Genomic DNA, 72,089 nt, shown 5'->3' with positions numbered 1-72,089 from the left:
AGGGGTTCCTCGGTTTTTAGGAGAATGAATTTCTTGGTTGGTTGGTTTTTGAATCTTTATCCTCGGACTGACAAAGCCTTGATAGGTTATTCCTGGTAGTTTCGCATACTTGTAGAGGCTTTTGACACAGGGCCGGTTCCCGAGATTGACAGAGTGAAGTTTTCCGATTGTTAAAGTGTTGTTGCCGGGGAATTATTCCATTCACTAGTTGCCGCTGAATGGAGAGCAGTCCTGAAAAAGCGTTGCTAGAGCGCACACCCCGAGAGTCGAACCAGCGCCACGTGATCTTGAACCGGGCGCGTAACATTCAGTACATTGAGATCATCGTGCCGCATTCACACTTGAAGTAGGCCAGTTAGTCAAATAAGAAGTTATTCTGACTTTGTAACTTTTGTAATAACTATTTACTCATAGAAGTATCTTAATAATTTTTTTGAAGTTTAATGACAAAATACTTGAATTTCTTAGAAGCAAATCGTGATTTTTCATTGTGTTAGTTCGGGTTCCGTGACAAACGTGAGAGTAAATCAGAGGTTTTAGTTTTATAATTTTACACCGACACTGACACTCCATAATCAACACGACACGTCGCAAACAGTGATGAGAGCTTCATCAACACCATCAAGACATCATCATCTACCACCTCATCCATTTCATCCATTCCATCACCCACCAAGACAAGAAACAATAACTTAAACTGGATTTCAAACCTCAATCATCGTAGGCTACTGTGTGATGTGCAGTCTGACCGTAAAAAGAGCTCAACACCTGCTCTCCTGGGCCACATCGAAACGGGCTTTTGCCTGAGGATGGGTTTCTTTTATGTCCGGGTTTCTTTCTCCATCCTTTAGGCTATTATTATGATGACTGCTCATCCACATCAATATTGCAACTGGCAAATTCAATCCACAACACTTTTCATTAGGCTGTCACTCATTACTACATGTGTGCTTCTCTCTGTTTCTGTTTTATTTTTTGCTATATGTTTTTTGGGTTTTGTGGCCGTGCTAACTACTGATATATAGCCTACTACATGATTTTCCATTCAGGCACGTTTTAAACCTTTCAAGATTTTGCCACCTTTTCCCGTTCATTAACGTGCTGGTAGGTTTATATCGATTTTTGTAGTTAGTATCTTTTTTGCCCTGACGCGTTAATGACGAAAAATAAAATGATTGATTGATGATTGGTTTCTGGGAGAAATAAAATGGTTAAAATCTTTCCCATACTATTTTCTGTACATTTTAAATGGTTCAAAGGAAACTGTTTTGAAAAAAGTTCATATCAACTTTTTGCACAAAAACTATTAAAAAGTTGATAAGTCACAAATTAGAGGAAAAGTTGATAAGTCCACATTTTATTCGAAAATACAGAAAAACCACAGAACCTAGTCAGCTAAAACTTACAGTAGGCTACATACCTAAAATGCAGGGATTCTAAAATGTATCAAAAATCTCAGTCAAACTCACATACATACACTCAGTAAAATATTTTAATGTTTAAATTTTTTAGCATATAATTGAAAACGGCAAACGTCTTTTTCTCAAAATGCCTAATGTGACTTAAGAACTTTTACTGCAAATGGCTTCAATTGCAGCCTGACAGAAATAATGCAGTAGTAGTGCAAGTAGCCTTCATCAGAAAGCAATAGCCCAATAGTAACTTTCCAGGAACAGTCAATACGATGAAATGAAGCAAGGACTACAAAACAAAATTAAACAAAACTTCATTGTGTAGTAAAAACTTAAAAATGTACTAACTTTTAAAGTATGTCTGCTTTGCCGCTTATATTTTTAAATCGACGTTAGGTGGTGTCTAAATACTACGACGCCAAATTCATGATTATAGTTATGGCGCCATTTTGTGATTACTTTCATTTTCCCTTCGTAATCCACTTTTGTTGAAAAATGCGCTTCTTGCACTCACACTCGCTTCTTTTATTTATTCACATCTTGTATTTTTAGGCCTACTCTCATAGCTACATCATAACAAATAAAATAATAAAAAAATTGCAAAGATTTTCATAATTTTCGATAAATTTTGAGTTTTTTTCCCAGCCAATTCCGATTAAATCGCAATCATTGCTTACACACACTTTAGCAATAGAGAGAGAGAGATTGTTTATTTGCCTTTCTAATACGACTCGATATAAAGAAACACAATTACAGACAAATCAAAATATGGCAATAGAAAGGTCTGGCAGCACCGAACAACCTTGCGGTTAACCAGTCAAGGTGCTGCCTGTCATCAGTCATCTTACATTGCAGCATCAGACATTATAACTGTATCAATAAAACATAATGATGGATGGAACAGTAGCTTCGAAATCGAATTGAATATATAAGGTTTTGTAGAATATTGAATCAAGACCAGCTGGGAAAACATGAGCATATAATGAATCATATCGTTTAAGAACACAAATACGAGGTTACATGAGATAAAATAATTTAACTGAACGATTTTAACGATTTAATAAGAACTTAACAAGGTAATTTTATAAAGTTTTTTAAACAAAGCAAGGTGTTTGCTTTTAATACATTCATCCAATTCACTCCACAATTTAGTACCCCGATGTGTCAGAAGATTGTGTGCCACGGATTTGTTTATTTGTGGAAGAATACGTTCGATTACGACAGGGGTGTCCGAACTTTTTCTCGAGCGGGTCAGATTTGATAATACGGATGTACCCGCGGGCCAACAGCCTCTGACAAACTTGTTTTGAGTAAAATAAATTGTATATAGGCCTATATAGTGATATGGTGTTATTGTCATTTTCATACAATAAAGCACTACCTAAGTTTAGGTATTTTGTTACATAAGCTATATATCACATGATGTCATCAGTTAGGTTGTTTAAGTTGTCTGTTTTTCACCAGAAACTTTGTAAAACACAGCCGTGTTAATGTGAAGGATGAAACTAACGTCTTGATTTCTATGCCTTACCTAGGTCAAGTCTGGTTCGAGGTTAGTGGTAGACAAGCGTAAAATACCAAGTAGCTTTGACCTCAAGCGGTTGTTGTTCGAGTTCATAACCGAGAACGTCTGCTCACAAATATGTTGAACTGGACATGAACAAGCTCAACATTTTCTTTGCAAACTTTTGCATATTTGGAAATTTGTATTTATCCAACAGCTGATAAAATTTGCAACTTCACCACCAGGGCCGGATTTAGCTGATGGGGGCCCGGGGCACTTTTAGATCGGGGGCCCCCGTGCAAAAAATTTTTTGCGCCTATGGCGCGAAAAAACACCTCTACGTCTATAGTAGCATTAATCCAGCACTGCACAGACTTTTGCAGAAAATTCAAAGGCTAAAAGAAAAAAATAACACACAAAAATCACATTTATTTCATGTAGGGGAGCCCTTCAAAAGTCGGGGGGCCCGGGGCACCTGCACCCTCTGCCCCCCCTAAATCCGGGCCTGTTCACTACAACTGCAGCAAAATCTCGAATCCAGTCGTTGAAATTGCTAACAAAAAATGTACGAGTGCTTGACTGTATCCAGTGGCGCCGGCAGGGGGGGGGCAGGCGGGGCAGCTGCCCCCCCAATGTTTTGGGCAACATCTTTTTTTTTTTTTTTTTTTATGAATACATATTAATTTTTTTTTTAATATTTGGATCTCAACCTAAGTAAGTAAGTAAGTCAACTCAAGTTGCAAGGGGGGGGGGGGGGGGGGGGAGAGAGGTAAAAGCTCTCTTTTTAAAAAAAGTATGGAAAACCTTGATGACTAAATTGTACAGTAGATTAAAAGATTTTCTACAGAAGCAAAGATATAGACTTTTTAAAGTTTTAACTAACGTCACATTGATGTAGAAAAATAACAACCTGTTAAAATTTTGACACCTCACACTCCCATGACTTCTTTCGCGCGCATTTTGGCATTGGTTGCTTGCAGTGATTCTTTCACTTAAATAAAACGTTTTGTTTCAGCAGTTTTGAGTTGTTCGATTCTTAAGTTGTAAAGGAGACTCAATTTCTCCAATATTTATCATTTATGTTTCTTCTTTAATCTCAGCAGAGTATAAAACTTGTAAAAGTTTTTCATCCATACGACGTCATGAATGAAATTATATCTCAAATCAGCCTAATGACGTGACATCATCTAAACATTTTACCGAATAATAAATTAACAAATTCGATCGTCAAAAGTGGTTTGGTGGTGGTAAATATTACGTAATGAAAAAAATGTGATAAGGTTGGAAGACATTACGTCATGTATTTTCAATACAAATATGAAGTTTAAAATTTATTCTTTTGTTCATAGTCGTAATCCACCTTCAAAGCGGTACTACAAAGAACAATTTTCGATAAGGGGGGCATCAAGAATAAGTCGACATGACTTTTAACCCTTAGAAGGTTGGGCTCCTGGAGTCTTGCTCAGTTTGGGGGGGGGGGGATGTCAATTCTTCTTATGCTTTAGGAGTGATATTTCTGTTATTTTGGCACGGTTTCAAAATTTGGGATTCACTTTGTAAAATTATTCACGCTGAGCATATCCGAAAATTAAAACTATGTGAATTTTAGAACTGCTCATATACGTTGAAATGTTGAGGTCACTTATGAATGTAATTTGTATCGTGAGTTTACACATTATTTTTTGGTAGAGTAATGAAGAACGTGCATAGTAATGTTGTGATTAATTTTTTTTACATTAGTTTACATACAGCCAATGCCCTTCACGCTGTGAAACAGTTAGGATTAACGAGACATGGGCCAAATTAATTAAGCTACTTTCATCCAGCTGGTGGGAAAATGTTTCACAATAGAATATGAAATATTTCAGATGTGCTGAGAAATGCCTTATATCTTTCAATTTATAACCTTTATTCGCTCAAAATTTCAGCTCAATAGAGGTGAATAAAAGTTAGGAAAAGTCAAGAAATCTCGTAGTCGCAGCCTCAGTAGTTTTAGAGATACAACTGTTGATACAAAAAAGTTGAATTGACAGCCCCCCCCCCCAACCTTCAAAGGGTTTGCATTGAGTCAACAGATCTATGCCTGGTTTACGTCAGCTCCGGGGATCAGTGAAATATAAGGTTGTCATCTTCAGTGCAACAAGACCATTGATTGATTGGTTTAGTGAGGATTCGTAGTCCCATTGCTTTCATTTTGAGTGATCATACTGATTTTCAATTTATTCCTACAAGACGTTACGTAATGAAAAAATATATAACTAAGGTTGGAAGACATTACGTCATGTCTTTTCTATTCAAAATGAAGTTTAAAATTTATTCTTTTGTTCATAGTCGTAATCCTCCTTCAAAGCGGTATTACAAAGAACAATTTTCGATAAGGGGGGCATCAAGAATATGTCGACATGACTTTTAAGGTTTACGTCAGCTCCGGAGATCAGTAAAATATAAGGTTCTCATTATCGTGATTGTAAGCCGCGGGAAATTTTTTCTCTAAAAAACAGATTCCCGGGAAGCTAAACATTTTTTCCAGCCCTGGTAGAAAACAAGAGAAATTAAATAATATACCACTGTCTTGCATGTCTTGCACCAGTGGCGTAGCCAAGGGAGGGGGTTCGGGGGTTTCAACCTTTCAAATTGAATTTACGGATGTTAATACATTGTTTACAAGAAAAGTTGTAGCCTATGATGTAGTTTCTCGTCAAACTGTGCAAGGATGCAAGCCATCTGCAACTGCTGAGATCGCTTGTTCGATCTAGATTAACATCTAAACAGCTATTCGTTATACAAAACTTGAATATATCAGAAATAGCATAAAGTAACTTCATTGTCTCAAAGCTTTTTGTTTGATACTCATCAAGATGTATGACCTCTATGACGTTACATTTTCTAAACTTTGGGTTGACTTCAGAGCATAAAAGTTAGTGACTTACCGGAATAAGATCGTTTTTTGAATCAACCAAGAAGAAAATTGATAAATAATAAAACTGTAATAATCTCGCAAAAAAAAGCAATCAACCTATGTCTCTAAAACAAAGTTTGCCTAATTTTAAACGAAACTGCATTAAAAGAGCGAGTTTTGCCAATACCAAACATTCAAATATCTCAGTCTGGAATTAGCAACAAGAAAACATAGAGACTTAGCTTTATTTTCGAAAAATGCCGAAGAAAACATGATCTTATCCTTTTGCTATGCCACCAGACAGCACCATTTTACAGAAATATTCATACCCACAATTTTGTTGAAAATGCTCTCAGAATGCACCAAACTGAAAGTAATTTTTCAAAATTTTCTGGGGGAGGACCCCCAGACCCCCCGCCGCTAGGTGTCGCCTTCGGCAAACACGCCATCGGGCTTCGCCCGCCGGCTGTCAACACCCCCCCTTTCAAAATTTTTGACTATGCTACTGTCTTGCACTGTCAATATTTTGCCCCCCCAATGTTGAAGGTCTGGCGGCGCCACTGACTGTATCACTCTTCACTGCTGGTACTGGCTACTCTTCAAGCAATAATAGCAAGCTAATTTTCCAATTATGACCCAACAATGATTCTAACTTTTCTTGCCTGGCTTTCGTTTAAGAAATATTGTCTTCACTAATCTTTTTTAAAATGCAAATTAAATGGGCGCGATTTCTGTGTGTCTGCGGGTCAAAAATAACACATTGTGTAACAGCAGGCGCGGTCCAAAACGTATCGCCAGCCGGAGTTTGGACAGATGGACACTCTTGGATTACGATTACTTCTGCAATGCAGTCGATTACAATATCCTAAATGTCTTCGTTAAGGTATTCAACTACGACTACTTGGACAATAACTTCTTTGAAACAATGCTCGTTTTCTATGAACATTTTTGAACCTCATAAAATATTTATTAGGCCCACTCTGAAATCTCTTTTCTATTTAGTGCGTGATGTCATCATATGGCAAATTTGTTAATAAATCATTGAAAAACAACTTTTTCTTACCTTTGTTTTACAAGTAGCCTACATAGACCAAATCCTCTTTGATGTAGTTCAAATCCTCTTTGATGAAGCCTCTTCCGTTAATAAGTGAGGTGAAATAAAATCGCAAAACAAGATCTTAGTCAGAATTGGTTGATAATGCCAATTGTTGTATAGGCTACGTCAAACTTAAAGAAGCCTTTAAAAAGATTGAATTGAAAACTACGTAGGCCTACCTACCTACAGCTGTATGCTATGTATCTCATTGTTTTCATGTCTAGTTTTAACAGATGGCAAAATCTCAACATTCTCGAGCAACAGCTACAATATTATAATGATTCAATTTTTTCGGCCCCCCCCCCCTAAAAAAGTTGGCCCCCCCTTGCACTGCGGTCTGGCTACGGCCCTGCCTTTATTGTAACATATTAATTTGGATTCCATATTTTGCGCTGATGTCTAATTTTGTTAATAGACTATGTGTTTGTAGACCGTCGAGGGATGTTGCTCCAAATTAATGACAAAAAAAACAAAATGCGTGACTTTCTTTGAACAAAGTCCTGAACCCCACTTATCACTTCACTAGGGAGGCAGCACAATTGAACAAGTGTCTTTTTTTTAACGATTTTGGTTCTCTTACAGCGGACGCACGACGTAAGAAAGAGATACGAAGAAGAATATGCCTATCTAAAGACGCTTTTAATAAACTACGACCTATTCTATTAGATCGCAAGCTTTTTATTGCTCTGAAGGTACGACTTCTCAAAGCGTTGGTGTGATTTGTTCTCCAGTATGGTTGTGAAACATGGACCTTCAATACAGAAACTAGGCGTAACATTGAGGCAACTGAAATGTGGTTTTACAGAAGAATGCTCAGGATTTCATATACTGATCACATCACAAATGCAGAAAAAGAACAACATAACTCAAAGGCAACTCAAATTTCTCGGTAACATCATCAGAAAAGAAGAATTCGAAAATTTTTGTCTAAGCCAGGGGTTCTTAAACTTTTTTTAACGCGGACCCCTTAAAAAAAAAAATTGGTTTGCGTGGACCCCCTTTGTGGCCTAGTCCGAGAAACTTTTTTTGATCAGCATGGATTGGACATAACGCAATAAAATTAAAATGAATTGGTAACAAAATTTATGTTTGAAATAGCGAATGCAGATTGTTTTTTAATATCTTCAATTTAACTTCATTAATGTGAAGAATGCTGCTGTTTGTCTTCAACAAGAACATTGTGGCTTCGTCTTTGATATGGCAACAGCCGCAACACGCATGTCATCCTTTGCATCCAACCGGTTTCGATTCCTTGTTTTGATAGTTACCAAGAATGAAAATTGTGACTCACATAAATAGCCTATGTAGTCCCAAAGGGATTATACATAGCAGCCATGACACTCTTTACCAAAAGAAGATATGCTTGCGTCAACGCACTCCAAAAATCGCCAATACTTTTCGAATTGAAGGACATTCTTAACCCTTAAAAGGTTGGGCTTTCTGGAGTCTTGCTCAGTTTGGGGGGGGGGCTGTCGATTCTTCTTATGCTTTAGGAGTGATATCTCTTTTATTTTTTAAAGCACGGTTTCAAAACTTGGGATTCACTTTGTAAAATTATTCACGCTGAGCATATCCGAAAATTAAAACTATGTGAGTTTTAGAACTGCTCATATACGTTGAAATGTTGAGGTGACTTATGACGTTTGGGTTATTTGGTATTTTTTGATAGAGTAATGAAAAACATGCATTGCAATGTTGTGATTAAATTTTTTTTACATAATCTCAATTTGAATCATTTGATTAACGAATCATTTGATTAACGAGGCCAAATTAATTACTTTCATCCAGTTGGTGGGAAAATTTTGATCAATAGAATATGAAATATTTCAGAGGATGTGCTGAGAAATGCCTTATATCTCTCAATTTATAACCTTTATTCGCTCAAAATTTCAGCTCAATAAAGGTGAATAAAAGTTAGGAAAAGTCAAGAAGTCTCATAGTCGCAGCCTCAGTGGTTTTAGAGATACAAATGTTGATACAAAAAAGTTGAATTGACAGCCCCCCCCCAACCTTCAAAGGGTTAATGATTCCATTGCCCTTAGTTCAATAAACTCATCTTTTGCAAGGTCCTCCTCATCCTGATAGATTCCAGTTCAACGAGGAAAGAGTAAAGTATCCATGCTGTATTTTTAATATCCTCTGCGGCTGAACAGTGGCCTCACAAAGTGTTTTGCAAAGCTTCCAAATGACTGCACATGTCTGTGTGCAGAGAAGATGGTAGAGCATTACAAACTGCAGTTCCATTTTGAAGCATTAATTCTTCCGACGTTGAGAAATAAGAATAGTTGTTAGTCTCCAATCTCCTTTTTCACAGAGATAACTTGTCCTGAAAGGCTTTAAGTTTTTCAGAAGCATCCATAGTTGTAACGGCCGGGCCTTGAATCGAACGATTTACGGTACCTCATTCATACGAGTAAAAACATCCGCCAAGTAAGCTAACCCTTGAATAAACTCTTCACTGTTAAACTGCTTTGAGAGGTCAATATTTTTGTCTCTTAGAAAAAAAGAAACTTCCATTCGAAGTTCAAATAAGTGCTTCAAAACTTGTCCCCTTGACAGCCAGCGAGCTTCTATATTATAGAGGAAAACTTCATGTTCCGCTCCCATTTCTTGACATAACCTCTTGAATATTCGATGGTTCAAAGCCCAAGCTCTGATAAAATTAACGATTTTCACACTACCCGACAAAATTTCTTTCAAATTTGTTGGGAGTGTTTTACATGTTAATGCATAGCGATGTAAAAAGCAATGAGTAGCGATGACCTGAGGAAAATCATCAGCGTTATTTGAACTTAATCTCTTTCTTTTGAAAAATTTATTCTATTGTTGAAATTATACACTAAGATTTCCATTGAGCTTTCATGGACCCCCAAAAACTAGTCCGCGGACCCCTTGGGGGTCCACGGACCCCAGTTTAACACCCCCTGGTCTAAGCAGTCGCCTTTTCGGGAGACGTGCTCGTGGCAGACAACGAACAACATTTGTATCTAATTTTCAACGAAATACATCAATCAGCCAACCAAGAACACTTTGGGACACTGCACGACAAAGGGAACATTGGAAAAATTTACGAACTGAGCACCCAGTTCAGTGGTTCCCAAGTGGGCGCGAGCACCCGCCTGGGGGCGTTTGCAACCATGAAGGGGGTGCTGGCTATAAAGTGGGCGATTGGGGGGAGCTGAGAGTAAATCGGGGCAGTTACAAGAAGAGGATTGCAAAGCATTTTTTGTCATGCTTCGCTTCAAAAAAAGACAAAAGAAAACGGTCACTATAAGAGCTCTGTGGCAGATATTGTGGCAATTATGTTGGCAACGTCGCTTCGCAGTGCCTAACAAGTTTGTTGAGGTCGTAACGCATGACTTACTTTGAAGCACTGAGATTACGCAAATCCGATCTTCCAGCCCGAAAGTATTTTGATCGAGCTAGTTTTGAGTTTACCTATTGTTTCGAGAATGCGAACTCCACTCTTCTAACTTTGTGACGTTATAATTAGGTTTTCTTTAATTTTTGGTTTCACTTTTTTTGTCGAAAGGGCTTTTGATACTCTGTTCGTTTTCCAGGAGGCGCTATAAAAAAAAAAATTAGGAAACACTGCCTAGTTCATCAAAGGCCGCATTGGCTATGATACTGTAGTAGTAGTAAGTAGTAAAATATTAAAGGCCATTGTTTTGCGGTTAGCCTAAGTTGTAATGGCTGTCAGGGGTGGGGTAGCTTGTAACGACATCAGAAAAATGAAAAAAATGAGTAGGCTAGTCTAAAATATGAGAAAATAAGATATTAAAAAATAAGTTATGACTTGAACACAAAAAATTGCAAGAGTTTGCCGTATTTATATTTTTTGATTATCCCTACACTTAAAACAAAAAATTATTCTTTTACCCTAATTAATCTGTTTTATATTGATTCCACGCTCATAAGACGTTGCTAATTACCACTTTGACGGTTTGGCTAGTTACGTGAAGCGAATCGGAAGAATGTTGAAAAGTGCAGTGCAAATAACATTGCCTACTGCACTCTGCACAAGAAAATCCTGACATAGATAGGCAAGCCCGCAACCAGCAAGTATTTTCGGGGGGGGGCATTTAATTTTTATCAAAGAACAAACATTGAAATGATGCATTGTGACATTTAAGATGATGCATTGATGCATTAAAATGATGCATTGTGACATTTTTATAAGTTATGTCCGCGACCATTGTTAAGGGACAAGAGTGCGTGGCACTACCATGTTACGGTTCAGTGGTCATAACTTATGTCAATCACGTTTTTGTTTAGTACAGCATTAAAGGAAACTAGCCTTTGTAACCGTTTCTCATTTAGCTATGACTACCCAAGGAAGAAAATTACGATAGTACAGTAGGCTAATGTGTTCAGTCGATTGCAAATAAAATACAATATCTGTAGGCTACGAACTGCATTGGCACGACTGGAGTCATAAATTAATCAATAACATATATTTACATCAACATAAACAAACAGATACATATGACTAAACTCAACACGGTAATTACAAATTACAATCCTGAAACATTTTGTTGGCTCAACAAGTTTTTATGTTTGTAGGCCCAAAGAAGTTGACTTTGCAAATGCAAAATGACATTTTAATTTAGAGCATAATGTCTAACTTTCTACTTGATTTGGCAAGTTCGTTTAACACCAATTCCGCGCTTGGAATTTGAGTACGATGGATTTGCATGAGAGCTAGTCCAGAAAGCCTGTCGTGCCCCATAGTGCTTCTAAGGTAACTTTTCAAGCGTCGTAGACAGCTAAATGTTCTTTCTGCAGAAGCAGTTGTGACTGGAAGTGTAGCTAAAATTATCAAGAGTTTGTAAATGTTTGGATAAAACTCTTTTTGGTATTCTATTGCTGAGACCGCATCAATTGCTCTTGCTGGCCTTTCACCTTCAAGAATTCGTTCCCACTTAATTTTCCACCTGGCAAGTTCATCTATCATGGCTTTGCAGTCAATGTCTCCTTTGTAAAATTGTACTGTACTGTCAATGTCACTATACCTCGTTGAAGCGACATTTCTAGGGGGGGGCGAAAGGGGCCATGGCCCCCTCCAATTTTCAAAGTTTGGATTCCGAAGTTGAGCCCTTTGTTGAAAATATAATAAAATTTGTAGAAACTTATAACGTTTTCCAAGTCTTCTGGCTATTAACACCCCAAGGACTTGTTTTAGACACACAGAAAGACACCAATAAATTTTGCAAATCGTAAATCGGGCAAAATTTACGCGATTTACGTTTCTTTTAACTAATTTGTGGAAGCAATTTCAGAATCGCTTACTCTGTTATGTTTTTGTAAAGTTTTTGGGTTTTTGTGTAGCTGAGTTCTTGGTGTTTTCTAATTTTAGCCGCAGGTTTTGCCCGTTCGTGTGTAAGAGCTACCTTTAATAAGTTAATAGCTGTTTATCTGCTAACTTAATAAATTTCATACAAATATTACCCTAAAAGTGATTCCAGAAAGCGATATAATCCATTATTTGAGTGTAATTTTGCAAAAATTTTCCGGGGGAGCATACCCCCGGACCCCCCTAGAATACGCGTGCCTTCGGCACGCTCTTACACCCCACCAGTTTTATTGCTTTCCTTGCTCAACCCACCAGGATACGCCACTGCACATCAGGTGGCGATGGCTTAAATCAAACACTTTGTCGTTCTCTTCAATTCATCAAATGTTTGGCCCACCCCAAAATTTTTTTTCTGGCTACGCCTATGTGCATAGAACGCTTAAAAAATTTTCAAAAATTTCGGGGGGGGGGGGCAAATGCCCCCAATGCCCCCCCTGGTTGCGGGCTTGTAGATAGGCTACTTATGTAAATGCAAGTGGAGGAGACAAACTGGTCGACCCTGATGTTTCGGGATAGACCAGGCTTAATTCTTTGAAGCAAAATGTAGATGCAAATACAGTAGAAAGCATTTTAACTATTATGAAGCATAGTGGTGCAATGCAAGAAAAGAAAGATCCTTTCAGTTGAGTCCGTTTTTAGGATCTTAAACGGTTGTGCACAATTTCGATCATATTTTCTCCAAGTAATTTAATAATTTCGTTAGAGCTGATCTTTCGTTATTAAAAACAGCTTAAAAGGCATGACTATTGGGAAATGCTGCCTGATTTGACACCATGACACCAATCAGTGGTAACTGGTAACGATTTATCTCAGCATGCAGCAAATGCACAACAGCACTAAACCCACACTCGCAAAGAATCAAGTAAACAAGGCTCGTTTAGAATTAAATGATAAATATCAGCCTATAACTCTGGTTTGGAACCTTGAACTCTTTTCGTAGCCACTGATACATTGGCAACTGGCAAGCAAGCTAAAACTTATCGCAGCAGTTTCCTTTCGAAAACGGTTTTTCGATTCTAGTTTCCGATTTCAACTTTTTTTTCACTTGCTTCTGAAGCAAAAGCATAAACATTGTATTGTTCAAAGACTTTTTGAATAATTCGTCCAATTTCTGCAAAGCACGCTTTTTCCTAAAAAATTTTAAAATTCATCACTTGAGCATTGCTTAGGCCTACTGCTGAAATAATATTGATTTCCAAATTCAACCGAATTTAGGATAATATAATCAATCGACGATTCAGTCACACGACTTCTTTATCTTTCATCAAGTAGTTTTGGTACACATTGCTACACATTAATCCACCACCGCCCACAAATATTCTGCATTAAAGATGAGGTTTTCTGCGTTGCACAGCAAAGATCAGCTCCAGGCATGCACTGCCAACCAAGCACAACCACAGTCAAGTGGACCTATGGTAATGGAGAAATATTTCACGTTTGAAAGAACACTGAAACAAAACATTCTTTCACGTCTACAGCGTGGCCAGTGCCGGATTACCATTAGAGTTAGACTAGAAAGGCCAAAGCCGAGAGCCTAAAGATTTAGGGGCCTCGAAATTTTAAGATGTGCCGCGTATTTTTTAAATCGTTTAAACAAATATATTTGTAGAAATTTTCACCTGGTAAATAACGTAACATTTCCTGCAATCGGTTCAGAGCCAATCAGTTCAAAGCCGCTCCGTTAGCTCAGTGTCTATAAGCGCCAGACTCAAGATCACGCGACGCTGGTTCGACTCTCGGGGTGCGCTTGAGCAACGCACGTTAAGGACTGCTCTCCATTCAGCGGCATCTAATGGATGGAATAATTCCCCGGCAACAAAACTTCAACAATCGGTAAGTTCACTCGGCCATTCTCGGTAACCGGCTTGCGTCAAAAATCTCTACAAATATACGAAACTTACCAGGAATACCTACAAGGCTACAAGGCATTGTTAGTCCGAGGATATCGGAGAATAAGAATTCAAAACCAAACCAAGTACCGTCTGTTCACGAAATTATGGCCAAGTTATCTGTCTCCGTATTGTGACATAGATGGTCGCGCAATCGTGACGTCATCATTGCGATGCACTGTCACGCTTGAGCGACAATCTCTCGTCATTCTTTCTCTATTTTTTCTAACTTGTGTTTTACAAACGTGTTTCGTCTTCCTTTTACGATGTGTGAATCTAACGGACGGACGTAATAAGAGTGTGAAGTGACTATTCCACATCACAACCACCCGTCTCTTGTTAACAATATACCATCAATCTTCACTCAACACATGTGGAACTTGAGTCGAAAGTTAGGAAGAAGACAGGTTGGATAGCAGCTCATACATAGCGGTTAGGTTATCAAAAAAGAAAGAACACCGTCAGTCCGTCACCTATTCATTTGCCGGTCGTACGGTAGCCTAACTTGTTTTTCCGTCTGTCTGTTTTCCGCACTATTGCTTTTAATCACTGCGCATTTCTTGATGCTTATAGTCAGTTAGCTAGTTACCTTTAAGAAGTTGAAATTTATTGCATTTTATACATATTTTCAGATTGCTGATGAGGGCTTAAGTTAAGCCGAAAACGTTATGGCTGTTAAGTAAATATGTAAAATATATTGTTATAATGCTCAGCCTTGTTGTATTTGTTACAGCCAATCTCTGTACAAATCAAACGTCATATAAAACCGTTCAAGTCTACTGAATATTACGTCATGGAAGTTGCTAGAAAATGTGCCAAAATTCCACCATCGTTAATAAGACTTGTGTCAGACCTGTTTAAATCTGTTTGGACCTGTTTGGGCCTGTTTCGGTTTGAAGCCTGTTTAAACATGAATGCATTGGTTCACTAGCTCGAACACCTGTTGAATGACTTCATAATTGTTTTTCATTATTGCGTCACAGTACTGCATACGTGAATTTGAGATATTGATATCTATTCTGGTCATTCGTAAAATGATTGCTTGAAAGTTGGCCGCTCATTTAACTGTTGGCTTAGTGCTTGCTAGCTGGACAAAAGTTCCGTCTTTTATCCAAGTAATTTGTATTGTAGTGACAGTTTTTAGGTGTACGGCGTTGCACCAGTTATTTCGATAGCCTCGGGCTAATTTTACTGGAATACACTTTGAATAGACGTTTCGAAAGTGTGTTTATTTTTGGGTCATTGCATGCAGACGAACGGATTTGGGAATCTTACGTTACAATTTTCCCACGAAGAGATTATGGTTTACCGCTGTGACCATAAAAAATAAAAGACGAGTTCTTGTTAGCTGGTGGGCCAAGAAATTAAAGCACAAAAAAATAAAAGACGATTCTCTGTCTAGTGTTTGGCACAGAAGCACTTAGAAGTAAAAAATAAAAGACGAAGTTTGTAGTTGGTAGGCTAAGAAGCACTTAGAAGCAAAGAAATAATAAAAGAAGATCTTATTGGTTGGTAGTCTAAAGAAGCAAAGAAAATTAAAGACATTTCTTCTCGGTAGGCAACTGAAGAACTTTAAGCTAAAAAGTAAAGACATTTCTTCTCAGTTTGGTACAGAAGAAAAAATAACTTTGACAATCATTGGCAAGAAAGAAGATTAAAGGCAATCCATCTGTGCTTGAAGATTCAAGTGGAAGAATCCAAGCAAGTTTTGTGGACTTTTGGACTTCATATACTCGTACAGCTACGGTATCGTGCATTTAAATTCTTTTTACATTTTTTACGGTCTTTGCAGTTAAGTTTTTTATAACTACTGTAATTTGTGTGTTTGTGTAACTTAATTTTTTTAATTGTTAAATTTAGCCCTAACATTTAATATGTCTACACTCGGTGGCGACGCAGGGACTCGACCGCCGTCGACTCGACTGAGTTTAAGCCTGATGATGTTCTTTGCGGTCGGGCAGGCCATTCTGGGGAAGGACCCATTAACGATGAGGCTAAGTCAGTTCGAGAGGCCCGGCATCTTAGACGGGATATTTTGACTCAAATTGGGGAACTTTCTGTAGCCCTAGGTTCTTTGAGTGATAAGCAGGAACTGTTAATTTTTAGATCTAAGTTATCTACTTTAGAAGAGGAATTACGGCATTTCCATGCTCTCTTGAGTAAAATTTTTAACTCTGCAATCTTGGCAGAACTTCGTGATAGGGTAGATCCCGAATTTAACTCGTTAAAAAATAACTTCGAACAAAAAGAAAGTGAGTTCTCAGATAGGTTGGATGCTGACATACATCCTGAGGATAGCGCCTCAAATGTAAGCACTAGGATGTCTGAGAGCTCGTCACGGATAGTTGCACAAATTAACCTACAGCTAAGACGAGAGGAGCTCCAGATACAAGCCGAGGCCGAAGCAAGAGCTGCTGAGGCCGCCGTGAGAGCTGAGGCCGAAGCGAGAGCTGCTGAGGCCGCCGCGAGAACTGAAGCCATACGAGTTGAGGCCGCCGCGAGAGCTGAGGCCGTACGAGCTGAGGCTGCCGCGAGAGCTCAGGCCGAAGCCAGAGCTGCTGAGTTCGCACTCAAAGACGCTCAGTTGAGGGCTGAACAACGTAAAGAGGTAGTTTTAGCTGAATATCGTTCTGAGTTGGGCTCCCGGCGTAGCTCTAGGAAGGGCTCTTCTAGGCATTCCAGAAGTGAACATCAATCGCAGTTTAATTTACCTAACCTTTTCCAGACGCCTGTTCAATCTGTAAGTGGACCAGTACAATCCACATCTTTTCAAGCTGTTTCAGGAGGTCTCAGGGCCGCGGCTAAGGGTCTTCCGAAGTCTGTAGAGCCAAGGTCTGCAAATTATAACCGAACTCCTCCCCCAGAGCGTACAGGTCACGGGGCCGCCATTAGCAGTAATGCTTTGCCCCCTTCACAGTTTTCTGCGCCGCTAGTTGCTGATCGCCCAGCTACACGTAATTTAGGTGGTTGTGAGAGGCGTATCGTGTCTCCTGATTTTAACGTGTTTGAGGATCGTGATCGGGCTGTGCATGTGACTGAGCCCACTCAGCCCCTTAAGGGATATAGCTTGTCTTCTCCCGCTAAATCGAGTTCTCAACAACAGGATTGCTTTTTTGAATACCAAAATAGTAGGACGTTCTTCGATAAGGCGGCCTTGATTGGTTACGATGGTAATAATATGCCATTTGTCTTCTTTAAAAATCGTGTTATGGCCTTGATGGCAGCTTCGCCCTTTAAGGGAACTCGTTTGACTTTGTTGCAAGCAGCTTGTGTTAGAACAGCTGCACAAACGATTGCTAATTTGGTTTCCGACACTCCTGGCTTGTCAGAGGAAGACAGGATAGAAATGTCATTAGCTCGCTTGTCTCAACGTTTTGGAGTTCGTGGAGGTCTTTTCGCAGAACCGGAAATTAGAAAGTATCGCTATGGTAGCAAATTGACTTCGACTTCTTCCAGTGATCTGAAAGAGTTTAAAGATGAATTGTCGCAGTGTCTGCTTTACGCGCAAGCTTATGGTCAGCGTGATAAATTAGAAGGACGTTTTGTTCTGGATTTGGCTAAGCGACTCCCGTTTGACGCTAAGCAGCGTTATCTTGACTTTTTAGGTGATCAGTATGGTGGCACTGATGAGCCTACTTTTCAGAGTTTGTTTGAATTTGTAGTACGGGAGGAAACGCGCAAGTCGACTGATTTTAGCATTATGCTAATGGGCGATTCTGGTGAGTCGCAGCAATTTAAAAAGTTTGGCAAAGGAAAATTGCCTTCATGTCCGGTTAGGCAGACGTCCGTAAAACCCCATGATGATGTGATGTCAGGGAGTTCGCAGTACTCGACTGTTGTTGGCGCACCGCGCGGTGGTGAAGCCAGACGTAAAAACCTACCGGCATGCATTTGTTGTTCGTCACGTGGTAAAGTTGAATATCATTTTTTGTCCAACTGTAAAGAATTTTTGCGCTTGACACCTAAAGATCGGAGAGATGTCATTGTGAAAGCTGGAGAATTTGTCCAGCTAGCAAGCACCAAATAAACCAGTTAAATGTGCGACCGACTTCCAACAAACAACTTCGAGAATGAATCAGAAAAATTTGTGATAACTCAAAGGCACGAGAGCAGTTCGTGACGCAATATTTCATGTCCAAACAGGTCTCAAACTGAAACAGGTTTAAACCGGTCTGACACGAGTCTTACGGACGATGGTGCAATTTTGGCTCATGTTTTAGGAATTTCCATGACGTAATATTCAGTAGACCCGAACGGTTTCTACATGACGTTTGACCAGGCGAACAACCGTCTGTAACATAGCGGCCCCTAGTTATGACAGTCTGACATGGCATAACTAAAAAAGAATTGACGACAATTGTGAGCCAATGAATAAAAACACATGATACACAAATTGTTTGAATCACTCACGTTTAAGTTAATACGCAAATACAAAGGGCATGCAAAGAATGAACAGCAATAAGAATAAACACGACGATACATGAAATTGGTACCATAGGTAGTAGGTACACGCAAAAAATGACGCTATATACAATGGTTGCGATAATAACCGACTGTTCTGGGTTCAGACAAGTGTCGGCCACCGCAGACAAAACCAGGCTCAAACCCTAACACTTACCCAAGTAGCAAAGATTGGCGTCTAGCCAGCTCCACGCTGGCGAAGTTATTGGCGACGCGCCAGCGATAATCGCCAGCCAGCCGCCACCGATCTGCTCATCGCATAGCCGGCGTAACGCTGGCGAAATTCGACAATAAAGTCGGCTGTGCGTAAGCGCCTCGATCGCGAAAGTCGCTCAAGTTAGTTAACGGCGCGCTGTCTGTACGCCAACGAATTTCGCTAAACTTACTGGCACGTTTTTGCGGCTGCGCGCGCTGTCGCTGGACTGACGAATGTCGCCCTGCTGAAGCCCTTTTTTTTTCGGCCACCAGCAGCAGCTGTTGTTTGCGAAATTATCAAAACAAAACACTAAAACTTTTTGAAGCATTTCGTGTATTAATTGTCTTTTTGTGGTTAAAGCGAGACGCAATTCAAGAATGTAAAACAACGAAAACAATGAAGATTTTTAATACACTGTCTTACCACAGCTCCATTTTCGTAACACAATGCTAAAAAATGTTTCAGTAATAATGAATGGCGGTTTTTCTGATCATTTGTAATACAAATAACAGAACAATTTACAAGTCCAAGCCATGTGAGAGCAAAGCTAAAGATTATAAACATGAGATTATTTGTAAAAGCCAGCAGCTGTTAAGTGAATTTTGACAGTTTTCGCAAAACAATAATTTTTAAGCAAAAAATTCTATTAAAAAAAACTTTCTTGGTTTTCCAAACTATAATGAGTTTGATTAAAATGTTTGCTTGCAAGATTTACCTTAGGCCTAGGGTAGGGGTGAGTAAAATTTACTCCCGGTTAGAAACCAATTGTGTACTACATACGACAGTATCATAATTATATAAGCATAATTATATGATAGGTATTGTATTGCAATACGTCAAAATCACAGCACTGGAAGAAAATACACAGCAACATCAAGAACACTACTATTGCTTCCACTGTACTTTATGATGTAATAAAGATTAATACGTAGCCAGCAGGGAAATTCAAATTAATGAGTTTTTTGTGCTATCTGGCTTTGAGGGTTGCCAGCACGGCAACCACAATTATAGGGAAGGGCCACCTGAACGACGACCATAACGCATTTTCGTTTGCACATCTGTTGTGGCTGTCATGCTGGCAACCTTCAAAGCCAAATAGCACAAAATTCAAACATCCACGTAGGATACATGCAGTATACCAACAATCATGAGTGATTATTGCGTTCCGACATCCATTAGGTAAATATAAAAAAAATGGGAACAGGTCGTTTTGACGCCAAAGAGCTTTGGTTCGGGGTAATGTTAGGGATTAGGACTGGCGGCAAAACACCCCTCCGAAAACACGTTTGAATAACAACATTAAAGATATTAATTAAATGATTAATAACATTAAACTCGACTTCACCACAAGAATTAATATTAGTGCATAGACGGCACAACAGTGTTTGGCAATAGCTTGTCGGGATAAGATTTTCCCAAATACAACTACTGTACGAAGGAAGCAAACCGAATTAAGAGGCACGCAAAAATAATAATTTGCAGCAAGATGTTAAAAGAGAACACTAAAAGGTCAACAGACAATCAAAAAACAGATAGCGTTCATGTATCGTCCGAATTTTTATCTGCGCCGGAAGTTTTGTTTGCCCGGTTCTTTTTTTTTTCATTTCTGTCACCAGCCGCCTTCAAATACCGCTTCACTGCAGATTTGAAAACTTTGTCCGTCGCCTTGGCTTGCCTTCGAATCACATCTGTAATAATACAATATGAGCTCTCTGTGAAAACAATTTCGCTCACAACAACAACTTAATTACACTACTAACTCATTATTAGGGATCGAACCGATGGCAAGTATCCTTAACCTGCATGAGGACATGAGCGGGGTTCATTACAATTAAATGTACTGTATAAACCCCCCTATGACGTAGCAAGACGGGTAGTAATATAAAAAAAATTGTAATTAGGGAACGTTTAAATATTACGTAACGCCTGCGACGGGGGGGGGGGTATGTAAAGTGTTACGTTAGCGTCACATCGGTGGGGGAGAGGGTTTAATATAATTCATCAGTGATAATACTCAGCATTATTGAAATATCTTTTGTGATAAGGTGCTGCTGAAACCAGTGTTTTATCCTGCAACAACAACCACGCATGTGATATTGGGAAGGCATGGCTAAATAGTAGAAACTGATATATTACAGGACGTTGTCACATTTTAACGTTTATATTACAGAAAAATATTCCATTTCTTGATAAATCTTCCAATTTGTCAATCCTCAGTTGATTTGATTTATATTTAACTTCCATTCATAAAAACAAAGAAGCCTGGCATTTTCCACCATCGTACTGTAGTATGCATGGTGTTAGCAATAGCATTGCAGCACTTATTACTGACGGTAGTTCGTAAAACTACTTAAATATACAATTATATAAATACAAACTTACCAAATAACACTTTTTTATTTTCAGATCAAGAAAGGCAGTTTTTTCGTTTTTTCCACTTCAATTAAACTGAGCGGCCAGATCGTCATTCATTAAAAGTCGCATAACTCTCCACACAGTTTCCGTACAATCATTTCCTCCAACCGTTATTTTTCTTCGCTGTTAAATGAACATCCACGCGTTACTCAATAGTCAGTTTAGAACTGAACAAGGTAACAAGCGAAGTCTAGATTGTGAACTCAAACCAAACAACCACACGTTCTATATATTGGTTAATCGTTAGGTTATTCTTTAAAAATCATCATAAATTGGTTTAATAAACATGATTCTATTTTACAAACTAAAGTATTTCTGCACACAAAATGTATGTGGAAGCGTTTAGAGCAAAACAAACAAGTTTTAAAACTTGAAACTGAGCAGTTGAATAATTAAAAGCCCAGACAGCAAAATCTGTCATTTTTACATTGGTTCAATGTCCGCAGACGTCACATCAATGTAAAAATGACGGGTTTTGCTGTCTGGGAGGTTCTAATCTTTTTTGAGTATGATTTACTGTAGTTACCACCTGCAAAGCGAAAACAAACATGTAACTAATATGACAACGGTTACTTTATAGGTGCAATAACAAATATTTTGTCAACACGTCATGTTAGAATTTAACTGATCGGTTGTTGCATGACATAAGGCTGGTGTAGCCATGTCGGAATATGATTGCATGTACCTATTCCGACATGGCCTACCACACATGTAGCTTGTGGCATAAAAGTGTACAACAAATGAGTACAGTGACTTACAATAGCTGCCAAAACATCCGCATCTGCTTCTAACTTTTCTTCCAGATCAAAAAGAAAGCGTTTGTTAGCTTGCTTAAATCTTCATGTAATTAAGGTTAAAACACAATAAACTAGGACACAGTTCCCTCTTTCGACACTTTCTTACATGCTGTAGGCGTAACCGGGTACAGCAAAATAAGTGCAAAGTAAGCTTTATTGTACAGCAGTCTACCCAATAACTGAGCAAGCGCAAAAGAGTGAAAAGACAATTAATCAGACAAACAGGCTCTTCAAATCAAATCAACCGCGTGTTTGAAATGGCACGTGACTTCAATCAAGCGCAACTAAACGGTATGATGACGAAATTTTTCTAATCAAGCGCGAAGCTCGGTCTTTCGTAGGAAACCAACACCATCTGACGAAACTCGACTGCGCGTTGCCAGCGGAAAGCGAGCGAAAATCGAAAGCGCGTCTCTCGCTCGAAAGTCGACGGCGCAGAGCTATCAGAAAACGCTCACATTGGCGACATCGAAAATCGTTAGCTGTAGGACAGCGCCTGACTGGCGAATATCGTCATGACTTTAAAGAAAAAAAATCATGACGATATTCGCCAGTGAGGCGCTGTCCTACAGCTAACGATTTTCGATGTCGCCAATGTGAGCGCTCGCCGCCCTGATGACGCCAGCTGCACGCCGACTATTGCTACCTGGGTAGGTGTTCTTTACGGGGGCGAGGCACGAAATATCCCTCAACACATAGTCTACTTTCACTTTCCCCGTACTCTCATCATAGTTGCAGACGGCAACTTTAGCTCTACGAACCACAGGCTTCCCTTTTCTAATTTGTGGAACTACCTCATGCACCCTCCCAAGTTGATACTTCCCACGTTTACCAATGTCCTGGAGAGAACCTACCACTACAAGTTGACCAGGCTCCAAATTCTCGGCCATTTTTATCCATTTTTTCCGGCCCTGAAGACCTGGCAAGTAAAAATCGATCTATTTACTCCAAAACTGATGAGAAAGTGACAAATTGAACCGATAATCCCTTCTTAATTGGTCACGATCATGTGGTTGCCCAACAGCACAGTATGGGTGTTACGGCCAATCTCTGTACAAATCAAACGTCATATAAAACCGTTCAAGTCTACTGAATATTACGTCATGGAAGTTGCTAGAAAATGTGCCAAAATTGCACCATCGTTCATAGACTTGTGTCAAACTTGTTTGGACTTGTTTGGGCCTGTTTAAACAGGAAATATTACATCAGCTTGAACACCTGTTGGAATGACTTCATAATTGTCTTTCATTTATTGCGTCACAGTTACTTTCTACGTGAATTTGAGATATTGATATCTATTCTGGTCATTCGTAAAATGATTGTTTGAAAGTTGGCCGTACATTTAACTGTTGGCTTAGTGCTTGCTAGCTGGACAAAAGTTCCGTCTTTTATCCAAGTAATCTGTTGTGTAGTGACAGTTTAAGTGGTGTACGCGTTGCACCCCCTCGTTTTTGGTAGCCGTGGGCTAATTTTTACAGAAATACACTGTTTGAAAAGAAGTTCAAGTGTGTGTTTCTTCGGTCATTATATGCAGACGAAAGGATCCGGGAACTTTAAGTTACAATTTTCCCACGAAGAAATTATGGTTTACCGCTGTGACCATAAAAAAATAAAAGACGATTCTCTGTCTAGTGTTTGGCACAGAAGCACTTAGAAGCAAAGAAATAATAAAAGAAGATCTTATTGGTTGGTAGTCTAAAGAAGCAAAGAAAATTAAAGACATTTCTTCTCGGTAGGCAACTGAAGAACTTTAAGCTAAAAAGTAAAGACATTTCTTCTCAGTTTGGTACAGAAGAAAAATAACTTTGACATTTATTGGCAAGAAAGAAGATTAAAGGCAATCCATCTGTGCTTGAAGATTCAAGTGGAAGAATCCAAGCAAGTTTTGTGGACGTTTGGACTTCACATACTCGTACAGCTACGGTATCGTGCATTTAAATTCTTTTTTGTATTTTTACGGTCTTTGCAGTTAAGTTTTTTATAACTACTGTAATTTTGTGTGTTTGTGTAACTTAATTTTTTAATTGTTAAATTTAGCCCTAACATTTAATATGTCTACACTCGGTGGCGACAGGGACTCGACCGCCGTCGACTCGACTGAGTTTAAGCCTGATGATGTTCTTTGCGGTCGGGCAGGCCATTCTGGGGAGGGACCCATTAACGATGAGGCTAAGTCAGTTCGAGAGGCCCGGCATCTTAGACGGGATATTTTGACTCAAATTGGGAAACTTTCTGTGGCCCTAGGTTCTTTGAGTGATAAGCAGGAACTGTTAATTTTTAGATCTAAGTTATCTACTTTAGAAGAGGAATTACGGCATTTCCATGCTCTTTTGAGTAAAATTGTTAACTCTGCAATCTTGGCAGAACTTCGTGATAGGGTAGATCCCGAATTTAACTCGTTAAAAAATAACTTCGAACAAAAAGAAAGTGAGTTGTCAGATAGGTTGGATGCTGACATACATCCTGAGGATAGCGCCTCAAATGTAAGCACTAGGATGTCTGAGAGCTCGTCACGGATAGTTGCACAAATTAACCTACAGTTAAGACGAGAGGAGCTCCAGATCCAAGCTGAGGCCGAAGCAAGAGCTGCTGAGGCCATCGCAAGAGCTGAAGCCATACGAGCTGAGGCTGCCGCACGAGCAGTGGCTGCCGCAAGAGCTGAGGCCATACGAGCTGAGGCCATACGAGCTGAGGCCATACGAGCTGAGGCTGCCGCGAGAGCTGAGGCCGACGCGAGAGCTGCTGAGGCCGAAGCGAGAGCTGCTGAGGCCGCCGCGAGAGCCGAAGCTAGAGCTGCTGAGTTCGCACTCAAAGACGCTCAGTTGAGGGCCGAACAACGTAAAGAGGTAGTTTTAGCTGAATATCGTTCTGAGTTGGGCTCCCGGCGTAGCTCTAGGAAGGGCTCTTCTAGGCATTCCAGAAGTGAACATCAATCACAGTTTAATTTACCTAACCTTTTCCACACGCCTGTTCAATCCGTAAGTGGACCTGTACAATCCACATGTTTTCCAGCTGTTTCAGGAGGTCTCGGGGCCGCGGCTAAGGATCTTCCGAAGGCTGTAGAGCCAAGGTCTGCAAATTACAACCGAACTCCTCCCCCAGAGCGTACAGGTCACGGGGCCGCCATTAGCAGTAATGCTTTGCCCCCTTCACAGTTTTCAGCGCCGCTAGTTTTTGATCGCCCAGCTACACGTAATTTGGGTGGTTGTGAGAGGCGTATCGTGTCTCCTGATTTTAACGTATGTGAGGATCGTGATCGGGCTGTGCATGTGACTGAGCCCACTCAGCCCATTAAGGGATATAGCTTGTCTTCTCCCGCTAAATCGAGTTCTCAACAGCAGGATTGCTTTTTTGAATACCAAAATAGTAGGACGTTCTTCGATAAGGCGGCCTTGATTGGTTACGATGGTAATAATATGCCATTTGTCTTCTTTAAAAATCGTGTTATGGCCTTGATGGCAGCTTCGCCCTTTAAGGGAACTCGTTTGACTTTGTTGCAAGCAGCTTGTGTTAGAACAGCTGCACAAACGATTGCTAATTTGGTTTCTGACACTCCTGGCTTGTCAGAGGAAGACAGGATAGAAATGTCGTTAGCTCGCTTGTCCCAACGTTTTGGGGTTCGTGGAGGTCTTTTCGCAGAACCAGAAATTAGAAAGTATCGCTATGGTAGCAAATTGACTTCTATCTCTTCCAGTGATTTGAAAGAGTTTAAAGATGAATTGTCGCAGTGTTTGCTTTACGCGAAAGCTTATGGTCAGCGTGATAAATTAGAAGGACGTTTTGTTTTGGATTTGGCTAAGCGACTCCCGTTTGACGCTAAGCAGCGTTATCTTGACTTTTTAGGTGATCAGTATGGTAGCACTGAGGAACCTACCTTTCAGAGTTTGTTTGATTTTGTAGTACGGGAGGAAACGCGCAAGTCGACTGATTTTAGCATTATGCTAATGGGCGATTCTGGTGAGTCGCAGCATTTTAAAAAGTTTGGCAAAGGAAAATTGCCTTCATGTCCGGTTAGGCAGACGTCGGTAAAGCCCCATGATAATGTGATTTCAGGGAGTTCGCAGTACTCGACTGCTGTTGGCGCACCGCGCGGCGGTGTGGCCAGACATAGTGACATACCGGCGTGTTTTTGTTGTTCGTCACGTGGTCAAGTTGAATATCATTTTTTGTCTAATTGTAAAGAATTTTTGCGCTTGACACCTAAAGATCGGAGAGATGTCATTGTGAAAGCTGGCAAATGCTTGAATTGTTTGTGCCAGCATATGGTTAGAGACTGTAATCATGCAAATAACTGTCGTAAGTGTGGACCTACCAACGATAGGAAACACTATTTTCTTCTGCATGATTTTTATGTGACGTCACGTGATTCTCTGGATTCGGTTGGTAAAGATGATGCTGGTGCCAGAGTTCCTGTGCGTAATGTTAAGATTGGAAATGTTAAAGCAGCCTTTAACCGCGTTACTGCTGCTCGTGTTTTGAATCCAATGACTGGCAAATCGAAGTTGGTGTATTGTCAGCATGATCCTGGTTCGCAGTTGACCTTTGTTTCGAGTGACTTGGTGTCCGAACTTGGTCTTAAACCGTATGATAAAGCGTCGTTTAAAATAGATACTCTGGCTGGTCAGAAACCTACTTGTGCTGACCTTGTTAAACTCAACATCCAGTCGTTAGAGACTGATGAACTGTTTTGTGATATAACCTCGGTGGTTAACCCAGCTTGGGCTGACGATGTTAAAACTTTACCTCATAAACAAGATTTAAGTGGTTTCCGTCATTTTCATGACGTGAATATGTTTCATTTGAATGATTGTAGTACTGTAGATGTACTGATTGGCAATGACAACGCTTATTTGATGTGGGCAAAAGAAGAACGTGTTGGTGAAAATCGCAGTGAACCGCATGCTTTAATCACTCCTCTCGGTTGGTTGGCTTGTGGTGGTAAGTCACCCTTAGTTGAAAGCGTTGCTAAAGTGTGCAGAGTGCAGACGTCTTCAGAGTCGGATGTCATCTCTGGCTTTCAGCGTAAAATTGAGTCTCGTGATATGGAAATAGCAGACCTGAATAAAGTCATTCAGGATTTGACTTTGCAAAATGAAACCTGTGAATTGTCTCGCAATGATATTTTGGCTAGAGAACTTGTCGAACCGAATATTGAGTTGAAAGATGGTCGATTTGAGATACCTGTTCCGTTGAAGGAAGATATTGATCTACCTAACAATTTTGTGTTGGCGTCAGATAGAGCTGCTGCTTTAAGAAAGAAAGCTTTAAAACAACCTGAACTTCGTGATTTCCTTACTGACACCATGAAAGATCTTAAATCTAATGGCTATATTGAGCGCGCGGGTGAAGCAGGAAATGTCAAGGGATTTGAATGGTATTTACCATACTTTGTGACGTCACAATTAAAAAAGCGCATTGTTTACGATGGCAAGTCTGAATTTCGAGGAACTTGTGTTAATGATGTAATGTTTTCGGGTCCTGACTTGTTAAACCCTCTGGTAGATGTCTTGGCTAGATTTCGGCTTGGTAGATTTGGTCTCATGGCTGATGTGACTAAATGCTTCTTTCAAATAAAGTTACCGGAGTCGCAAAGGGATTTGTTTCGTATATTGTGGTTTGAAGATGATGACCTTGAAAATGGTAGGATGGTACCATTTCGTTTTTGTGTACACCCTTGGGGAATAAAGAGTAGCCCGTATATCGCTTGCTTGGCTATAAAGAAAATGATCGAGCAGAATCCCAGCAGTGCTGGTGAATTGACTCTCTGCAATATTGCAAATAATATGTACATGGATGATTTTATATTTTCGGCTGATAGCTTAGAGGAAGCTCAGCAAATCACTCATGAATCAATTGCTTTGTTTGATAGCCGTGGGTTTAAACTTGTTAAGTGGAGTGCTAACAAGGAGGCTATGATTGTCTTGTCAAATTTGGATAATGAGATGCTTTCACCTTTGATTCGTGACATTGACTTTCAGACTGAAAATATGACTTTGCCATCAGCGAAGACATTGGGTTGTGTGTGGAAAACCGAGTCTGACGAGATGCGTATCGCATGTTCCTTAAAGCCCTTAGCTAAACACACGCGCCGAAGTATGCTCAGTCAGCTTGGACAAAATTTTGATCCGCTAGGCTTTGGAGCGCCATTTTTTCTAAAAGCACGCCTTATACTTCAGCAATTGGCGATAGACAAGTTTGATTGGGACACCGAGGTCCCTGATAGCTTTGTTAAAGAGTGGGAGTCGTGGCTTCGCTCTTTGGACCTGCTTAAGGATTTTTCGTTACCGAGATGGTATTTTGCAAACTCTGGTGTGTGCAGTCCTGATGATATTGTTTCATATCAATTGCATGGGTTTAGTGATGCTTCGAATCAAGCTTTCTCTTCTGTTGTTTACTTACGTAGACTGGTTAACAGAGTTCCGAGTGTGTCTTTCGTTCTGGGTAAATCTACCATTGTTGTAAAAAATCAGTTTTCTTGGCCGATAGCTAGGAAAGAGCTTGTTGCCGCTTTAAATACAGCAAGACTCGTGAAGCAGGCCTACGAGGCATTGAAGATGCCCGACTGCAGTAAGTATTTTTGGTGTGATTCTCGGACTGTGTTGCAGTGGGTTAAGAACCCTGATTTACGTTTGAATAAGTTTATTACGCGTCGAGTTGAGCATATTTTATTGTTGTCTGGAGCCCAGGATTGGCGTTTTTGCCCTACCGATATGAACCCAGCTGATGTTGGCACAAGGCCAAATCTTATTACAAAGAAAGAGTTTCGAGAGTTGTGGTTAAATGGTTCTAGTCTTCTCTATCAGTGTGAAGAAATTCCATCTGTAGAAAACCCCACTCCAGTACCTGTCCATAGCCTATATCTTCGTGACGAAGAGGGGTCGCTTGACGTTGGACAGGGTGGCCTTCACAGATTGATCGAGGCCGCACCTTCTTTGTATGTTATGAAAAAGAGAATCGCTTATTTGGTTGCTTTTGTTGAATTTTTGTGCTGTAAAACGAAAAAGCGTAGCTTTATGAAGCCAAAACTGGACGCCTCTTATCTTAATAGAGCCTTAGACTTAACTGTGAAGTTTGTTCAGAAAAGCGTGTATGGCGATGTGTTACATGTAATGACCAAGCGATCGCCGGATGCCCTTGAGGAAGTGATAAAGCGGGGTAGTGTTGGCGCTTCGCAACGTGAGAAGGAACGCTTAAAAGAATTGCGTTCACTTAAAAAGTACAGACCTTGTGTAGATGATGCTGGTGTAATCCGCATTGAAGGGCGCTTAAGTAATTCTCCCGAGATTTCTCTAGAAGCAAAGCATCCGATTGTTTTGCCTTCGAAACACCCCTTCACTAGGCTTGTTGTACTGTCGCATCATAATCGAAATGCGCACTGTGGAGTACAGCACACTTTGTTGTCTACGCGACAGAAGTTTTGGATCGCTAATGGTAATGCTTCCGTGAAGAGGTATCTTAATGATTGTGGTGTATGTGCGATTGAGAAAGCACGGCCTATAAGGCAGCTCATGTCTGATTTACCTTTGTCTCGCACAACTGCGCATAGGAAACCCTTTTTTTGATTGCGGCTTAGACTATCTTGGACCTTTAACATTTGTTGAAGGTAGAAGTCACAAAAAAGCTTGGGGACTCTTGTTCACATGTATGGCATCTCGAGCTATTCATGTTGAGCTGGTTACGTCATTGTCACTGAGTGATTTTTTACTTGCCTTTACAAGATTTACAGATTTACGTGGGCAGGTTAATGCTATCTATTCCGATAATGGAAGTACCTTTCAGGCAGCATCTAAGAAGTTACCCGAGTTGATAGAATCAGCTGAATTTCACAACGCCCTGAGACAGAGAGAGATAAACTGGGAATTTATACCTCCGTATGCTCCGGCGCAAGGTGGCGCCTGGGAGGCAATGGTTAAACAATTTAAAATTGCATTTTTTCACATTTTGGACTCTTCAATTCGTAAGCCCAATTTTATTGAACTGCTTACGTACACAGGCAGTGCCGTTCGGATCGTGAACGAACGCCCTTTGGTACCTTTGAGTGACGACCCTAGGGATTTTACTGTCATCACCCCTGCCTCACTTTTGACCCCATACTTAGACCCATACTGTGCTGTTGGGCAACCACATGATCGTGACCAATTAAGAAGGGATTATCGGTTCAATTTGTCACTTTCTCAGCAGTTTTGGAGTAAATGGATCGATTTTTACTTGCCAGGTCTTCAGGGCCGGAAAAAATGGCTAAAAATGGCCGAGAATTTGGAGCCTGGTCAACTTGTAGTGGTAGGTTCTCTCCAAGACATTGGTAAACGTGGGAAGTATCAACTTGGGAGGGTGCATGAGGTAGTTCCACAAATTAGGAAAGGGAAGCCTGTGGTTCGTAGAGCCAAAGTTGCCGTCTGCAACTATGATGAGAGTACGGGGAAAGTGAAAGTAGACTACGTGTTGAGGGATATTTCGTGCCTCGCCCCCGTAAAGAACACCTAAGTGTTAGGGTTTGAGCCTGGTTTTGTCTGCGGTGGCCGATACTTGTCTGAGCCCGGAACAGTCGGTTATTATCGCAACTATTGTATATAGCGTCATTTAGCGTGTACCTATGGTACCAATTTCATGTATCGTCGTGTTTATTCTTATTGCTGTTCATTCTTTGCATGCCCTTTGTATTTGCGTATTAACTTAAACGTGAGTGATTCAAAAAATTTGTGTATCGTGTGTTTTATTCATTGGCTCACGATTGTCCTTCAATTCTTTTTTAGTTATGCCATGTTAGACTGTCATAACTAGGGGCCGCTATGTTACGGCCAATCTCTGTACAAATCAAACGTCATATAAAACCGTTCAAGTCTACTGAATATTACGTCATGGAAGTTGCTAGAAAATGTGCCAAAATTCCACCATCGTTAATAAGACTTGTGTCAGACCTGTTTAAATCTGTTTGGACCTGTTTGGGCCTGTTTCGGTTTGAAACCTGTTTAAACATGAATGCATTGGTTCACTAGCTCGAACACCTGTTGAATGACTTCATAATTGTTTTTCATTATTGCGTCACAGTACTGCATACGTGAATTTGAGATATTGATATCTATTCTGGTCATTCGTAAAATGATTGCTTGAAAGTTGGCCGCTCATTTAACTGTTGGCTTAGTGCTTGCTAGCTGGACAAAAGTTCCGTCTTTTATCCAAGTAATTTGTATTGTAGTGACAGTTTTTAGGTGTACGGCGTTGCACCAGTTATTTCGATAGCCTCGGGCTAATTTTACTGGAATACACTTTGAATAGACGTTTCGAAAGTGTGTTTATTTTTGGGTCATTGCATGCAGACGAACGGATTTGGGAATCTTACGTTACAATTTTCCCACGAAGAGATTATGGTTTACCGCTGTGACCAGTATTGTTGTGTTTTGCCAGTCTTTGGTTCAAGAAAGCAATCTCTCTCCCGAAACTATAATGCAAATTAAATTTCTAGTGTATTTACTTTTTATACAAAAGAAATATGACACAGCTTAAAGGTTACATTTTAATTGTTAATTGGCAAATGACTTGACTGTTAATAGTCATTAAGGAAATTATCCGCTAATTTTTAATGAACTTCTTTTTTTCTCTACTAGTTTTGGACAAATTTGTTTTTGTCTGAAAACCTTCGTTCTTGCTACTCCATGGGTCGAGAAGCTTTGCCTTTCACCACCCTTGCAGAGGAGCGGTATCCCGGGCTAGAAGCAGGGGCGCCGGAAGCGGGGGGGCAGGGGGGAGAATGCCCCCCCTGCCATCAAATTTTCTGCAGATGGAGGGGCAGGGGGGGCAATGGTGCCCTTTTAAAGTCGTGTATGCTACTACACATTTTGCAATATAACAATTTCTGCTATTCACTTTTAGCCTAATTATAATCTTTCATTTTTGCCTCAAAATAATATTTACGGCACAAAATTTTGCAACACAGTACAGGCCTTAAAACTCGTTTTTTTTTCGGCAGCCATCGTGGCCTACCGGGAGCTCCTTCTCGGCGGCCAAATCTGCGTGCTTGGAGGTCAAAATACAAAATAAAAATAACGATAGCGCAAGTAAATAAAATTAAACTTGCAACAATGCTAAAATGATCACTTAGCGTTGTTGAAGTCTGGGCCTGGGCGACGTCCTACAATAGAATCGTTGCACCACGCAATAACTGCTTTATCGGGATTGTAATCCAGTACTATTCAAACGACACTCGCACGAGTGTCTCCAATGTGGCTGATTTTATAGAAGTTCGCCATTCCGCTAGAATTCTTTTTAGCAACGAAAAACAACGTTCGACATGTGTTGACGATGACCGCAAGGTAATAAAATAAGTATTTCAATGATTGAAACATTACTTGTAGGCTTTAACTGCCCTTTATCAGAACTGACGATGCACTAGCACAGGGGTTCCCAAACTGGGGTACATGTACCCCCAGGGGTACATTTTGACTTTTCAAGGGGTAGGCTACATTAGATTATTTAAGTACTATGAGAATATTCTTTCCATAACTTCTAATCTGCCTTAAAATATTTTTTATCATCTGATGATGTTAATAATTTGAAAACCTGAGATTAAGAACTCTTTTCTTTAGTAAGTCACACTTTCTTTCACCCGTGCAGTAGAAGCTTTAACTACAACTACAGTGACTACCAAGTTTACCTGACTTATTGTGTCCAATCACAGCACACAAGACAAAACAGCTGATTGATTGCTATGAGAACCATACTGTAATTACAAAGGCTAGCCTGCACTGCAGGCTGAGACAGGGATGCAAGACCCTGATGCAAGAGGAACTGATTGAACTTCAACATGATGGCTTTGCATGCGATGTGTACTCTGATAGAAATTTAAGTGATTTTTGGTTTACGATGTGCAAGTCGTACAAAAAGATTGCGGAACCTGCTATTCATGCATTGTTGTTGTTTCCATCAACATGGTTGTGTGAGTCAACATTTTCAGTGCTGCTTGGAATCAAATCAAAAAACAGTTCACAGCTCAAAACACCTGAACATGATCTTCGTTGTGCTGTTGCTAATGTGTCACCTCGTATTATTGAGCTTGTTGCTAAAAAGCAGGCTCATCCATCACATTAGCTAGGATTGCTGGGCTTATTCAGCCGATATATATATTGTTTGTTTGATCATTAAGTATGGTTTGATTGATTGTAGTGTTTGTTTAACCTTGGATTAGGCTACATTGTTATGAATAACTTTGTGTGCTTTGATTGGTACAAAATATCATGTATGCAGTCTTCTAATGCAGCTCTACTATTAATTTGTTGCAATGCCGTATCTAAACTTTCTTAAGCCAAAAATATGACAAAATTTTGGGGGTAGCCTACACGAGCGAATCTATAAATTGACCAAAGGGTACCGATGAACAGAAAGTTTGGGAACCCCTGCACTAGCAAGTGCGAAATATTTTTTCTGTTACATCGACTGACATCTGATCCCTGTTGCCTGTAGCAATTGAGGTTTTAGCTATTTCAATGATGTACATTACTAAAAGAAGCATAATTTTTGCAAAATAACTTATGATCAAAAAATGTTTTCCCCATTGATGTCAACTAACTTAGTTCTTCTTTTTAACAACGGTTCAATGTCCGACAACATCGAATCGACATAAAAACGACAATATTGCCAGCCGATGTAAATTAGCACTTCGGATTAAGACTTTGTTAAAATAAACGTCGAGAATTACAAACAAGACTTACAGCGCTGGGGATCGCAGATGGATATTCCATCAATAACAAATATTCCCGCACAATGCAACAGTGGCGATTATGATGCGCTGACCTAATTTTGCGTCACTCTTTGATACTACATATTTTCGACAGTTAATCCACGATCATTCTATTGCGAAATTAAATAATTGGCTAGAAGAGACCGGCGGCCAAACTTGGCCGATTGTGGAGGTAGCACCGGCGGTTCATTCAAGCACAACTTAGCGGCCATGGCCGCAGGCTGCTTTAAGGCTTGACAGTAGGTTACATCATTATAACATATAGCATGATGCCCTTCTTTGTATACCGGATTATCATTATCGCTATATTTTATCTTAAAACTTGAAGAAAAATTGGCCTTTTAGTAAACAAAAGTGCCCTTTTTTCGTAATCTTGCCCCCCAGTCAAAAATCGTTCCGGCGCCCCTGGCTAGAAGTTTGGGAAGGTTTTGAGCAGCCACTGCGTTGATTTGTCATTTAGTTCGCACACCTTTCGGCGCAGTTGCTGTGGTTTGCGATACTCCCACCTTGCTGTACTCACAGATCGCGGATGTTGCCATCCTCCATTTGTGCAAAAGCTATTGAAGATTTGAAGCAAAAAAAAATTGACACCAGTGTGCAGGCGATTGGGCCGCACTAAACGATCTCTCTTGGCAAAAGCATTCCGGTTGGGTGGGGGCCAGTGTTCGAGATGAAACTTTGAAGTTTTCTGGAGACAGACTATAGGTAGGCTACGATAGGTAGGTGACAAACTGAGATACATACATTGTATGTTAGCCTATGAGATGTTGCTATGAGGAAGGCTAGAATTTTTTTTAGTTAATCTATGTATTTTTGATCATAGGCCTAATAGTTCATTTCTGATGTGTTTAAACCAGACAGTTTAGTGAGAAAGTATATGGTAGGATCTAAACAACTAAGAACATAACATTAACAATAAAGCGTTAGGCTATTATTTTGTTAGGCTAACACTTCTAATTTTACAGTAGCCTACTTTTGTTATTTTCAACTTGTTAATTTCAACTCTTGCGTGCATATTTTTCAATCACAAATGCACTATGGTATCGGTGGTTGTTTGAAATACGGTAGCCTACTCCTCCATGTGGCTTTATGCGTCAATTTTTTTTGGAGAATCTAGAAATCAGGATAGTATATTACATTGGTGCAAAATGTTTTTTGAAAAGCAAACACAATCCTTCGCCGAAATGCCGCATAACAATAAAATCCTGTTGAGAATATAAGCAAGAAAACTTACAATGCCAAAAAAGAGGATGTTTGAGCATTTTTTAGTGTCCTCGGAGGATTATTAATTTTTCTTGTAAAAAGAAGACATTTGGGAGCCTTATCTATTTCGGTTTTCCAAAAATATATCATTTCCTCAATGGTGAACAAGCATACAAGTGCAAAAACAACATTGAAAGCGAGAAAATAAAAAATAATTTTTTTCACTCTATAACTGTAAGCATTTATTTTTTTTTCAAGATAATTTTAACTTATTATCTGATGATCACGTTAAAAACGTATGAATATATCCTTTAAAAATGTTATGATTACGTTTTTACTAATGTTGATGTTGGTATGATAAACTCAAATACACATTAGCCTACTTTCTTTTTATCATTGAAAAAAGTATATTAATTAAAACCTTTTATATGACACTTTAGGCCAAAAATTCCAGATAGGCCTACAGTATAGCCATTTTTTATAATCGGTCAAATTCGCGTTACGAATGAGTGATTACAGGAGCGTAGACTTGCAAAAGTGGGTACTGGGTAACCACTTTAACCAGGGATACGGTACCTGACTTTAACAAGTCGAAATTCTGCCACTAAAAATGACTAGAATGAAGCCGCCAACCAATCATAAGCTACGGTTTAAAAGTGACGTAAAAAATGGCGAAAAGAAGATGATATAAAGCAAATTAAGTGGTGGATTTTTTGTCAACTGGTTGGCTTAGGGGTTAGGGTGAAGGCTAGAAAGCAGTTATTTCATTGACCCGGGTTCGATTCCCACTACTGCTATTGCTCTTTTTCTTCTGTAGCCTAATTACCAAATAAAGTTTAAAACAAGAATTAACTCTCTGGCTAAGTGCTAGAACGGTCACAATTGGACGGTAGCTTTTTATAACATGTTCTGATTGGTTGGCGGTTGCATTGTAGTCATTCGCAGTGGCAGAATTTCGACTTGTTAAAGTGGCTACCGCAAAAGTGTGTGAGAGATTACTCAGCCGTGACCAAAGTTGTTTGAAATTTGCATAGAGAGAGAGAGAAACCTTTTATTTTGTCTGTTGCGAGAAAAGTATACGGCACAAAAATATAGACAATGCAAATAAAATAGCACCATAACTAGAATCTACAACAGACAGGAAGCAGCGAAAGACTATATTAGTCATCGAGTCAGCTGCTTCCCGTGTTTTTAATGTGACAAATGTCAAACATCGGCATTACGTTGAAACCAAGATATGCGTTAAAACAGAATAAGCTTAAGTTCCGTAAAAAATGAAAACAAAAAGTTGTTTACTGCTGCGACAGTCAAGTGAATTCCTGTGGTTTTATTCAAATATCAAAAAATATCATAGAACAATATTTATAATATGATGCACTAGCTGACCTGTCTAGCAGCAAGTTAATTTAATGCCATATTTATAACTTTAAAATTTCGTCTGCTATAGCACTTTTACAACTTCCTTCGAACTTTTTTGAAATTTCATGCTTGAGGAAACACAAACATTATCCATTTTTAAAAGCCATAACTTTATAAATACTGATACTGGCCCAGTTTTTCTCAAATTGTCTTATTTTGTTTGGAAAACTATGTTCTACAACTGTGTAAAATTTCTTGAAAATCTGTGACTTTCTGAATGATTTCACAAAGAATGACCCTACTTTCAGAAAGTTTCAGCTTGTGTAGTAGTACAGTAGGCCTAGCCTAGTCATTCATCTTATTTTTCCACGTTGCATGAAAACAAAACCTCTACGGTACTGTATTTTTTCCATTGTTGCAATTAGATTTCAATTGTTACAAAAAAATTATCATAGGAGCATGAATTCTCACATCTGGACTTGGACAAGACTGGCAGTTAGGCCATGGGTGTGCTAGCTGAAGATGTTATTGCTATAGGCTAGCGAAATCGATTCAGATTAATAAATTACACTGAGAGGTTAGATTGTTGTGCAAATGCCAGCGTTTGATGAGTGCAAAATTGTAGTAGACTACCAGGCTATGTGTCATTAATTATTATTAAATGGTTTGACTGGTTACCAGAAATGTTACAGCATAAAACTTCTATAAGGTTTTGAAATTGAATTAATGTTTTATTAGCCAATGTTTTGTAAATTATAAAGCTTTGGTAGAGAGTTTGCTTTGTTGAATCATAGACGAAGTTACTTTGTTTTGTAAGTTAAAACACAAATTATTGGCAGCAATAATACATTTTGTTTAGATTTTATTTTGTCATTTGTTGATTGTATCTTAGAAGCTTGTTATTGCCCTATTACTAGGATATAACATTTTTGTTTCAAGAAATTTATATGTCAGTATTTGTATTTGGTGCAACGTTTTCTGTTTCTTTACTGACTCGGTAAGTTTAAGTGATTGAATTAAATGTTTTACACTCAAGTTGCTACCCACAAGCTTAGGCTACCTTGCAGCTATGGCGCTGTTAACTCTTTACCACCCAATTTTTTTTCTTGGCTAAAAAATTTTATGTGGTCATATGTTTTTTATAATGCTATTATTATTTTGGTGTGTTGTTTTGAAAAAGTTTTTGTTTTGTTTTATTGATGAACAAATTCAGGCATGACAATGGAAATTATTTTCAACCAATGGGTTTCTACTCATTGGTTGCAAATATACAAACAGCAATAAAACTACTACAATATATATCACATGAAAGGCATGGATAAGTTGCAAGTACAACACAGTGATGTTTTACAAGATTTGTTACATCATCATCATCATTTTGTTCCTTCCTCGTATGGAGGGTTGGATACAATGCGCCATTGTTCTCAACCATGAGCTGTGCGTACTGCACATTCATAAGTTAATTTTGTCCATTTTGTGATGTTTGTTGTCCAAATCATTCTTGGTCTGCCTTTACTTCTTTTACCGTTTATCTTCCCTTCTATTAAAGTCAACCGGAATGGCCCGATTCGGTGAGTCCGATTCGGTGAGTCCGATCCCTTAACGGGGGATTTTTTCAATTTTTTTTTTTAATTATCGGGTACCGTGGCCTAATTATCATTGCCGTTTTAGGGTTAGGGGTTAGGAGTTAGAGGTTAGGAACTCACCGAATCAGACTCACCGAATCGGACTCACCGAATCGGACTCACCGAATAGTAGCAGACCCAAAGTCAACATACAAGTTACATCAAAGTCAATATAAATACAATAGCCTATTACTTTCTTAAATGCAGTTGTAATATGAACCACAATATGCAGTAAAATATACCAAGCAATACAGTATGAATAAGTTCCTTTAGCAGCTGAAATTGCTCTAATATAAACAATTGAATATAAACAAAGTTTTGTTTTTCTACTATCAGCCAGATTGGATGCACAATATTGTGCATTCTTTTACTTCTGGCCTCTGTACCCTTCAGGGGTACAAGATACCAAAGTAAGGAGTAACAAGAATGGAATCAGAACATTATCTGGTCATTTTTTTGCAAAATCATTAGGCTACGCTTACAGCATTTCTCAAACTTTGGCCATGTGTCTTGCATATGCATATCGTATTTATCAATTGTCATATCCGAGAATAGCTAGTCCGATTCGGCGAGTGCCCTATTTGGCGAGAGCCCTTTTCGGCGAGTTCCCTATTCGGCGATTTTATGAATTTTTTTTTAAATTATCGGGTACCGTAGCCTAATTATCATTGCCGCTTTCACATCGTTTTAACGTCGCTAAACGTTGAAATAAGACCCTAACTCTAACCCCAACCCTAACACCTAACCTTTAACCCTAACACCTAACCTTTAACCCTAACACCTAACCTTTAACCCTAACACCTAACCTTTAACCCTAACACCTAACCTTTAACCCTAACCTCTAACCCCAACCCCTAACCCTAAAACGGCAATGATAATTAGGCTACGGTACCCAATAATTTAAAAAAATAATCAAAAAATCACCGAATAGGGAACTCGCCAAATAGGGCACTCGCCGAATCGGACTCGCCAAAACAAGCCATTCCGCAAAGACACAGCTGCATGCTCATGAGCAGTGTCCAACCGGCGCCCTTTCGATTGCCGTTCCAGCGCTCTCACCACTTGGCTATGCAGCCGACAGATGGTTTGTATACAATAATACATGTACGGTATTTGTACTGTTAACATGTTTTATGGTTTAATTCGTAATATTTTGCTTAACATTTTTCAGGCTTTACAAAATTAACTGGCCTCCATATGTTTGTTGGGATGAAACGCACTTTGGAAAGATGGCTGGTTTATACATCAATGGAACATACTTTAATGATGTTCATCCACCGCTTGGAAAGCTGATCATTGCCTTTTTTGGTAGGCAAAGAGTTATACAGATATTTTGTTGTTGGATAAAGTATGCTATATAAACAAAGCAATTAATTTGAGCTTCATTTATTAGTTCACTTACCAGTACTTGTATACGGTATAATGTATCAAATAAAACTTGACCTTTTTGATTTGGTAATTCATTTTTATCAGCAAGCTACTTCAAGAAATTAGTCAATTAGGCATTTTTCTGAAGATAGCTTGTCATTTCCAAGCTCACGTTCAGTAGAAAGGTTGGATTATGTGGAGCCAGATACAAGGCATTGGAAGCCAAGTTTCACTTTAAAACAATTCAGTCCGCTTCTTGTCATGTGTTCTCACTCTCAGTGGCTCAGATGCTGACACCTTTCATTCTACGGTTGTTGAATGGTCATTATCTTTTACAGAGACTCCAATTTTAACTTGATGTGTGATTTAAGGTTGGATTTCTGCATACAACGGCACTTTTTCTTTTAACAATCCTGGCGACACCTATTTGGATGAACGTGGGGAGTATATGGCTCCTTACACATACATGAGAGTGGGCTGTGCAATGCTTGGGTGCATGACAGTTGCTGTGGCTGGTATGATCGTTTATGAAGCAACTGAAAGTAAAACAGCTTCTCTTCTTACATCACTATTTTTGGTTGGTTTAATCATACTGTCTGATTATTCTGAATTTTTTATCACCAGCATATTAACAATTACATTAACCGCTATCGAATCATGTTGAGTAATCAGTAATGTACCGGACTATCGGTACATAGTTTAACTTAAAATGTACTGCTAAGTGCTACGAAATGGCCCGTTTTGGCGAGTCTGATTCGGCGAGTTCCCTATTCGGCGATTTTTTGAATTTTTTTTTTAATTATTGGGTACCGTAGCCTAATTATCATTGCCGTTTTAGGGTTAGGGGTTAGAGGTTAGGGATTGGGGGTTAGGGTCTTATTTTAACATTTAGCGTCGTTAAAACGATGTAAAAGCGGCAATGATAATTAGGCTACGGTACCCAATAATTTAAAAAAAAAATTCATAAAATCGCTGAATAGGGAACTCGCCGAAAAGGGCTCTCGCCGAATAGGGCACTCGCCGAATCGGACTAGTCGAATAGTAGCAGACCCAAGTGCTAAGGCTACAAATCTAAGATTTCAAAACTGTTGTTTTTCAATGTCCAGATTGCATATGGTAATCTAAATGCAAACTGCTTGTGTAGTTTGTCATTATAATTGGAAGTTTAGTCAGTGTATTGTATTGCAGTTATTGTATAAAACTATTTCAGCTTGATAAGTATACATAAATTTTCTTGATTGCCACAAAACACCACAATACATGAATTGAAACTAACCTTGCGTTTAGCAAGATGTTCACATACACTGTGCAATGCTTCTTCACTGTTGTGCAATGAACAACTCTGCCATGTTGTTTTTGATCAAGTCCTATAAATAATTAAAATTGTATTTCCTATAATATAACCTAGGTCAGCATATCACTTTTAAGCTAATGGAATTTATACTTCTCCAACAGGTTTGTGATGTTGGGTTAGTGACACTTTCTCGGTTCATCCTGCTTGATCCGATTATGTTCTTCTTCATGTTCTTATCCATTTTGTGTGTCATTAAAATGTCTCCACATCAATCATGGTCGCACTTAAGGTGACTATCCAATAAACATCTTGTTAAAAGTATCAACAGAATGAATTGCTAAGCTTGGCTTTTAGCATTAATTTTTTTCAGAGGCCCGAATATTTATTAACACAATTTAACTTTTTATATTCCCCGTATTATGAGGGTTGGACTAGGATAGTTCCTACAAAATATGCATTTTCGTGATACTTGGCCAAACGTTGTAGTTTTACCAATCATGGTAGCTCAAAGATTAAGATACATATCTGCACTATGTCGATCAATTCTATTTTATGGGTGATCCAACAACCATAAACTGGAAATATGCATCAGCCTTATACCTTACCATCATAAATTAGTAATTATTATTATGCATATTATTTATATATATAATATTATATAATTTCTTAATATTGCAATATTATTGTTTAATAACCTTTATTATTTTTAACATTGGTGTAATGGTGTTGATAACAATTGTTATGAATTATGTAGTAAGTACTAAAGTTTATATGAAAAGGCACATTTACAAATCAATCATACTGTAGATAGCAATATTTAAGTGATGTTGATAGAATGACTCAGAATTTGATAGATCAGAAAATTTGTGAAACAGAGAATAATATAATTTGGCCGGTTTGAAAGGTAGTATCGTATTCGTATAAAACGTTTCACGTTTGTAAAGGATCTTGGAACAAGATGATAGTTTTTGCCCACTTTGGTGGACGTGGCTTGTGCTAACTGGAATATGTCTGGGCTGTGCAGTTTCAGTCAAGTTTGTCGGTATTTTTACTGTCTTATATGTTGGGCTTTGGACAGCAAGTGATTTATGGACTGTATTGGGATTTATATCAACTGTAAGTAATGTAAACGTTAGCCGTATTTACAGAATTTGATACAATTAATTGACATATCATACAGTTTTGTTTTATGGTCCAATAAAACTGACAATACCTAAGTTTGTGCGCGAACGGCTTGTTCTTCTCTGTTGTTCTAAGTTTTGACGCTATGAAAATAGAAAGAAACAATTTTGCAACTTCTGTTTTATTTCTTCCTTTTCTCAAACTTTAGTGACAAGCAAACAAACGACCATTCATTATCTCAACCAAACTAAAAACTAATGAATTTTGCTCAACGTAGTCAAAAAATGAAACGTGTAACTTACAAAAAGTGTGAGATCATCTGAAGGTAAGCGCGAGACTAATTTAGTTTCTCGCGCGGCTTGCGGTGATCGAAGCCAAACGTCACAAGTTATATCGCAATTACAAGCCTGGCCAAATAGTGACGGTGCAAATTTAGACCAGGTATAGAATACAGTTAATGATATGTGCTGTGTTATTGTGATGTTGCATCTATTTATGAGTTTTCATTGCTGATATCAATTTCTAGGAGTTTTCTTCATCACATTTTTAACAAAGCAAATTGTTAGCCATGAAAAATTGATTACATAATGGACTCTAGTGAGCGAGCAGCTCCATTGCCATTTGCAACGAGCTATCGTTGGTTCTTTTGGCCAAAAGTACAGTATTATATCTAGTATGGTGAATTAACTTCTTTATTTCCTATGTACTTAACAATCTAAAGTAGAAAATTGATTTGCTAATTTGATGCGGCCATTTCTTTAATGACTGCGCTATCCTCTCCAAGAAACAGCTACTCCAAGCAAAAACGTATTTTCAGGACTGCTTTCTATTCATTGGCACCTAAAAAAATGAGTAATGAATTTACAGGCAACAACACTCCAATAAGCGGAACACGCTGCCAGTCTCGGTCTGACCTGAGTCAGTGGCACAAAGTCTTTACAAATATGCGAACAGAAGCTTTCTCAGTGCGAAGATGAAAATTCCCACAGTCAAAATCTATCACTTTTATTGTTACGTCATATGATTTCGAGCTTCATAACTTCCTCTTTTTGCAGCATGGTGCGTACTTGTTTTGGAAGCATTTCGTTTCTCGTATTTTCTGTTTGATTTTACTTCCATTGTCTGTTTATATTGGAATCTTTGGTATCCACTTCTCATTTCTTGTATCCACCGGAGATGCTGCAGCTTTTCACAGTTCAAAGTTTCAAGCTGGACTGAAAGGTAACGTGGGTGGCTCCCATGGCAGGAGCCTATCATAGTGCTATAACTACTATATTGCACCGATCAACTATGATATATTTGGGGCCTCAAATATTAGAAACATCTTGAGGTATATATTTGGGCTGTTGATTCCAAACATGACGTGTTTTTGTCCTTGTTGAGACATGGCGCAGGTTATTGTTTTTATTCAACCATACCAGCAAATGCATACCAAGCTTGCAGAGACACTGGGTGGAAGCGGCGATGGCGATGTCTTAATTGTCTCTTATCCCTGGCGAGGTACCTTAGTGAGGGTTCTTAGGCATAGCTTACTATGTTGCATCTCTCATAATACACGCTGCTCCATCACCAATCTAACTATTCAAAAACAAGGAAGCAATAGGTTGATATATGAAAGAGCTCTTTATGAAAGAGCTAAAAGTTTTGACTTGGATTTCTTGTGTGTAAAATGGATTTTCTTTTACGAATTTCTGTCACTCTCATACGCACAATTGAGTACCGTAATGAGTATGGCCGACTGGACTATGACTAAAAGTTGTTAAATTTGTTAACAACTGTACAGTGTACACCACGATCGTTCTTCCCGAAAATTGCCTTTGTTTCAAGTTTGTTAGCAATGAGCCATGTTTTGTACAACCCAGTGAAATGAGATCGAGGTTAAACGGTTTATGACGAAACAATTGAATTAGAAACTGAGTTAGCGGCGTCATTATGCGTGAAAGCAAGACGAAAAATAGTAAGTTGTGACGCTTTTTATATAATTCAAGCAAATGTAATCGAAAATTAGGCTTATGAAGCGGGTTTTGGACTTATAAAGCGGCGTTTCTTATTACAGGAATGAGTGGGAGTAATTCCGGACGGACCAAATTGGGCTTAATAAGCGGGTGGGCTTATGAACCGTAGGCTTAATAAGCGGGGACTATTGTACCGTAATTACTGCTCCAATAATCTTTGTTCTAAAATAATTCTAAGTTTGACTCCAAAGATTTGTGACCACCGGCACGATAAAACATGGTATCTTCTTGAAATTCACAAGTCAATTTTTACCCAAACATACACATTGTTTTGTCTTCTCTTGTTTGACAGATTAAAACGTTTAGCGAAGTGTTATATTTCCTGCAGCTTCATTGGATGCTCAACACACATAATTTATATCTTTTTTTCTTTGTAGGCAATGCTTTGTACAATTTGACTGTTCCGGTATATGGTGAATGCGATTCTTTAACGACGCTGCGTAATTTCAACGCTGAAAAAGTGTATTTGCATTCTCACCATTTACTCTATCCTGCCAAGGCTGGCCAAATCCGGTTGCAACAGGTTTGAAACCAACTAGAGATGTACCGATATATCGGTATCGGTGATATCGGCCATTTTTTTAGTATCGGTATCGGCAAAATTTGGCCGATACTGTGGCCGATACTAAACGTGTAAAAAAAGGCGTTTTCTGCGGATTTTCTGCAGAAGCAAAGATATAGATTTTTTAAAGTAGTAACTAACGTCAATGTCGTCACATTGAAGTAGAAAAATAACAACCTGATCAAATTTTTGATACCTCACACTCCCATGACTTCATGGGCGCATCTTTTGGCATTGTTTGCTTACAGTGACTCTTTCACTCAAACAAAACGTTTTGTTTCAGCAGTTTTGCGTTGTTCGATTCTTAAGTTGTGAAGGAGACTCAATTTCTACAATGTTTATCATTTGTGTTTCTTTTTTACTCTCAGCAGAGGATAAAACCAGGCCAAGACTACCCAGTACCCAGGTGGCGGGAATGTGTAGTTTTGCATCGTGTTTGCATTGCTGGACGTTTGAGGGACCCGTGTGGCTTGGTTATTTTTGGTGGGCTGGTTCTGTCAGTTTGTGATTTGGTTTCCGCCTTTCGTTGTGGTGGACTCACCAGGCTTGAACAATGTCGTGGCGGATTGGGTGGGCTCGGGGTGGGGGCGGTGGGACTGCAAATCCTCACTGAACTAATCAATAAGTGGTCTTGTTGCGCTTGGGATGGCGGCCTCATTGTGGGGGGAAGTGTCCTTCCCTGCTGTCGGCACGGGGCTGGGCGCTTACTGGTGCGGCGGGCTGTTGCGATTCGCTGGCCATAACGGTGTGGCTTCCACACTAGCCATTTAGACCATCCAATCAACTATATGTTTCTCGGCAGCCGTTTTGTAGCAAGAATTGACATCGACAAGAATTGAAATGGCTAGTGTGGAAGCTGCACCGTTGTGGTTGGCGGGTCGCGGCAGCTCGCTGTGCTGGTGAGTGCTCAGCCTTGTGCTGGTGGCCGGGGGGGACGCTCCTTTCTTCGCAATGAGGTTGTCATCTTGGGCGCAACGGGACCATTTTGATTGTTTTTTTGAGGATTTGTGGCCCCATTGCTTTCTTTTTGGGCCTACTTATTCTGCTGTGACATTGTTTGGGCTTGGTGATTTTGTTGCGGCTAAGGGTGCAAGTTGAATTGCCGACTGGTGGAGCCGGCTTGCTGGGGGCAGCCGAGTTGCACAGGTTTTTTGAGCGTTTGGCGGGGTGGGAGCTATGCAGAATTGTGCATTTTTGCTACCTGGGTAGTCTTGGCCTGGCAAAAGCTTTTCAACCAAACGACAAGCGCCCTTAGGTGGCACATTACTTGTCGAGTAGTTTTTGTACAACTACACAAATCACTTGGTTTACATTTTACATCTTATTATCAATTATGATAGCCTTATTTGGAGAGTTTGCGCAAACATTTTATTAATTTTTCAGAAACCCCAATTATGATGTAATGTTTCTTCCCTTATACCCCAATCGTCAATTACGGTGGCCTTTCATTAATAAAACCTACTATTATGACACAACAATGTGGTTGAGATTGGATTCTTAAATCTTTAATAAATTATGCCAATCCAAAGTTTTTTTTAATAGTTTTATGCAAATAAGGTAAAACTTAGCATTTGATATATTTCCTTGCAAACACCAAAATTGCTTCTTTTTGTAACACCAAAGTATCGGCCAAAATATCGGTATCAGTATCGGTCTCGGCCTAAAAAAGTGATATCGGGATCGGTATCGGCCAAAATATTGGTATCGGTACATCTCTAAAACCAACATTCGAATACCGTTTTCCCGCTGACGTTTAGTTAACTTTTCGACCAGATTATCAGTGTTCGGGAATTTGGCTTATTTTGTTTGAGAAAGACTCGATTATTATTTAAGTTAAATTTAGAAGCCACTACTGAGTTCCACAAATTCTATTTAAGCTGCCTAAAGTAGAGAGTTTGGCATTATAGGTTGAAATCTTGTGCATGATTGTGAATCGTCTCTAGAACTGGGTGTGTACTTACCAAAATATATTTGTTGGTTGTTAAAAAATGTACCAATGCCAATTTTTTTAGAAAATAATTTTGTGCTATTTTATTTATTTTTGTAGCAACATATTATAATGTTTTGCAATGTCGATGGTTTGTATTTTGAACTGTGAACTGAAGTTGTAGATCAATTGAAAAACTTTTCAAGCAAATTCGAAGATTGTCGAGGACATCAGCTTATGAAGCGATCAATCGATCAATAAATGCTGCCAATAAAAAAATTTTAAGTTTGCATCAACTTTGCCGTGACACTTTTCCTCATGATCGTTATATGTTTTTTTAACTCTAAGGTGACGGGTTATCCACTGCGCGATGCTAACAACGAGTGGGAAGTTGATTGCAAAGGACAAGCAAAGGCAAGCTCAACAAGCAAAGGCGATGTATGAAATAGAACAAAACTATTTTGATTTCTGTATGAAATGCACTACATGGATCACAGTTTAATAACTTTTTATAGTTTAGTTTACCTTTTGTATGTAGCGTCGTTTTTATTAAAATTTGAATTTTTTTGTTTTTTGCTTCAACTATTGAAGTCATAGCAATTATGAATATCATAACTAATGAATATCATGACGAATTTACTTTATTGATTTGTTGGCGATAAACAAACAAAAAGTACATACAAATTGAGTGTCTATCAGCACAATAGGATGGCAACGAAAGACCTGTAAGGTCATCTATGTGACGAATTTACTTTATTAAGTGCAACTTTTTTTTATTCACAAGGGATTTTTACGAAATGGGGACGTGGTGAAACTGAATCATTTTCTGACCAAAACCTCCGCTGCGGTCACTGTTGATGAGCTCAACTACTTGAAAGCGGCACCTTTAACAACTTGGCATTTAATGGTGGCGGCTGTTGCCAGTGGCAATGAATCAAATGGTTATTGGAAAATTCGTACATCACGTATGAAAACGTTTGGTTCTTATTAATTTGTTAACATGGACTGACCATATTCTATCGTTAAAAAGCGACGCAAGCACGCTTTACCATGTAGATTTGCAGTCATCGACAATTAAATTTAAGGCAAGCTCGTTTGCTTTCATACTAAAAGGGCAGGGCAACGCAGAAATAAGAAAGAAATCGTGTCTCTATCAAAACGGTTCTTTTGACCAGTCTATCTCATGTAATTTTCAACATAAATGAAACCTAGTCCCATTTGTTCAGCGCCGTTGGAAGATGAGCAGCAGAGACTATGTACGGTGGATTGTTTGTTCAAGCTTGAAAATGTTGTGGCAAACTGCTACCTTTGCTCAACCAACAAAGCGTTGCCGGAGTGGGGGAAGAAACAACATGAGGTGATGAGTTTGGTCTGTGATTCAAGATCATTAAACAGCTGTACAGCTACTGTACAACTTATGTACAAGCTGTAAAATCACTAATTCGATATATGAACTTGTTTTAATACGCCAACCCCAGAAAAACCGCCCCTAGATATGTTGACAATGTTTTGAAAATTGATATTTTTAAAACAATACTTTTAACACCACTGTACGACAAAGTACTGTGGCAGTTGGATTCGCAATGATTCAATCTTCCCATTTCAAGTTTAATATAACTCTTCGGGTCCCCTAGGGGCTTCTTCGGCTTGGGAACTGCAACCACAAGGGCTCTTCTCCAGATTCTGGGAATTTTCAGGTGGCGCAAACAGCAGGAAAGGAAGTCTTTTAACCAGGACTTTAAGGAAGCAGAAGCATGGAGTATCAACTCCGGGCATAGGTGGTCAGGGCCCGGGACTTTACCTGGCTTTATGTGCTGGAGGGCGGCGGAAAATTCTTCCGGGGTGAACTCACCCGAACATGTCCGAACGGCCGCTTTCGTTCGGACATGCACAAGTGGGGCCTGGCTCCTTCATCAGAATGCGAGTGTGGTGCCACGGAACAGACCGCAGACCATGTCATCCACCACTGCCTAACTCACCGGCCTCCACACGGTGCGCATGGTCTGAGGGTCCTGGACGACGAGACTGCTGAGTGGCTGAAGATTTCCTGCCCTCCAATCTAGCCTGGAAAGATCGCTCATACGCCATCATCATCATCAAGTTTAATATTTGTCGTAAAGATTTTTATGTTGTCACACAAATTTTATACGAAATGGCGCTTTTAGATTTTAAGGTGCACTTTGCAACTGTGAAAGCGAACGCACATGCTTCGGCAAGGAATCGAACTCACTTTCTTTGCTTCATCTAACTCTCCCCAGATAACTTGTACCGGCAGTCCACGCCATATGGGAAACTGTGTTTGGTACATTGAAAGCAGCAAGTCTGCTCTCAAGAATGCTCCCATGAAAACCATCCCGACTCTTTCGTTTCTGTCGAAGTTGATTGAGGCTCACCAAGTCATGTTCTATTTGAATTCAAAACTTGTTAGTTCTCCAGGAGAGCTTACATCGAAGCCGTGGCAGTGGCCGCTCAACGACAAGGTGACGAACGAACAACAATATATTTTGACGGTTTCAATCAAAATCTTACAGAACTCTAGATCTAGAATGCTTAACCTTGCCGTGTCCGCTCCGTTTGCGCAGTGGTTCGCAAGTTCGACTCTCGGGATGTGCGTTTGAGCAACGCATTTCAGGACTGCTCTCCATTCAGCGGCACCTGGTGAATGGAATAATTCCCCGGCAACAACACTTCAGCAATCGGAAAAACTTCACTCGGTCAATCTCGGTAACCGGCTCTGCGTCAAGAGCCTCTACAAGTATGTGAAACTACCAGGAATAAACAATCAAGGCTTTGTCAGTCCGTAGGTAAAGATTCAAAACCAACCCAATTTATGAAATTGTAAAGTTTGTTTTAAGAAGTTTTGTTTTTAAAACACTTAAGAATAACTTCTGGTCCATCGATGTTTGTACGGTTTTTAAACTTTTTCTGCAGCTATCACTTGTGTCAAGTTCGATATAACTGACTTTTGACTATGAAAATGCTTCGAAGGTGTACGGATGCACCTAAGTTGGTATTTTTACCGATCACTTTTGTTGGGCGTAGCAATAGAACCTTGAGATGAAATGTAATGATTGTTCAACTCGTTGTTCGGTTAATTGTAATGTTTTGGTGAAAACTTGCAAGTGACTGACAAAGTTTTCCTCACAGCCAAAGTTGTTTTCAAAACATGAAGACCACTTATATCTGAAAGGAACTCCGATCGTTTGGTGGATTAATTTGCTGTCTTTGCCTACGTTCCTCATCATCGCCCTTCTGACTGCTGTGATCGACGCGAGAAATGAAAACAGCATCAAGGGAAACTCATGTCCGGTAAAGACCTCTCAAGAAGACGATGTCAAGATTTATCGGATTCGCAGAGTATGTTGGTGGTTTTTCTTTGGGTGGCTTATCCATTACCTCCCATTTTTCGCCATGTCTCGCGTGTTATTTTTCCACCACTACTTTCCTGCGCACATTTTTGCATGTATGCTCTCTGCTACATTGCTTGACTTTTTGTCGATCACTTTGTCCGATTCATTTGCTGCAATATCGCACCTTCAATCGCGTTCTATCCACCATACCATTGTATCCATTCTATCCAGTATTGTTTTTCATAACTTTTACACTTGTTGGCATTTGTGTTACGGTGCTTGATAAATGTTTCAAAACGTGATATTGGTAGCCTAATATTAATAAATTTATTGATGTCAGCACAGCCGCTTATTCAAAATTGGAGAGTGGGGTTAGTTGGAAGGCGGGGTTAGTTGAAAAATGTTCTTTTTTTAACTCTCGATAACCTTTTTAAATATTTACTGCCACCATGTGATGCAGTTTATAAAAACCCATGTTAGTTTCGATTTGTTGAATCAAGGTTTGGCTGAAAATTTTGTATTTTCTTTCGAAGTAAATTTTTGGCATTTTAAGAAACATCTTATGCGTCGATGTCGTTAAAAATAGGCAGAAGTTTTTTGGTGTGTGTCAGCTGTAGGTAGACTCTCGGCCCCAGAGGCTCACACGACGACGAGCTGTAAGTGTACTACAGTAGAATTCGCTTATAACGGCTTCGTTTATAACGTCAATTCGCCTATTACGTCACATTTCGCTCGGTCCCGGCAAAATTCCTATCTTTTACATACATTGTAGTTCGGCTACAACAGCATCGCCTATAACAGGGGTGGGCAAACTTTTTGTACTGAGGGCCACATTTGAAAAAATGTTGCAGCCGGGGGGCCGCACACTCTCATTACAAAGTAGGAAAATTTTCCCGGTGTGTAATTAACGCATATTCATATTAAATACAATTTTTGTATTTCACACTCAGTTACGTTTTAAGCTATGCAATCATCATCACAAAAGTTAATGAGACTTGTGCAACTGTTCACAGTTTTTCACAATCTTCTGCAAATTGGGAGCAAGTTTGCTGGTAGATATCCTCATAACATCATGCAAGTTGGTGTCTGTCAGCAAAGACCTGTTCTTCGACTTGTTTATTTTTAAACAAGAAAATGCTTGTTCGCATATGTATGTGGATCCAAACAGTGTCAAAAACTTAGCAGCAAAGTTTTTTAAGTTTGGAAACAAATCGTCAGACAATGACTTGTAAAAGTCAGGCAGTGAATCTGACTTAAACTTCTCTTTCAAGTTATTATTTGCTTGCAAGTCCAGCAGTTCCAGCTGTAAATCCTCAGGGGCCGAATAAATTTCTGTAGTGAATGGAGAGCTGAGCATATTAAACTGCGGTTCCAGGTTCTTTAAGTCTTGGAACCTTCTGCCAAATTCGATAGCCAAGGTATCCAACTGAACTTTATACTTTGCTGCAAGTTCACCAGAAATGTTTGCTTCTTTCAGCAAAGGAAAGTGACAAAACCTGTTGTTACCAGCTTGTCTGAGGAACAATGACAGCTTCATTTGGAATGATTTAACGTGGACGTACATCTCGTGTGCTAATAAACCATTGCCCTGAAGTTTTACATTCAATTCGTTCAACTTTTGCATGATATCAATGGCAAACCTAAAGTCCAACCTCCACTCTTCATCAACTATGTTCGTACTAAAATCACAGTGAATGCTTTTCATTTCCAGGAACATCACGATTTCTTCTCTTAGCTCCCACACTCTCCTCAATACTTTGCCCAGGCTCAGCCAGCGGACATGGTTGTGGTAGAGGACATCCAAATATTCAGTTTCTAAATCTGCCAGCAATGCCCGGAACTGCCTGTGGTTAAGCCCCCTGGCTCTGATAAGATTGACAACATTGACAATTGAATCAGTAACGTGCTTAATGTTCAGTGCACCTTTACACAGACTTTCTTGATGGATGACGCAGTGAAGTGGTATGAGAGCATGGCCAGGATGTTCTGCTTTGATCTTGTCATTCATCAACTTCAACAGCCCTACATTTTTTCCTGTCAAAGCACGAGCTCCATCAGTTGTTACACTTGCCATTTTATTCCACTCCAGCCCAGTTCTTGCAATACAGTTTTCAACAGCACGAAACAAGTCCTTACCAGTTGTTCTGTCTTTTAGGGACTCGACACTAAGTAGCTCTTCAGTCAGTTGAAAATTAGCATCCATTCCCCTTATAAATACCAACAACTGTGCAGTGTCTTGTACATCGGTGCTTTCATCCAATGCAAGCGAATACCACACAAACTGTTTGCTTGTATCCTTCAGTTGACTCATGAGATCGTCACTTATTTTTCCAACACGTCTAACCACAGTTCTCCTCGATAGGGCAATGCTATCCATTTTGGTTTTCTGTTCTGGACACATGATATTAGCTACGTCAGAAATGCATTCCTTGATAAACTCACCGTCTGAAAACGGCTTGTTCGTTTTTGCAAGTTTATAAGAAACCATAAAACTGGCTTCCGTTGCAGCCTCTTGTATGGTCGACTGAACACTCTGTTGTTTCTTCAGCTTGTTCACTAGCTCTTGGCATTTCCGTTTTCTTTCTTCACTGGTAAAATTTTGTCCAAAGTTTGCGTGCTTGGTTTGATTGTGTCTTTTTAAATTGTACTCTTTGAAAACAGCCACGGACTCACGGCACAACAAGCAAACTGCTTTATTCCCAATTTCGATAAAATAGTATTTAACAGTCCATTCCTTATTGAAAACACGACTTTCGTCTTCAATCTTTCGCTTCTTAACAGCACTCATTATTTTAACAGAGTAAAAATATAAATCTTTTATTTTTTAACAAAAATCCTGTCGAAGTAGAAAACATTAAACTATTAAACTGTGCGTCTCAAATAACAATGAAAAGCTATTTTGAGGAAAGTAGAAGTACTGGTAGGCCTATGGTAGCCGCTACCGTATTTGTATTTTATGATCAAACAATTGAATCAAACAATGCGTGAGAGCATGTTGCAATACATGCGCGACTGACGTGTGTGTGTTTACGCACTGAAACTGAAGAGAAAAACACAATCGTAAAGGGAATAATATTTTGTCATGTAACCTGTTTAATTAAAACAATAAGTGATGAGTAGTAGTTTCTGCAAGTGCCGGCGGGCCGCATAAAATGGTCTCGCGGGCCGCATGCGGCCCGCGGGCCGTAGTTCGCCCACCCCTGGCCTATAACGTCAATTCACATGTAACAGCACCCTTTATTGGTCCCTAGACGTCTTTTGTTCGTTTATAACGTCACTTTAAGCCATCACCTTCACCCCGAACGGTCAGTCTTTTAATCCAGTTAGCGCTGCTGCTTGCAAAATGTCTTCCCTTTATTTTGTTACGTCGTTTTCAGCAGGGACTTTAACTTGCTTTAACTGAATTAACTTTTTTCCCGCGTGAAAAACTATCACGTGTAAAAAGCAGCTCTACAGCTGACCTTCAAATAACTCAAAGCAACAGTTGTACGTGCAGTACTGTATAAACTAATTAACTTTTTTTCCCGCGTGAAAAACTATCACGTGTAAAAAGCAGCTCTACAGCTGTGTCAAATCCGTGTCAAAACCGAAACAGCTCAAGATCAATGCCCTTTTTGCTAATAAACAATGAACTTTTCTACTGCTGTATGTAACAAGCTGTATTGCGCAAATTTCCTGTACCTTTCGCTGTAGGTTATTTTTTTTAAACAATTTCTTTATTTACTGTAATTTTTGCGTGCCTTTTGTCAGTTTGGTGGTACCAAGTAACCCTGATTGGATTATACACCTCTTTCTTTAATCAAAAGACAGTTGTGGAATAGTTTGCGGTAGTTCGTCTATAACGTCAATTCGGCTATAACGTCAGTTTTTGCAAATCCCCTAGAGGTGCCGTTATAGGCGAATTCTACTGTACAACACTAAGAAATAAACAAATTTTAGTCAAATGCACCATGCTTGAATATTTTAGGAAAATAGTTTGTCATATGCTAATGGGGCTAGTTGGAAAATAGTGGGTGGGGTTAGTTGGAAAATGTTTTGATAACAGTATGACGATGTAGAATGATACGAGTATATCGTCGTGGTGTGATAATAAGTATAGTAGAATTCGCCTATAACGGCTTCGTTTATAACGTCAATTCGTCTATTACGTCACATTTCGCTCGGTCCCGGCAGAATTCCTATCTTTTACGTACATTGTAGTTCGGCTACAACAACATCGCCAATAACGTCAATTCGCATGTAACAGCACCCTTTATTGGTCCCCAGACGTCTTTTGTTCGTTTATAACGTCACTTTAAGCCATCACCTTCACCATGAACGGTGGGTCTTTTAATCCAGTTAGCGCTGCTGTTTGCAAAATGTCTTCCCTTTATTTTGCTACGTCGTTCGCAGCAGGGACTTTAATAAACTGAATTAACTTTTTTCCCGGGTGAAAAACTATATCGTGTAAAAAGCAACAGTTGTACGTGCAGTAGCCTACTCTATAAACTAGGCCTAATTAACTTTTTTTCCCGCGTGAAAAACTATCACGTGTGAAAAGCCGTGTCAAAACCGAAACAGCTGAAGATCAATGCCTTTTTTGCTAATAAACAATGAACTTCTCTACTACTGTTGTTCCAGACAATTGTTCACCAAATCAAACGTCATATAAAAACCGTTATGGTCTACTTAACCTAGCTGGCATCTTACGTCATGGAAATTGCTAGAAAATGTCCAAATATTGCACCATCGTTCGTTAAGACCTGATGAAACATTGCATCACCACCTTTGAACACCTGTTTGAATTGCTTGACAATGCTGTTCATTATTGCGTCACATAAACTGTCTACGTGCTTTTGAAATTTATTCTCTCATTCTTAAAATTGTTACTTGGAAGTTGGTCACGTATTTAACTGTCTTGCTTAGTGCTTGTCAGCTGGATAAAATTTCCGTCTTTTATCTAAGTAGTTTGTATCGTAGTGACAAGTTTTTAGTGGCGTACCGTGTTGCGTCCCAATTTCGACAGCTTTGAGGCTATTTTTACAGAAATACAATTCTTGAAAAGACGTTTCGGAAGAGTGTTTCTTTTTCGGTCATTGCAGACGAACGGATCCGAGAATCTTATGTTACAATTTTCCCACGAAGAGATTATGGTTTACCGCTGTGACCAACTGGATGTAACGAGTAGGGTGGATCAAAAAAAACGAATTTTGAGGTTCAGCTTAGTGCATCTGCCAAAAGATGCAGTTTGGGCTATCTTTTACATTGGTACTTGAAAAAACATTTTTTGACCCCTATCCAAGAGCTCTCTAGTGACCGCCGAGGCAAAATTCCTTAAATTGACAATAATTTTTTTTCTAGTGGGTGCAGGCTAGTGGTTTTGGTGTCTATCCCCACTAAATCAAGTCTTGGGAAGTCATTTCTGCAGTCTAAAATCATCTATGGGCTAGCAAATTGACATCAGAGCCTTTATTCAGCAAAAATGCTTGAAAAAGTTGGAAATTTATTGTTTTTTTTAAAAAAAGGGCAAAGAAAAACAAATTCATAATGCTTCTAAAGGTATTGCTGTTAATACACTGAAGCAAACAATTACCGTATGAAGTTAATTGCAAAAATGTTGCCTTTAATTTGTGCATCCAATTATCCATAGCATTACAGTAATGGACACCAAATGCATGACAACGGGTTCAGGCGAAATCAGTATGTTAGTGTTTTGTTGAGGAGCTTATATCAAATCCTGCAGACATATCATTCTTAAAAGGAATGATGACAGACAGGACAGCCACAATAGCCGGATTTGACTCTATTTTATTCGCACGAGTCAGAAGGAAAGAAAGTAGGATTCTTAGTGCAGAAAAACGACAAAAACATTCTAAAAAAAGAAACGCAAAAACTGCTTCTACTGTAGCTCTTAAGATAAGGAACTTCTCTGGTCAGGTTGTTTACATCACTTTGGTGAAATCGTTGTGTCATGTATCTTTAAAGATTTGAAGCTAGAGGTTTTAAAATAACCAGAAATAAGCATCTTCATAAGACTCCGCAATAACTGGGGTTCTATTCCACAGTGGCTAACTGCTAAGTACACTGGATATCAACAGCTTTCTAGTAACAACACACGATCTCATTCAGAACCTCAAAGATGACGTTGTTCAACTTGCACAAAGCAAATACAAGTTCATTTCAGGCGACTATAAATAACTTATGAACTTGTGCAATGTGCATTGCTTATATCAGTCCTGGTCTACAAAATGTGAAATTCTACCGTTCTGGGGCCACACACAAGGCCAGATGGATGGCCAAATTGATTCATTCCTATTAATTGGTGCTACTGGAAAATCAAATAGCTAAGTTACCTAAGGGAACTATCACATCAGGTTCACAAGTGGCTAAACTGAAAGATCTTATGAATTTTATTTCCCTCGTCTACTGTATATATTGGTTTCGGTGTAGTGTTGCTGTAGATGCTCCTTGGAACCGTTTGACTATGTACAAGAACATTCTCAGATATGGAGCAGTGCATAAGTTGATATCAGATGCTGCTGAACGTAGCTTCAAACGTCAATTTTGGTATCTCTCTGCTGAGATGGTACCACTGGACTGGCACTGTTCAGCTCTGAAGTTCAGGAAGAGGTAAACATCAGATGGCTGATGAACTTATGCATGTAAAACCTACAGATCCTGTTTTTACACTGTCAGCAGATCAGTTTGGCACTGGCCAGCTACGGACCACGTTTTCCATCAGAAATCAACCTGGAATCAAAACTGACAGATTTTATCACAAAGGACTCTCGGTTCTTTTTCTCTGTTTTAGAGATAAATGATGAGTTTCTTCCTTTATCAGTAGAGAAATGGTCTGAATCAGAGTCGTACCAGAAAGTTGTTTACAATGTGGCTGAACATGGAGTTAAACTGAGCACCGATTACCTACATTGTGCCAGAAACGAGGAACACTATCAAAACACTTTACAAATAGTGGAAGCTAACAGAAAAGACACACCTAATTTGAGAAAGGAAAAAAACTAATATCCTCTTGCACAGATTAGACTAGTTGATCACATTGCCTTCTGTGACAAAATGTGTTAGTAAAAGTTTACAGTTACTGTATACATACAGATTCAATACCAGGCTTTCATGTAGCAAACTTACTAGCCTATATTGGTAACTTTCTATGGTATTTGATCTATTTCCAGTGTGAAATTAGAATTTTAGACCACTTCCGCTCACTGGAGTTGTATTTTTAGCTATTCCAACGCGTAAAAAATGTGAATTCACAGACAACTCGTATAGACAAGCATATTCTTTTAATTCCCTGTACGATAGATAGTCGAACAGGCAAAAGTTTTATGCATATTATTTTGTTGAAACATACAAATTCTGTTGAGAAGCGTGAAAATACCGGTAATTCAATATTTACTTAATGGCAAACCTAAAAATTTGAATGGGATGGTGGCCCATATAAATGTGCCCCAATTCTACTGATTTTTGGACCAGCAAAGATTCTTGGCTAGTGAAACAATCTCACAAATCTACAAGTCAATAGTACGAAAAAAAGTAAAAAACAAGGGGGTTGAGTGCACACTACCCAGGATGTGTTCAATGGGATGCTTATTCAGAAGCCAATTGCAAGTTTTGCCTCTATTAAACATTATATAAACTCAATTAAGTTAAGTGTGATCAGATACTTGCAAACATTGAAATAAACAATATCTAAAGCTGTAATAAATGCAATAGTTAAGTTTACACTATCAAATAAATAGGCTATATATGCGGCATGCAGCAGCACTATCGTATGCTTCTGTAGTCTATTGGACCTCGTATCACCTCATTGGACTAGAGGCCAGTTTGCACACAAATGGTCACATCCTCGTGTGTTTTACCTAGGTTCCTACACTTTTTTTAGTATTTCATCCATAAAACTGCCCAAAATATCTAAAAATGCCATTTCTTTTCCATAAAATGCCTTTTTTAGAGCAAAAATGTCATTATGCAATTTTGGCTGCCCATGCATCATTTTAGACTGCAGAAGTGACTTCCTAAGACTTGATTTAGTGGAGTTAGACACCAAAATCATTAGCCTACACCCACTAGAAAAAGTATTATGGCTAATTTAAGGAATTTTGCCTTGGCGGCCACTAGAGCGCTCTTGGATAGGGGTCAAAAAATGTTTTTTCAAGTACCAATGTAAAAGATAGCCCAAACTGCATCTTTTGGCAGATGCACTAAGCTGAACTCAAAAATTCGTTTTTTTTGATCCACCCTAGTAACGAGCTGCATTGCGCAAATTTCCTTTAGGGGCCTACCTTTCGCTGTAGGTTATTTTTTTAAACAATTTCTTTGTTCACTGTATTTTCTGCGTGACTTTTGTCAGTTTGGTGGTACACAGTAAACCTGACTGGATAATACAGTACACCTCTTTCTTTAATCAAAAGACAGTTTTGGAATAGTTTGCGGTAGTTCGTCTATAACGTCAGTTTTTGCAATCCCCTAAAGGTGCCGTTATACTGCGAATTCTACTGCAGTATAAGCTCCAATGTATTTGTTTTAAGCATTCATACTGGTAAAATTTTGATTTGAATAACTTGGAAAGTGCTATATATACGACATCACAAGTTTTAACAATGCTTTTATTAAAAAATGTGTTTACGGTGATTAGAATTCATTGCATTTTGATTTCAAAGCAAGTAAACATATTTGCTAACAGCTATATTATGTAAATGTTTGTTGGTTGAAAACAGAGTATCCAGTCGCCAGCAGTGGCCGAGTGGTTAGCGCGTTGGGCTCGCAGTCGAGAGCCTGCTTGTTCGACTCCAGCCACCTGCTGTTGTTTCTCTGGGCAAGAAACTTTACGATAACTGCCTCTACCCAGTGATCGATTTCGAGTAATGGGTAGTACCAAATTTAAGTCGTAAGTAGAGTAGACAACCGGAAACAGACATTACAGTCGGCTGCAGCGTGGGTCAGGTGTACATCGGAAGGCGTACACCGATGCACAGCGCTCAAGTCCGCTTTCCCGCAATGCAGGATAAAGATAATAAAAACAAACAGTTCATTAGTGGGCATTAAACTGACGCTTTTCGACCAACCTCAGGCATGGGGTTAGTTGAAAAATCAATTGCATGTTTGTTTATTTTAAATTTTAATTAAAAGCTTTGACTCAATACTTATTTTTGGTTGTATGATAGAGGACATCATAGATGATAAATTAGGCCGCTTCAAGTTGTCAGGTTATGCACCAATTGCTTTAAAGCTTTGTAGCGCAAACAGCAGAATTGGCTTGTTGGTGGTGGTCTTTGAAAGGTTCTTTAATTTGGTGAATATTTTCGCACAGTCGCAGCACAGAGGTTAGGATCATTCGGCGCCGCCCAAACATTTTAGGGACCCCTGCGGGCGCTTGCTACGCCGCTGGAAACAATACTCCGGCAAGAACACTTCAACTATCAGAAAGTGCAAGTATGCGAAACTGCCAGGATCAACCTATCAGAAGCTTTGCCAGTCTTAGGATGAAGATTCAAAACTGGTACCGGTAGTCTAAAAATGCTGAGCACGCCAATCGCATCATTCATGCATGAGGTTCTCGTCGAACACGAAGGGATTGTGATTTCGTTGGTAATACATCATGCGAATAAAAGGCAACGTTGACACTACAAAAATCAAACCAGAAGTAAGCAGCATAGTGTTAGCCATAGCGTGCTGCAAAAGTCCTTGCAAATCTGTTTTATAGCAGTCTTAGTCGCTAATGTAAGTTGCTGGTCTGAGTGGCAGTTGATCTATCTCGTCTTTGGGCTTCCTTTATGCTACGAGTGCCACAAAAATGTTGAACTAGATTTTAGCACTAGGCGAGGGGAGGGTCAGTCCAATGATGATCTGATAAAACGCAAAATTTGTATCAGGTTTAGGTGACATCAGGAGTGCTGCAGTAATGAAGTTCCAGTAATCACGCTTTGATAGTTTGGTTCGTCGTAGGCCTACCTATCATTTGAAAGAAATAGCCTACATTTAGCGTAGAGTGTGTAATCTAACTTGCATCAGTACGGTATCCAGTCATTACGATGGCCTCCCAAGTTTTAAGGTCTGTGGGTATAATAGGTGGCTTTGATGTAGGCTAAGCTCGTAATTGGCATGTAGGCCAAGAAAGCAGTGTGCGAGTATGTTGAGTTTCACATCAGTAAATAAAAACGATGTATCACATGAGGTCAGGGCAAGTTAGAGCGAAGTCCCAACTACTTCTTCAGTTTGGCAGTAAACATATCACATGGAAAACTTGTAAGAAACTGCTCCGTCGACTCTGTGCACGGACGTCGAGAATGAGCGAAGTTTAACTTCCTCGGAATCCGCGATCAAGCAGGGACCGGTGTCTTCCCATTTCTCTGGCGCGTCCAAATTCTTATGGGTGTAAAAAAGCAAATCAAACGAACCTAAAATACACAAATGCATAGAATGAATGTATTCAGTAGGGTGTTTCATTTTTTCACCATTTTTGAAATTCAAAATGCCTGGGGTCCCATCTGGTGGTATTTGGGGAAAAAAGTTTACACCCCAAATTTTTTTCAATTATGACGTCATATTGAGGTGGTCCACGACGTTTGAAATTTTGGGGCCTCAAAATCTCGAAATTTGGCCGTATCTCCGGAACCACTCATCATAGATCGACAAAATTAGTATCAAAATGCGCAGAAGGGTCGGTTTCCTATACCTGATGTAGAGAATATTAAGGTCTATCTGCTTCAGAAAAAAAGTTATTTCAAAAAATCTGATTTTCGGTCTATTTTCTCCTGATGAACAGAGATCAGGTGATCAAGATAAAAAGTTTTTCTGTATTTTTCCACTCTTGGAAGCTGTTATTGCGTAATAATAGTTGGTGTTAAGGTTTCAGTACTGGGCTTGTCTAGTCTTGCTATCTGCTTAAGCAAAGCCCCATCTTGCATTGCTCCGGGACCCTTCTTGGCGCCGTCCACAAAAGAAATGACATGGGAAAGATATATTTCGTTTATGTGGAACATGCATTTAAGGGTATGAATATCATGACCAACTCCATCATTAAAATAATTGACCAGTCGAGTATTGACTCCGGACTTTTTTCCTGTATTGAGAGCAGTCGTATCAGCCATGACTGAATAGTGAATATACTTGGGATAAGTGAACTCTGCAAGCCTCCTGGATGATGGTGTCAAAAATCAGTGCTGCAGTGACTGACACACTTTTGGGAAAATATTTAACAGCAAGCACACTTTCGTGCTTCATGCCATTATCATCAACAAGTTGACCCAAGAGAACGTATCGATCTATTTTATCGACAACGCGCCCATCATAACATAACTGCATGGTAGAAGCTGAGTTGAGAAGGTTCTCACTTTCCATCAGAGATTTTTCTCTTGTTTTTTGTCGTTGGCGGTATACTGTCGAAGGTGATGCAGCTATTTGATCTTTTCCAAGAACCGACCTCATAAGATCTGACTGTTGGGTACCGAAGTCATCCTACGATCAGCAAGTAAACAACTTCTATCATTTATTGAAAAAGAATGTACTTTCTTGTACACTTTTCCCCCAACAGCTGGTTTCAGAGGCTCGTATTCCCTATCATCTTCCCAATTTATATCCCCATCAGAGTCGCTTTCGTTACTGTGTAGACATCTAACTGCTTCATTTCTTTTTCTCTGTTTCGAACATAGAAGTGCCGATGCTTTGGCAGATTGTATGCCAGAAGTGCTGGGTTGTTCAACTTCACTGCTCGTTTCCCACCTCCTTTTATGATTTTCCCGTTCCAAAGTCTTTTCTACATGGTTGACATCTACGCCACCGATAAACATTTTTCGATCTTTTCGCTGATCTTTGAAGAAAGCGATTACTTTCTCCTGGACTCGGTTTTCGAGTTCACAGCTGCAAGAGAGTTTGTTTTGAAAAACAACCGGACTTTCGGAGATCGAACACTTCACTTACATGCACATACATATCGAACAAGTTCTGCAACCATTCTTGATTAACCTCATTAGAGTCATTACCTCTGCGTTTCATTTCTTTCTTTCTTGCTGTATTGTACTTCTCTATCACGTCTTTTAACTTGGCTTCAATTCTCTGTTTGCTAAGCACTGGAAGACCAGCTATGTTTCATATGCCAACTACATTTTTCAGCAGTTCGTCTCTCAAATCTTTGAAATGGGGTATTTTCTTCAAAAACTTGGGATTAGTTTCGGCTACCATACTTTCTTCCTCAAGTAAAAATAGTGATGACTATATCTGAATTAAGGGGAAGCACATTTTTCTCCGATTCCTTGAAGTTTTGCATCGACTTACTAATACTTGACCTTAATGCCATAATGACACTTAATCAAAATCTAAAGCAGGTGAGCACTGAGCAGCATACCTCTTCCTCAACGGTCACATTATAATATCCTCGACGAGGGATAGCCATCATCATTATAATAGTAATACCTTCAATTATTACCCTTTCGTCTCTTGCAAAACGAACAAGGACTATTACTACGCAATAGCAGCTTCCAAGAGTGGAAAAATACAGAAAAACTTATTATCTTGATCACCTGATCTCTGTACATCAGGAGAAAATAGACCGAAAATCAGATTTTTTGAAATAACTTTTTTTCTGAAGCAGATAGACCTTAATATTCTCTACATCAGGTATAGGAAACCGACCCTTCTGCGCATTTTGATACTAATTTTGTCGATCTATGATGAGTGGTTCCGGAGATACGGCCAAATTTCGAGATTTTGAGGCCCCAAAATTTCAAACTTCGTGGACCACCTCAATATGACGTCATAATTGAAAAAAATTTGGGGTGTAAACTTTTTTTCCCAAATACCACCAGATGGGACCCCAGGCATTTTGAATTTCAAAAATGGTGAAAAAATGAAACACCCTAGTATTCAGGGTGCTATCACCGGTTCGCAAAAACTGGATATCAAAATAACGTCGGATACGTAGCTCAGTGTTAAGTCAGACACTTTGAATAGCAGGCTTTCTGCGATCTTTTTGTGTTACCTTTCAAGCTTACAAGAACAAAACGATTTCACTTGGATTTCGAAACAAAGTAAAATTCTTCGAAACGTTAATTAAGAATGGTACGATGATGCTGGTAAGCAGACAGCTTTTGATTTTTGCGCCGAATGTAAAACACGTAGAAACGACCACGCAAACTAATCTTCAAGTAGCCTACGTATCAAATTAAACCCTACATGGAGTGGGAATACACAAGTATCAGTAAAGTGGGCTGGGAAAGTAACGTTTAAGACAATGCAAAGATGTGCATTGTGAAGCTATAGTTTCCCAATTTGAAAAACACAAGACATAAAGTTCAGAAAAACCACGCTTACGATATTTTATGTATTTATTTTGTATTGATCCAGTCATTGTTGAATTATTTTGATACTAACAAACAAATTATCTTGTATCACAGAAGATACTTACATGGCGTTTCCAACAATGGTAAAAAGGTAACAGTTGCCGTTATTTGTCTTATAACTGCACGGATTTCGGAATTAATAACGCTGATATCTTTTTCTCTAAACAGATAAAATCAAGCACTTAGAACCACGTAAACCACATATATTGATTAGGCTAACCGTCACAATCAAGATGCGATTAGATTCTCCAAGATAAGCCATAACTGGATAAGCGACCCGCTTTGTAAACGAATAACCGGAAAGATCTAATGAGATTGGTTTAATTCTCGTTGTGCGTTTGAGCAACGCACCTCAATGACAGTTCTACACTCAACGGCAGCCCTTGGATAAAATAAACTTACAGGTTGCAACACTTTACCAAGGTTCAAACCAAACTAAAAAGTGGAATATATGTTTACTGACACGCTAAAAGCTGAAGGAAAAGACAGTTTTTGAATTCGGTTTCCACTACGTCTCTGGTTGAGGAGCTGATTTTATAAAACTTTTTAACAACCCTGTTTATTGGCAAAGAATCCAAACGTTTTGCCACAAGTTCGTCCAGATTTATTGCCTTTAAATTTAACGTTAAGATTTTTCCCGTTTGAAAAACATTGAAAGCTGGTTACTATTTTCAGTCGAAGTCTAAAACTCCCTTCGGCTTCTGTTCGAACGTGGTGTATAAGTTCACTTGCTCGCATGATGCGAGTTCGACATACATTGATATGACCACGCGACATTTGGCGATGAGAATGGGAGAGCATTTGAATTTAGCTAATTTTAATAAAAACAGTGCAATTAAAGATCATACTAGAAACTGCCAATCGTGTTCAAACAATAAATCCTCATTGAAGTGCTTCGAAATTGTTCGTAAGTGTTTGTCCGAGTTCGACACCAAGATTCACGAGGCATTGATCATCACATCTTTCAACCCAGGGCTCAACAGGCAATTATTTGCTGGGGGAGCCTACTATCTTTTAACCTTGTGAATTATTATGTGTTGTGGTTCTCGTATTTTTGCTTTGCTTATGCCACTATCTCGTGTTGTGCTTCTGTCCATCTTGCATAATCTGCTTGAGTCCTTCTTAGAACAATTAATGTTACCTCTCAAATACTTAGTTTGTTGTGTTGTGTAATTTTTCAGTTATCATTTTCTGTCAGCAAGTAAAGCAGATTCTCAAATGTTCAGATTTGACCATATTTTTGCTTACTGTATGATTCTTTAGTATTTCTTTCAAAATATTTCTCGTATAGGCTTGAAAAGGGCTGTATGAGTATGACTAGCCGAAAACGTTCGCTCATTGTTTTTTTGTGTGTTTATAATCTTAAATGTTGTGTTGTTGACAGTTATGTCTGTTTAAGGTTATGTATAATTCAATGCCGAACTGCTGAATGTCTTCCATAGACTGCAAAACGAACTTACTTTGAGGACCCGGTGTTATCACCGTTAGGGGATTCACAATTTTCAACCTCAAACTGCCACCTCTCCAGTGTCTCCTTTGTATCGTTGTCACGTATCACAACAACCAGGCGTTTGACAGCTTTCTTCTCCAACCATTCTGTCAAAATAAGACGGCCAGTGAAGAGGTAGTTAATTAAACAGTCAACAACATAAATAATACCTAGTAGTAATATAGAGTAAACAGAAAGTCCTTAGATTTATTTTATTTTATGATTGAACATATTGAATTGATATGCTAAATATTTTGAGGAACTTCCTAAAATTTAGGTCTAATTGTACGAATGTACGTATTAATAAATTGTAAGGTCTAAAATGAACCAAAGAGAAGCCATCATTGAGCTCCATCGCGCGGGGAAACCAACTCTGAGATCATTAAGCTTTTAAAAGTTGCCAAATCCACCGTTTACCAAGTTGAGAATAGATTTAAGAAACATGGTCCATCTGAAGGTCCCCTAGGAGTGGAAAACCTCGCGCAGTCGCGCTGCACGAACAAAGAGAGTGAGTAAGGCTGTTTGAGAAAGAGTGAGGAGAAACCCAAACAGATCCATCCGTTAAATGACCTGAATATGACATGAATATGAAGACATGAATAGTGAGCAACACTTCAACGAGAACCACTGTGGAAAAGGATCTTCAGTTGTCTCCTTACAAGATGAGAAAATGGCAGTTCTTTACACCTCTCCAAAAGCTATAGATATTTAAATCAGCACAGATTCTTCTCAGAGAACTGAAAGCAGGTATGGCAGGGCAAGAGATCATTTTTTCGGACGAAGAACTCTTCACAATTGAAGCTCAGTGCAATAACCAAAATGATAGAATTTATGCAAATTCTTCAGCAGGTATTAAAGATTCTGTGAGACCAGTTTACTGCGGTCAAAAACCATCTTCTGTCATGGTGTGGGCCGCCATCTCCAAACCTTGGAAGTTTCCCATGATTTTCGTGGAACAAGGGACTAAAGTCGATTCAGATCGCGACATCAACGATATTTTTTTCCAGTCCTTGAAAAGATGACAAAACACTATAAAGATCAGCCCTTCACATTGCAACAAGATGGTGCACCATTCCACAACTGAAGAAAGACTCAGGACTGGTGCTCACGTCAACTTCCAAGATTCTGGAGCAAGGAAATGTGGCCTCCCTCATTGCCTGATTTGAATCCCATGGGCTTTTGCGTAGTCGTTATTGGAGGCAAAGGCCTGTTTCCGTTGCTCACCCAAGTGTAGATGCTCTGAAGCAATCACTCCTACGGGAATGGACCAAAATACCCCAGGATGAGCTATGTGCCTCGGTTGAAAACTTCTGACAAGGAATTAAGAGAGTTATTCAAGTGAAGGGCGGCCACATGGAAAACAAAGAAACTTATTCCTAGTATTGTAAGCTGTGATTGTGATATCTTTTTAATGAAATTTTATTTGTTTTCCATTAACAAATCGTTTATAAGTTGGTTCAAGAACTTTCTATTCACCCTGTATGATAATAGACATTTTGACTTCAGTTAAATTAGTTTTTAAACAAATTTTAGGTCAAAATAAAAATATAGTTATTAACTGACCAGTGAGCTGAGGCAGGACATTTTTATTCAGATAAGTGAGTAAATTTTCATCAGTTGTGACTAGAATAGTGAGACCATATTTCTTTTCCTGTTTGAACATCTCTGGTGGGTAAATCCCACGTTGATACAAAATATTGTTAATTCCATAAACTGAAATATTGAAGGTAAATATAACATTAAAAACATAATGTATATATTAATTAGAGTTAGAAATTAAATTTTATTATCTTAGCAATGTAGGTAAGTTTGTACAGCACAACCTCAAGAAATAACCAAGTCTATGTAAATTATATTATATATACCGTATTGTTACAAGACACAAGAGGCATAGCAATAGCTTAAAATTGTATAAGCCACAAACTATGTCAAGGCTAAGAAGTAAGTTTTCCACACTATGTGTAATAAATACCTGGAATAATTTACCACCAACAGTCATAAATGCACTTAGCCCAAACTCATTCAAGGAGAGGCCTGACCATTACTGGAGCAGTGATACATTGAAATTTACCTTGAAATCTTATGACATGTTATATAAGTCGCAGTACTTGTGCTATGCATTTTTCATATATATTATATATGACTGATGTTGTGCTCCAATAATTAAAAGGTGATAAAATCATGTTCAATACTTACAAAAAAACTCTGACACGATGGCGGCTGAACCTTTCAAGGTAATCTTGTTCAATTGTTTTGTTGAAGCCATGATTCCATTTGCACAAACAAACAAAAAAATAAGCGTAACAGTGTTTTTTTTTTAATTTTATTATCTTCTTAAATCATAAGCCTAAAAAAACAAGGTTTCTTTATACTTTCAACATTATTTAATACATAGGCTACATTATAGTGAGACAAAGATTCTAGGCTACATTATATATATTATGTAGGCCAATGTTCATCTGTAAGCAGGGTTGAGAAAAACCCGGGTTTTTTTGGGTTTTATTGTTTTTTTTTAAAAGATGCAAAAAAAAGGTAGATTCATGCTTATTTCACCTCAAAACTACTTTTTACGAATGAAGTGCCTTTCACTCACAGTACCGTACATGCTTGCATAACTCAATAAAATAATGCACTAGGGCTGTTGTTGCTTGAATGTTGCATCATCCATTAATTTCAAGATCAAGTTGGATGTTGCATCAATGCATCATCCACTGATTTCTACACCAAGTTGATGCTACCGTGGTAGAAATCACATTATTGCATCATTTGCTTTAGATTTGAAGGCAAGGAGCATCTATGCCATCATGTTTAAATATTTTTTATCATTTATATATATATTATATATAGTAATGGATGAGCAATTGCGTGGCCAATGGCCATTTCAGCAAATGCTCTGAAACTGCCATGCGTTAGAATCCAGAATCTGTAATTGGTAAATAGCCTCCTAAATTGCATTTCACATCATATATGCAGACTACAATGGAGTAGTACTTTCACCAGTTTAACTATAAGGTCTTCTTGCATAAATAAGTTTTAGTGTAGTATACACAAAGTGGCATTACTTGATTTTTGTGCACTGTACAATATCAACTGCGTTTTCAGTTTATTCTTGGAAATTTACTTCACAATCACATCCTTAAGTCCTAATTTAAAGTTTGTTTTAAGTGACTTGTAGTGTTTTTGTTCATTTTTTTAATTTTCTATTAAAAACTGGACAAATATGATGCTCTGGGTTTTTTTGGGTGTTTTTTTTTTAAAAAACCCACCCGGGTTTTTTTGGGTCGGGTAAAATACCGACAACCCTGTCTGTAAGATAGCAAAACTTGAAAGCATGGCATGGAATACGTATATCAGAATACTGAAAAGTTTGTGTTAATCAGGATTACTACGGTATCTTTTCAGGCACAGTTAGTTACAACCAGTGGCGAATATATGGTGACAATTTTCTTGGGTGTTCATTTTGTTTCAACAGGCTTTACACAATACACACACAGGGTCTGCTACTACTCGGTCAGTCCGATTTGGTGAGTTCCTAACCTCTAACTCGGTGGTTCCCAACCTTTTTGACCTTGCGGCACCCTATCAAAGGATAAATAGTTTGCGGCACCCTGGTAAAACTGAATCAATTTTATGAGGTTTCTGTATTTCAAATAACTGTATGAAATAACACAGAATGAGTTGTACAGTATAGCGCGCATAAATAAATGTATTTATTCAAAAGTCAGTGTGAAATTTGGGCTTGACTTCTTGCACAAATTCCCTTAACATCTGGGGACACATTCGACAAAACCACCCGCATTTCTTCCTCGACTATAAGCAGTCGTTCTCATTTTTTATGTTCGTTAATACGGAAATGTTCGTTAATACTCTTGTTCGTTATGTTCTTTATGTTATGTTCTTTATGTATGTTCTTTATGTTATGTTCTCAGCACACCACATCTCCATCGATTGCAAAACATCGCAAAGGGCAAAACAGAATGGAGATCCTATCAACCTTGTTGAAAGACTGATCGAAGCCAGCGGATGCCAAACGATTTGGCTACACTGGCGGCGGAGACAGTTACAATAATAATACGGAAAATCCACTCTCACATAGGTATGACATAGAAAACCGGAATGGCCCGATTCGGTGAGAGCCTTTTTCGGTGAGAGCCTTTTTCGGTGAGAGCCCTATTCGGTGAGTTTTTTTTTTTAAATTATTGCGCGCTGTAGCCTAATTATCATTGCCGTTATAGGGTTAGGGGATAGGGGTTAGGGGATAGGGATTAGGGGATAGAGGTTAGGAGGTTGGGGGGTTTTGGGGTTGGGGTGGGTTTTTGGGGTTAGGGGGTTGGGGGTTTGCGGTTTTGGGGTTATGGGGTTTGGGGGTTTTGGGGGTTTTTGGGGACTTGGGGGTTTTTGGGGACTTGGGGGTTTTTGGGGTTGGGGGACGGGGGTTTTTGGGGTTGAGGGACGGGGTTTTTTGGGGTTGGGGGACTTGGGGGTTTTTGGGGTTGGGGGACTTGGGGGTTTTTGGGGTTGGGGGACTTGGGGGTTTTTGGGGTTGGGGGACTTGGGGGTTTTGGGGTTGGGGGACTTGGGGGTTTGGGTTAGGGGTTTTAATTAGGCTACGGTACCCGATAATTTTCAAACAAAAATTCAAAAAAAAAACACAAAAACCCCCAACCCCAAAAACCCCCTAACCCCTATCCCCCAACCCCTAACCCTATAACGGCAATGATAATTAGGCTACGGCACGCAATAATTAAAAAAAAAAAAACTCACCGAATAGGGCTCTCACCGAAAAAGGCTCTCACCGAATCGGACTCACCGAATAGTAGCAGACCCTAGAAAACTGCAGCAAAAGCACAATAGCTCTCTTTCCAACACAAGGATATTCATTTGGAATTTTTATCCAAAACTTGTCGAGACATCTGCTTGTGCATAAGCTTAAAATTTTTATTCTAGTCCAGTAAAAATGGATTTTTTGATATATTTGCAAAATAAAATCATGAAACCTGGCAATAATGATGCGTTTCAAACGTTTTTATGAAAAGAACAGCAACGAGTCAAAATCTCTTTCACGCTGTTTTTCCTGGGTGAGAAAACAAAGGCTTACTGCGGATTATCTACTTACTGCTAGCGACTTCCCCACTGAGAAATTCTCCTGAAAGGAGACGGGAATAACTACGAGACGCGAAACTTAATACGCACTGAAACTCGGTTAGAAATAAATGAATTCCGCACTTAACGGGTTAAAGTTAAAATAAAGAATGGGCCGCAGTATTGCAATATCTCAATTATCTCGCGGCACCCTTGAGCATTGCAATTGGCACCTCAGGGTGCTGCGACACCCTGGTTGGGAACCACTGCTCTAACCCTAACCCCTAACCCTAAAACGGCAATGATAATTAGGCTACGGTACCCGATAATTTAAAAAAAAATTGAAAAAAATCCCCCGTTAAGGGATTGGACTCACCAAATCGGACTCACCGAAACGGGCCATTCCGACACACACATTAGGATTACAGTTTGCTTAATAGCTGTTCATAGCATAGCAAAATAAACTGATGCCATATGATATAAATAGTCATTGTGTAAATCAAGCATGGGTAATTGGGTATAAAAATATAAAAAAAAGGTGAACACCAAAAAAATGGTCACCGTAGGCTACGTCACTGATTGCAACGTCTATCTGATGAAAGTGAAAGTAAAAGCAAAGACATATATACAAGGTGCTCTTATTGCTTCACTGACTTTTCAAGCACCACGATATTGGGCATCCTTAGAGCAAATAACATATACAAACAGGCCTTAAAACTCGTGTTTGTTTCCGGCAGCCATCATGGCCTACCGAGAGCTCCTTCTCGGCGGCCAAATCTGCGTGCTTGGAGGCCAAAATACAAATAACGATAGCACAAGTAAATAGAACTAAACTTGCAACAATGCCAAAATGATCACTTAACGTTGTTGAAGTCTGGGCGACGTCCTGCTATAGAATTGTTGTACCACGCAATAACTGCTTTATCGGGATTGTAATCCGGTATTGCGGGACCATCAAACGACACTAAATTGTTTCAACTGCTCGCTGCTCAGTAAATTGTTTCAACTGCATACCGACTTTCATAAAACCTGACCATTTATACCATTATGATGTCACTATTTGGGGTGTGACAGAAAAAAATGCAACCAAAGCCAACAGAGTAATCTGGCCTACATCATTTCCTAGTTTACTCAAGACCACCAACGCAGAGAAAAAACTACAACCCAATCAAATGATTACATATAAAAAGCCAAGCACGCTAGGAAATTTACCTACAAAATATAAAAAAATTGCCCTGAATACAGAAACACCAACCAACCAACGGCTTCTCCAAACCATGCGGCATAAGTGCACTATGCTGTAACCATGGAGCGCTTCAGCGCATAAGCCTATGATAAAAGAATGCACCTCTATTAAATGTAAACCCAACAAAAATTTCGGTCTTAAACAAAAATTAACTTGCCAAAATTACAGAATATACATTGCAACATGCACTATATATATGTCACGAACACTATGTAGGCCAAACCATCACAAAGTTTTCCACACGTTGGGCCACACACAGATCTATTTGGAACAGTTTTAATCACTCTGATAAATCCGGTGACAAAGCAGCATTATTGAAACATTATGCAAAATTCCACAACAGTGAACTAAAAAAGAAACCAGCTCTGGCAGACTGCTTTGTTGTTACTTTCGCCGAACAACCCAGCAAACAATATTTAGACGTCGCTGAAGATAAATGGCTACATAAAATTAAAGCCACCATTAACATACAAAAAGTGATTCGACCAACCACTTAGTCTGCTTTGTTACTCCCATGTCATCAGCAACCTCCGACCCCTGTAGTGTAGATTATTCAACCATGCCCAATTTGCCCATCCACAAGTTATTCTTTTTGGCGTTATATCAATGTAAACTTATGGCAGTGGACTGTAATCTAAATTGCGTTTTTCTTTGTATTCGTCTGGTTAAACGATTGTAATTTACTTGATGGATGATAATGTTCATGTGTTCTTGAATTTTGTACCAGTATAATATAGTGTTGAAAATCGTGGCAGAACACCAGTTTAAAATTTAGGCTTGCAGGTTTTGATTTTAATTTTATGTAACCATCTATTTAGAATAGAATTTTATGCATGTTGATAATATCGGAGTTTGCTTTATTTGTTTGTTTTACGTATTTTCAAATTTTCTTTTTTACATGTGCTAGCTGAAGATGCTATTACTATAGCGAAATCGATTCTTATTTAATAAATAACATTAAGAGGTTAGATTGTTGTGCAAATGCCAGCATTTGATGAATGCAAAATAGCAGTACCAACTTTGAAGACACGTGTTTTCCCCTCGGGTGTCAACTAACCTACTTAGACAACAAATCCCTCATTTTTACATTGATTCTACATTTGCAGTGTATAAATTAGGGTAAAAATGACGAATTTTGTTGTCTGGGTAGTTCTCCTTTGTAACAACAATTCAATGTCCGACAACATTGAATCTACATAAACACGACAATATTGCCAACCAATGTAAATTAGCACTTCGGATTAACACTTTGTTAAAATATACGTTGGGAATTACAAACAAGACTATAGCTGGTGATCGCAGCTGGATATTTTCCATATAATACAATAGCAAATGTTCCCGCACAATACAACAGTGG

The 72,089-nt window shown here is 39.1% G+C and overlaps 4 protein-coding genes and 1 long non-coding RNA gene across 6 annotated transcripts in view; 1 reads left to right on the top strand and 4 right to left on the bottom strand.

Moving 5' to 3' along the window:
- The window catches only part of LOC145783454 (uncharacterized), a 17,053-nt gene extending 11,122 nt beyond the window's left edge, over nt 1–5,931 (bottom strand). Inside the window, exon 1 of the mRNA XM_082595333.1 lies at nt 5,847–5,931. The gene's annotated coding sequence lies outside the window, so the exon portion shown is untranslated. The remainder of the gene's footprint in view (nt 1–5,846) is intronic.
- A 31,318-nt stretch (nt 5,932–37,249) lies between these two features.
- LOC145783267 (protein O-mannosyl-transferase 2-like) lies at nt 37,250–50,348 on the top strand. 2 transcript variants are annotated; one of them, XM_082595088.1, is made up of 12 exons: nt 37,250–37,315; nt 39,115–39,251; nt 39,683–39,888; nt 40,767–40,894; nt 41,550–41,721; nt 42,783–42,948; nt 44,120–44,265; nt 46,580–46,669; nt 47,016–47,196; nt 47,458–47,588; nt 48,490–48,711; nt 49,379–50,348. In XM_082595088.1, exons 1-12 carry the CDS (start codon nt 37,266–37,268, stop codon nt 49,862–49,864), a joined length of 2,115 nt encoding a protein of 704 aa, XP_082451214.1. In that variant the 5' UTR covers nt 37,250–37,265; the 3' UTR covers nt 49,865–50,348. The 2 variants fall into 2 exon arrangements, with proteins under 2 accessions (XP_082451214.1, XP_082451215.1); XM_082595089.1 differs by lacking the exons at nt 37,250–37,315; nt 39,115–39,251 and having other exon boundaries at nt 39,738–39,853.
- LOC145782967 (general transcription factor II-I repeat domain-containing protein 2-like) lies at nt 50,221–52,369 on the bottom strand. The gene is made up of 2 exons (XM_082594725.1): nt 50,603–52,369; nt 50,221–50,235 (listed from the first exon to the last, which is right to left on the bottom strand). The coding sequence occupies exons 1-2, from the start codon at nt 52,367–52,369 to the stop codon at nt 50,221–50,223; spliced, it is 1,782 nt and encodes a 593-aa protein (XP_082450851.1).
- A 5,808-nt stretch (nt 52,370–58,177) lies between these two features.
- Nucleotides 58,178–66,747, bottom strand: LOC145783159 (mitotic spindle assembly checkpoint protein MAD2A-like). Its single transcript, XM_082594951.1, has 5 exons — nt 66,601–66,747; nt 65,968–66,117; nt 64,376–64,511; nt 62,981–63,075; nt 58,178–59,975 (listed from the first exon to the last, which is right to left on the bottom strand). Exons 1-5 carry the CDS (start codon nt 66,668–66,670, stop codon nt 59,809–59,811), a joined length of 618 nt encoding a protein of 205 aa, XP_082451077.1. The 5' UTR covers nt 66,671–66,747; the 3' UTR covers nt 58,178–59,808.
- LOC145783160 (uncharacterized) lies at nt 60,952–62,403 on the bottom strand. Its single transcript, XR_014290907.1, has 2 exons — nt 62,174–62,403; nt 60,952–61,000 (listed from the first exon to the last, which is right to left on the bottom strand). It is a non-coding gene; the product is annotated as an uncharacterized LOC145783160 (long non-coding RNA).
- Nucleotides 66,748–72,089: the final 5,342 nt, after the last annotated feature.

Source organism: Aplidium turbinatum, chromosome 14 (genome assembly GCF_918807975.1).
Source record: "Aplidium turbinatum chromosome 14, kaAplTurb1.1, whole genome shotgun sequence".
Lineage (NCBI taxonomy): Eukaryota > Metazoa > Chordata > Ascidiacea > Aplousobranchia > Polyclinidae > Aplidium > Aplidium turbinatum.
The sequence above is the reverse complement of the archived record's forward strand: the minus strand, read 5'-3'. Positions and strand labels throughout refer to the sequence as shown.

What these genes read in the sequence shown, in the direction of transcription:
- LOC145783159 (XM_082594951.1), bottom strand. Translation starts at nt 66,670, where the DNA reads ATGGCTTCAACAAAACAATTGAACAAGATTACCTTGAAAGGTTCAGCC. An exon ending in TGTCCTGCCTCAGCTCACTG is followed by an intron (nt 64,512 to 65,967) that starts GTCAGTTAATAA and finishes TTATTTTGACAG; the next exon opens with AATGGTTGGAGAAGAAAGCT. An exon ending in ACCATTGTTGGAAACGCCAT is followed by an intron (nt 59,976 to 62,980) that starts GTAAGTATCTTC and finishes TGTGTATTTTAG; the next exon opens with GTTCGTTTGATTTGCTTTTT.
- LOC145782967 (XM_082594725.1), bottom strand. Translation starts at nt 52,369, where the DNA reads ATGAGTGCTGTTAAGAAGCGAAAGATTGAAGACGAAAGTCGTGTTTTC.
- LOC145783267 (XM_082595088.1), top strand. Translation starts at nt 37,266, where the DNA reads ATGTCAGTATTTGTATTTGGTGCAACGTTTTCTGTTTCTTTACTGACT. An exon ending in TCTGTTTCTTTACTGACTCG is followed by an intron (nt 37,316 to 39,114) that starts GTAAGTTTAAGT and finishes AACATTTTTCAG; the next exon opens with GCTTTACAAAATTAACTGGC. An exon ending in TTCTTACATCACTATTTTTG is followed by an intron (nt 39,889 to 40,766) that starts GTTGGTTTAATC and finishes CTTCTCCAACAG; the next exon opens with GTTTGTGATGTTGGGTTAGT.